This window comes from Homalodisca vitripennis, chromosome 2, assembly GCF_021130785.1.
Source record: "Homalodisca vitripennis isolate AUS2020 chromosome 2, UT_GWSS_2.1, whole genome shotgun sequence".
Lineage (NCBI taxonomy): Eukaryota > Metazoa > Arthropoda > Insecta > Hemiptera > Cicadellidae > Homalodisca > Homalodisca vitripennis.
Window position 1 is genome coordinate 7,940,117 of NC_060208.1, and position 58,622 is coordinate 7,998,738.

The 58,622-nt window shown below is 31.4% G+C and overlaps 4 protein-coding genes across 4 annotated transcripts; 2 read left to right on the plus strand and 2 right to left on the minus strand.

Annotated features, from left to right (window-relative positions):
- The first annotated feature begins 6,391 nt into the window (after positions 1–6,391).
- LOC124353503 (hatching enzyme 1.2) lies at positions 6,392–24,192 on the plus strand. Its single transcript, XM_046803365.1, has 7 exons — positions 6,392–6,690; positions 13,049–13,143; positions 14,161–14,257; positions 17,045–17,174; positions 19,392–19,588; positions 20,993–21,092; positions 22,969–24,192. Exons 1-7 carry the CDS (start codon positions 6,567–6,569, stop codon positions 23,141–23,143), a joined length of 918 nt encoding a protein of 305 aa, XP_046659321.1. The 5' UTR covers positions 6,392–6,566; the 3' UTR covers positions 23,144–24,192.
- A 197-nt stretch (positions 24,193–24,389) lies between these two features.
- Positions 24,390–41,843, minus strand: LOC124353501 (NADH-ubiquinone oxidoreductase 49 kDa subunit-like). The gene is given in 12 exon segments (XM_046803364.1): positions 24,390–24,447; positions 25,065–25,167; positions 25,169–25,206; positions 26,751–26,847; positions 28,189–28,318; positions 29,562–29,681; positions 29,889–30,052; positions 31,455–31,642; positions 34,500–34,701; positions 37,168–37,272; positions 40,008–40,134; positions 41,494–41,843. Coding segments are annotated over 12 exon segments (1,404 nt in total). The 5' UTR covers positions 41,586–41,843; the 3' UTR covers positions 24,390–24,409.
- Positions 41,844–44,509: 2,666 nt separating this feature from the next.
- LOC124353504 (N-alpha-acetyltransferase 10-like) lies at positions 44,510–50,682 on the minus strand. Its single transcript, XM_046803366.1, is given in 3 exon segments — positions 44,510–44,816; positions 44,818–45,318; positions 50,259–50,682. Coding segments are annotated over 2 exon segments (549 nt in total). The 5' UTR covers positions 45,124–45,318; positions 50,259–50,682; the 3' UTR covers positions 44,510–44,573.
- A 5,108-nt stretch (positions 50,683–55,790) lies between these two features.
- On the plus strand, positions 55,791–57,004 carry LOC124356192 (beta-1,3-galactosyltransferase 5-like). Its single transcript, XM_046807377.1, has one exon. The coding sequence runs from the start codon at positions 55,831–55,833 to the stop codon at positions 56,929–56,931; it is 1,101 nt and encodes a 366-aa protein (XP_046663333.1). The 5' UTR covers positions 55,791–55,830; the 3' UTR covers positions 56,932–57,004.
- The last annotated feature ends 1,618 nt before the right edge of the window (positions 57,005–58,622 follow it).

The window sequence follows — 58,622 nt, forward strand, 5'->3', positions numbered from 1 at the left end:
ATTCGGTTGTTTTTGTGTTACACCAGGTTGTACAGCCCAGCCATTTCTCACTCTAAAATACAATCTAACTGGCAACAATTTGCTGAAGAAAGTTGTAGTGAAAAATACATATTTAGACATCAGATAAAAATTTTGTATTAACATTGAGATCAGGATTAGGGTCAAAGTTTGTGTTATAAAACAATTTTTTGTGATAAAGCAACTAGATTAAATTGAAAAATTCAAGTCAGATACTCAGAAGAATTGTATGGAGTAGAAGGGAAGGTCAATGAGCTATTTTTGTTAAGAATTTAAATCTGACCAGCTGAGTCTCCATACTTTGCTACTAAGCCATATTTCTTGCTAGTCTGAAAATAAGTTTTTTGTTGTTTCATCAGTGGAAACATGTTTGGATAAGGTTTTATCAAGATTATGCCTGAAAACTTGACTTCGTTGTTGACTGCAATCTTTGGTGTACATGACACATTCAGATTTTCCAAAAGTTATTTGGGTGGTCTTTACCACTAAGTCGGATTTATGGCTACTAACAGGCCAAGTAGGATGTGATTGCCAGATTTTCAGTCTAGGTTCCACTACAGGTTTGTCTTTAAATATTCATCAAGGTTAAGAATCTCCAACTTTTGAGGCAAGTTATTAAAAAAAGAGGATGAAAAGTGCAGGTCCAAGCCCTCAGCTAACAGGTTGGAAACTGGATCCTGGATAATTAGAAATTCCATTTTCTATTGGAACCAATGTTTTGCTGTTCCCAATTCTGGAATAGTTTCCTGATAATGACTCATGGGCGAGAAAGAGTCTGAAATATTCCAGTTGTTATATTCCCTTCATTGCTATCTATTGGAGATTTTTATTATTGCAGTAGTGGTACTCCTGCCTTTAGTAAAGCCTTCTAGATTTAACAGAATTGATACAAAATTTACACTGAACTGTATTGAATAAAATAAACTAATCTTTATCTTCTCTACATAGTAAATTTAATATATTGGGATAATTTTTTCAAGTCATTAATTAAGTACAATTTATTATTTTGTTATCAGACAATACTGTTACTACAATGTTTGAAGGCACAAGCACAATTAAACTAATTTATACAATAGAAACAATCTGAGGTAGGTACCTAAAAATGTGTAAAAAAAAGCCATAAAAGTGTTCTGAATTCATAACAAGACTTTAGTATCAGAAGTATAAAATAAAGTTTTTACAAATCATTCCTAAAGATCCAATGATTTCATGGTTCTTTGTTATCAGCTGTTTTTAGGCTGGAAGAAAGAACATTTCCTGTGGTTGCCTGAGTTACTGAAATTGGGTTGAATTACATAATGTTTTGCCTAGTTGGCAATTCAATAACCATGTTGTAGAATTTTGGCCAGGTTATTTCTTTCCATTTCATTGTTGAAGTGACCTTGGCTTTGTTTTCAGCTTGTTCCATGTAGGCAACATTTTGTTTCCTGCTTTGCCTTTTTAGGTTTTGAATGTAGGAAGAATGCCTGTCAAAATAGCTGTCTAGAGGGATATTTGAGTAAAAATAATTTTATAAAATGTCTAGCTATCTGTTTTTGAATTTTCATAAAAAAATTCTATATTTGAACAAAGTACAATTCAAATCTATTAAAGATGGGTAATATGATATTAAAATTCCGCATTTACATCTTAATTCATAAATATCTCCCAAAAAGCAATTTCATTGTTTTTGGTTCAAATGCACATTACAAATTTTTTATTTATAAGTACATTTTCATCACTTATAACATGATAAATAGTTAAAATTGTTCAAAGATCATTTAACTTAAAGTAAGTCAAATTATGGGGGACAAAATTAAATTCTAGAACTCTGGAAATTGATATTCCTCCAATAATTTTTTTTGTATTATTAATTTTTAATCAAATTTATGCACAATTAAGAACAAATTAACGGTTTTCTGATTAAATATGTAATAATTTTGAATTAAGGTATGATCAGTATTGTGTCAATTTGTTAATATTTTTAGTGTAGTATAATAAGCAAAAATTAGTAAAAAAAAACTTGATTGACTAACAAGGGGGGTGATCAGAGTAATGATGGAATAACTAGTATAATTATTCAAATAAATAAGGAATAAAAGTATTATTTAATTAACCGTCCAGTACTACAGAACTAATTTATTCTCGGGTTATTTGGATCAATATATAATTAATAATTGTGTTAAATGAGAATCTAGTTAAATCATTATCTGAAAATTGAAAATCTATTAATTGAATATACATCAAATAGCGTCATAAAAATTACTTAACTAATATACTTATAAACTATGAGGTTATAATGAGATACAATACCTTAATCTACTATAGTCAATCTAATCAAAAATGCCCAAATAAATTGATTTTATTTTGAATTTGGAACAATATTAAACTAGAGTTAATAGATAATTTAAAACAATAAAGTACCAGTTATGTTTCTTTGGGATTTTAAACTCAGTTATTCTAGAATGGAACAATTAATTATAATAATAATTAAATTACTTGACAAAAAAATATTGTATTATCAGAAGTTAATTTATGAATTATTATTTATCTTTAAGGTTAACATCTAAAGTAAATAATTGTAAAAAAGCTTGTTTTGTTAATGATTACATGCAAGTTTCATAAGAAAAAGTCTGGAGAGAGCCACAACATTTCAGAATCAGAGTTTTTATTATTTTAGGGGTATTTATAATGAAAATGTATTATTTTTTGACGAGGGTGGAAAACTGTTACATTTGATAAAACTTACAAAGTGTGATTCAGTCAGTTAACAAACAAATTATTATGAGTTTGATACATAAAGAATAACATTGTTTAATAAGACTGGATAGGTGAATTAATTAATTATTACAGACCAAGTAAATTATTTAGTGTAATATCACAAATATGTAACAGGGTGATAAGAGTTGGTGAGATCACTGTTTATCAAGTGATTACCGAAAACTTGATAGTGAATCACTCCATTTGTATGATGACTCATAAAGAATAATTTGAATGAAGAACACGATGACGAATAGAGAGTAATGTAATGTGACCGTAACATCGCAAAATAACCAAGTATATCGATTATTTCAATTTTATTGTTCCCACCACTAATTCATAGCAACCATAGTATGGTTTTACTAATAACTAACTATCCATCCATCCATGCTCATGAATTTTCATTTATAAGCTTAAAATAAAAACACTTGTGCTAATCAAAGGATGAACTATGATTGGTCATTATCATATCGTAAAGGTATTTTATTTTATATTTATTTATACAAAGGGCAAGGAAAAGAGTTTTTGGAACTAGCAGAATCTACTTTGGTGGAAGTGAACTAACAGTGAAAGGAAACGATGATGTATAAGATGTGGCAAACTACTTTTTAGATCCAGCACTTTTTTATTTAGGAGTAATTTACTTAGTAGATAGTTATTTGCACGTTTCCCCTGTAAATGAAAGGTTTTATGCAAGGTACAATACATTTACCTGAAAGTACGATAATTGACTTTGTAAAATATGGCAACCTTGATTTTATTAAGTTCAACATATTAATGAAATTGCATATAAATAAAACTACAATTATGACGAAGTAAAAAATGAGGCTATTTAGCTTGCTTTTTAAAAAGTTACAAATAAATATAACCAGCTAAATATTGCATCAGATAGATAGAAGCAAGAAAAGTAAGTTCAAACAAGCACAATTTTTTGAATAATAAGTGTTAAGTCACAAGCATCAATATTGAGCATTCTGAATGAGTGGAGCAGCATTTACCATATGGCATAAGCAGATAAAATTGAATAGAGGTATAATAAACCGTGCAATTAAAAATATTTAAACCAAACTTAAAATCCTAAACTTTGTCTACTCTTGTGGCGCCTGTTTATATTTACACAAGTGATTGGATTTTTTATGATAAAGACAATCTTTATGATAAATATTTCATCCTACTGTTTTATCTGATTGAAGGTATTAAAACCAATTAAAGGCCTTACTATATTAATGTGTAATAGTATTTATGATGTTTCACTAAATAAAACCCCCTTATACAGGGTGTTTCACGAGGGGTTGATACATCTGCAGGATATGATTAGTGTATGTCTGACTGTCCGTATGTGTGTGTGTGTATGTGTGTGTTTTTTTTTAAATCATATCTAAAATTTTTATAAATACCACTTTCTATTTTAAAATAGCGGTATTTAAAAATTTCCAAATTAAATATCTCAAAATCTGTTAATCCTACTTAACAAATGCACAAATAAATAATTATTAATTGAAAATTGAATTACAAAACTAACAACACTAAATTTATTTAAATCGATTGAGAAATAAAATAATTACATTATTTTAGTCAAGAATATTTATGCTTTTTCATATGTGGAGTGTTTATTTTTAGATCCAAGTCCTATTTATTGGTATTTTCATCATTAATATATATTTTGTAAGCTATAGCAATTATTACTAAACACTGTTAATCATACATTATAAGTTTAAGTATATTTTGATTATCTAAATTAATAATAATAAAATAAACGTTACTACTAAGTTGAAAGATTCAAGAGTAAAAAATTATATTAAATAGAGACCACATGGAATGGGATAATCCCGTGGGACATAATACTCAGATCTGCAAACCGACTGACGTCACCTCGCCGCCTGACTCCGCCCACATGCGTGCGCAAGAGTACATCCTTGTCTCCTTACACCATAGGCCGCAGAACTGCGTCACCTGGATGAAATTTGTGCCGCGACCTACCCGGACCTGCAATCCTCTCTTGTTATCGTAAATTAAACTGAAAATCCATGATTATATTAAGATTTTTACGTTGCTATTTAGTCCGTTTACATTGAATTATGGTGTTTCGAAATAATTATGACATGTGGACATACAAATATAAACATGTCAGTCAATGCATATATTAACATTCTACACATAACGTATCTGTGGTGGGAAGGGGGCGATTCAATGCGGATGTTGTGTTTAGCTCCATTTCAACTTTCGCTTAGTGCAGCGTCCGAAATTTGACCTGAAATCGCAATGAAACCTGTAAATAAATATATGTATGCAATTTTAGCAGTATTTTTCAAATTTATGTAAAAATAATACGTTTTTGTAAAATAAATTGTTGGTCATTAAGATGTTTTTCCTTTCATGAACCATAGTATTTATTTCTTAATATTGTTCCCTACTCTATGCAATAATGAATTGTATCAAATCAATTGAATATCTGTTAAAGTTACAATTTTCATTATAAATCATTACAATTTTGGTAAAAACTGCCATGTCTTGGTAAAAAAGTCAGGAAATTAAAAATCCATGATCCTAAAAGTTTACAAACCAATCTAATAATAAGTGTAGTTATACGTTGTTGCTTGCTGCTCACAAATAGTTCATCTCAAACAATTTTAATCCTATACGTCTACAAACATTTGTCGAAATCTAGAATAGAAACACTAGACTTTATGTACTAACATTTATCAATTTTAGTATTTATTGTACTGATGGGTTTTGACTGAGTGCGGTTTTTATAAAGTTCAAAGTATTTGACTTCATGTGAAAACCACACAACTTTCTCAAAATTGAGAAGACAATATTCATAATGTTCAAAATATCGTAATTGTTCGCACTAAAACTAAAACCAGGTGACCTTGAAAGGTGAAGCTGTGGTTGGCAAGCTAACTGTGACTGTAACCTCGCCAGGTAGGTTGATCCTCGTATGGTAATGAGATAAACAGCTGATTAGGATTCCAACAGGTTTGAGGAGGCGGGTTCGTTGACCCTGGACGTTCGCCAAGACTTCAGTGTTACTTTGTTTTCGGACCAAGTACTAGAGAAGTCGATACTTAATACCTCGATCGATATATCGATACAGTATTCCAATCCTGCTATTATAATAAATTATATCAAAAGAACATAAAATATCATGGTTAGTGAATAAATACAGAATATTAGATACTTAATACAACGAAGATTCGATTAAATATCAAGAACCTAACTTCTTGCGTATTAACACATTTACTAGATGGACTTGTACTCTTTAGCCTGCAGACAAAACATTTATAGGTTATAATTTTTATGAATTCGGACAATTCTAAGAATTACGAAAATTACATTGAAACTATTGTTACATTTCAGGTAGAAATGTATAAGCTGCATACAGATAATATATCTTTGGCTCACTTGTATACTCGTTAATTTAAATCCCGTATGTGTATTGAATGCGTTTACTTTAAAATATTGAACTTTCCTAGCAAAGAGGGTGACACCTAACCTCAAAACATGTGCTAGTAAACAAAAACAAGCTTTTTAAACTGTCGACCTATCGAACATTTAGTTTAAAACGACTGTTCAAAGTCGATAGTTGGGACCGAAAACATCGATTTTAAGTCGCCGTCGTTGAATATCGAGATTTCAGTAGAATTCGATATCCGGGCTCATATTACCACTAGATTGAAGTGACATCGTCTGTCTGTCCGTCCGTCTATCCACCTGTCTGGAATCTGGAATTCTGGATCTCCGTTCTCCTAACCTACCCAACACTCCACTGATGACCGGTTCGTGCTCTGCGTGACCACCGGCCAACAATGATCTGGCTGCGGGCTCCTTTCCTTCTTTTGATAAGTACTGTTTATATTTCCTCTTCTAGAAATGTTGCTATCAACCTGCCGGCATTCTCCGATACAGTGAAACCTCCGATTCCTGAGTCAGGTAAGTTTAAATCGTGGACAGTTCCCATTTTATTTGACAGCTTCAAGATTTTACAATTTTACCGCCGTATCGATAAGCTGGAAAAACCATTGCATGATATTTTGTGGTATAACGATAAGAAAATATACTTTTCTCATTTATTACTTCTTTCGGCAAAATTAACAAATTCATTTTTCTAATATGTACAAATAAACAAAAATATTTTTATTTTGCTGCTAAACTGTGAATCCTGAACATTTATTTTGTTTATTGTAATGTTTTTAGCAATTAGGAACTTATTAAAAAAGACTGTTATGTGTGGTTTTTTAGAAACTGTACAATTAATTGCATACTGTCATAGTTCACAGTATAAACTATGAAGAAGGATAAATAAAATTACAGGGAATTGTTTAAATCAAGTATTAACCACATATTTTTATGATGTGATGGAAAAATGCAAAATTTTCTTAATTACGAATTATTAGAAATCTTATATCGTTAATTGCTGTATATTGGCTGTATATCTGCTAAGTCTTAATCTATATAATTTTTTTGCATATTTAATTTAAGAATCTAACAATATCTAACAAGAATCTATATATTTTGTACAGCGTCTACGGAATATCTTTTCACGCCTTTGGATTCGAAAAACTATATTAGAATAGAAAATGTTTGGATCAGGTTTGAAATTATTGAAATAAAATTTTAAACAGTGAATTTTATGTCTTTGGGTACAAAAACTTTAGTAAGTTAGTTGGCTTATTTTTACTCTTAGAACTTCACAACTAACTTAAATCGCTTCAGATTTAAAAGCAGTAATTGCCAATAATTGGTAACTGAGATAGGTGAAGTAATCAGGAAAAAGGTGTACAACAATGAGTGAAACTGGAGTAGGTAAAAAGTAACTAAAGTTAACCATCAAAATAATATGACATTTTCATCGTTATATAACTATGGTAAATTTAATGTTCTAAATCCTCTTATACTTTCAAATCACCCATCGTCGACATGAGATTTCAACATCTTGTTTCTTTAACTTACATCAAATCCAACACTTTCTTGAAGATGGAAACACAGTCGCGAGACTGACCGACAGAAGTGACTACTTCTTATAACGGGCTGTGAACACACATCTTGAAAAAGTACGTTTGCTACGGTATTAAGTCAGCGGTTATTTTTATATTTTAAAATAATATGAGAGACTCAATTCTTTAACATGAAAAAGTTGTATATTTTCTATTAATTTTTACATTTAGTATATACTTATTAAAATGATCACTGCCTCTAAATATTACAATAATAAATATTTATACATTTTCATTATTATAGTTTACTGCATATTCGTTTCTACAATTTGGCCTGTATCATTTTCACTACAATCTTGTATTTCGCAAATAATTACTTCATTTTCATTTCAATTATATTCTAAAAAATATGTTATGGGTTTATAATAACTGAAATAATAAAGTAATAATTCTGAAATAAAATCTTCTTAAATATCTTGTAAACACAATATCTATTGTTGTTCCATATCCCGATTTACTGGTGTTTTTATCGTTCAAAATTGTTAAATTAAATTTATCTCTTAAAAAGTCAATTAATGGTTTTTGACGATTCTTTAGCAAAATTTGTATTAAAATTTGTTATTACGTAGTTCGTTTTTGAAGTGAATGTAAGGTAAGGCCCAATGTAATTGAGTAGCGATTATAATTATAATCTACAGAAAGACTAATTTCTTTCATGATTAAATTACACTACGGCTTCGTTAGCTAGAAAAGATCTAATCAATTTATTTTTAATCATTTTTAAATCTCTTCAGGACGAAACTAGTAATGAACTGGAATAGGAATTAATATTAACCGCGCTGAAATACAATTTAGAATGAGCTTTAATACTGCTATTAAATGATGCAGTAAGTTAATCAATTTTACGTTGGATTCATTAATAAATAAATTAGTAGTTCGTAGATTTATTCAAAACAGTATTTTACCATGTATTTTAGTCTTTTTGCAACGATTGTTATCGTTGGGAAGGTTTGTAGTGTATTAAAGTAAACACAGCTACTAATAACAGAGTATGAATTGGTTTTGTACATTTTTACAGCTTTGGAGCTGTAACCTAACCTGACAAATTCCATAACCAAGGAAAGTCTGCAGAAGCAGGGATAGATCCAGACGATGCGATATTTCGGACATTTACGTCAATAATATTAGTAAACTGATGGAACAATTAGAAAACAAATCATTGTAAAAACACCAATAGATTAGAGGAGTGTTTCGTTATTTTCCTTATCATATATAATGTTGTATGTTATTGTGGTTTATATTTTCCTTTTAATTTCTCATAATAGATATTTCATTAACGTCAACTTTTGTTACCGGTAGTTCAAATCAGATGTTCATATAACGGTTTGTTTACATTTCGGTAAAGCTGCCATTCTACTTTTGAAAGCATTGTGGAAACATAAACATGGGTGACGCGAAATGAAATTTTTTCCGTCTAAAACATAGCCTGCCAAAAGAAGTACAGTAGTCACTTCAACAAGGGCGACAGTAACCTCTCACTAGCACGCATATCGATGACAATATGCGAACCACTGAACGGAGAAAACGCCCTCCTAACGTCAAAATGGCCGCGATAGTCCCGCCCTTAGCGGCTACTGAGCAAACAATTGCGTAACGTTATGTTCCGTGAAGCTGAAGTTTTTCTCCCATACAAAACATACATCCATAGCACGTCAAAAGAAGTAGTCAACAATAAATAATATAACGAAAGGGCTACCACAATTTATGATTATTAAATTTGTTTTCCCTAGTTAAGCTGCAATTTGCTTGGCGGATGTTTGTATATATATTTTTTTAACACACCAAATATTTTCCACCCTTTTAAACGGGGAAATTCCTTCTTTTACCGACGTGGATCTGAGTCTAACTTAAATGATTTGAGAAATCGGCCAGAGAAAGGTGGAAACATTGTAATTAGTATGGAAGTTCCGATATTATAGACATGTTAATAAGGCATTAAAACACAAACCAAAAGGTTCAGACACGTGTCTTTACTAACACGTTTAATAAACATTGTTTTCTATTAGTACAGTATGCACTTTATTTTCAACAGTAACATTATGAGCGTGGTGCTGATAAGGACTATGTGTGAAATGAGCATAAAACACGAAAATTCACTCCACTTTACAAAACTGAGACTAAACTAATAATCAATTATTTCGAGTCAAAATATTAGTAACACGACTCGAATAGATGCTAGAAGAATAGGTAAAATACATGAATATTTCATATACGCACCATTGTGTACGTATTAACACATCCTCTGATGTTTTAAAGATGAGGTTTCAATTCTGAACCCTGTGGCACTCCCAATAATTTAGTAATTAGTCCAAACCGTAGATTGAAAACTGTCGAGATTTACAGCATTGTTTTTTGAGTTTGTACTCAAAACTCGTGAGTCTTAAATAGAAAAATACACTGATACATTTAGGGGGGGGGAAATCATTATAAATGAGTAACATAATATCATATGTGTTATTCTATCATACTATAATAGTTAGTAGGAGGTGTGACATGACCTAGTATACAGTAAGCGTATATTTTTCCACGAGTAAGAGCAAAAAAATTATTCCCACTCTACTTTCACTCATAGGAGGAGCTTCAAGCATAAAAGCCTTAATTGACAGAAATACTCGTCAATCCGTAAGAGATTACCGGAAACCTAGTGCTCGGTTACAAGATAACTGTAGCTGTCTGTATTGTCACCGTAAGTTATACAACAGTACCTAATCTGTAGAACAGGTTAACCTGTTTATAACCACTATCAGCAATGTGTTCAGTTACAGGCAAACTGTGTGGGCCTACATAGCCGTAGCAAAGAATAGAAGCTGAGGAATCAATCTCCTTAATGCACCTAATCCTAAAAAGACGTTTTGTGCTAATTCCAGAGATACAAGATTATAATGGATAAGATTGGGCATAGGGGTCGTCATTGTCACATCCACCACGAGGAGGGATTCAGGGCATTACCTCAGCCATTCACTGGGAATAAGGGGAGGCTAGTTCCATTCTAGCCTCTCCCAGTCAAAGCGAGCAAAGTGGTCACACTTAGGCCTGCAAAAAACCTTACTACCTAAATGTTGTAAACCCATATAAAACCGGAAGCAACATAATTTGCTTACTTACTGGTTAACTATATGATCAACACTGTAGGTTACAGTAGGCAATTTTGGAGTTGTAAACTATATTACTACTTAACTAACACTACTACTACACTACTACTACTACTACTACTACTTAACATATTAAGCTGATAAATTTTATTTTTAATTATTAAATAGTATGTATATATTTTGGTTAATTTTTAAGCATTTATTTTAATTTAAAATTTGTTATTAGTTAAGATCATTCACTGTACATATATCTGTATATTATGTGAGGTTGAGTGGTAGAGAGGGCTAAATAGCCCTAACTCCGCCTCTTAAATAAAGGCATATTTCATTTCGTTTCATTTTAACTTTATGTGTATTTTGAAACACTAGTAATGTTTATTTCTATAAAAATATCACTCTAGGGTGATTACCATAATTATTTTACAGTAATTACTTATTAATAAAAAAATATTAATCTCTTGTAAAATTGGTAAGTCAGCCAAATCTTACTTTTTGGTGCTGGTGATAAGATTTTAAACATTATTTCTACTAAATTTGATGCTTCGGTCCTTGTAACTGGCTTTGGCGATCGTCATGCTCAACTTGCTCACTTTATTCTCCATTAAAAGACATTGTACTTTACAAAAATTTGATCTTTTTCCCAAGATAACACTCTTGATAACATTCTTCACACTAATGATGTTTAGCTAGATGTTTTTTTTTCTGAGCAATGTTTCTTACCATTACAACTTAGCTTAGAGGAAAGTAGAACAAAAATAAAGTACATGTCTAACTAAGATACAATTAGATCAACAACTTTTAAACCCAAGAGGGAAGAAATCACAATTATTGTACTCTAGCTCTAAGCATCGTTATTTAAAACATACAGAAAAGTAAAAAGAAAGAGAATTTAGGGACCGCATCAGGTCTGCAACGTCGCTAAAAACTGAGTTCGCTAAAAAAGTATGAAATTCTAATAACATTCAAATAGCTGCATGGCAATTATTAATGACTTAAGGCTGAGTAAACAGAGAAAAACCTTCAAACCCCTCATTTATTACATCAGAAGAGGTTGTACAGTTTTATTTGACGTTCATACTTAAAATAAAAGATATAATGTAAACATTCCAAAATAAGTAGAAACTTGTCTTGTAACATAAATTGAGCAAAACACGTTTTGAATAATTTAATAATGTTGGATGTTTGGTATTTTTACCATTCCCATGTAAAATAGATGTACTGAAAAGTTTTGAATTCAGGTAATGTTATATATTTATACAGGAGTTATGCTGGCACCAGAAGAAATAAACACTTCTTTAGCATTAGCATTAGTGTAATTTATAATACACTTGAGAAATCACCGATTAGATCGAAATAATTGATAGGAGTATTGTGCCTTTACATTGGTACAAGTACATAATGCAGTGGGCTGATAAAATTTTAAAACTCTCTGGATCATTATCCCATACTAGTTTTGGACAAGTAGTGTTATTTGTGCTCCCTACTTGACAGCTCTGACTGTATGGGTTGGCTCCGAGAAATAGGAAGTGACTCACTAATGGACATGTCTGGCCCGCATTTCACAGTATCAAGATCTGTCCGAAATCACTGTTATCACTAGGTCTGTAACACCAGTGCTATGGCAGAATTATAATATATATATTATATATTGAATAATGAATAAATGATATTTCATTTATAGTTGAATTATTTTGGATCACAAAGATTGCGACTCGTTTCAAAAATTTAAAAAACCTGAGATATGGATAAGACACACATAGAGATATGGATAAGCCCAAGACTTGTTTAAGATTTATCAAGTTCAGCTATGGATCCAGAGTAAATGATAACAGTGAAACATAATAATTCCCTGTCAGAAACATCAAATCCAAACAGCATCTTCCGCACCCACCGTGACAATGTGTTGGCTGCTTTAGCAGCAAACATGTTAATTGATGAGGATTTATAGTTGTTTTTGTATGGTAGACATTAGCTTATTCTTAAATGCTATGTATTTTGATGATTAATATGCATGTTTACGTCTTTAACAATAAAACATTTGAATTTTACAACAGGAAATCGTACCCGATCTGTCTGTACCTTATGTATTGCATTAGTTCTTTCTCTCATTTCAAAATTCCTTTTTATGGTTGTATACATTCTCTACTTATTCTATCATTTCATCAATAATTTTTCACTATTACTTCACCAACATTTGTCCAGCTCAACTTCCAGTAGGAGCTGGAGGGTTAGAGGAGGATGAGGATCCGGAGGTGACTCCAGCACTTTTCCAAGGGGATATGGCCATCACAGATGAGGTGAGTGCTTATAGAGTTTCAAGTCAACGTGATTGTAATTGAATTAATTCTAGTTCATTTAGTATGCTAATATTATTGTTCAATCCAATACTTGCTTCACTTAACGATAAGGGACGTTTAATGTTCTAATAACTTCATTTACTCATAGATTTTATTTACTTTTTGTGGCATAGTCACTTTACAAAGTGCTGAGTATGTAAACATTTTAATCAGTATATTAAATTAATGATATACAAATATCAAATAATGTAACATTGACATGTAAGGAGAGGGTCTTGAAGAATTGAAGTGATTTTTTATAAGCTTGTTCGTATATATTTTCCTTACTGAAAGATGCTTGAAAAGTCAAATAAGACATGATTCGGTGGTGCCCGTTATTGGAAATTGTCATAGTGTTCTAGTTACAAGAAAGGCTGAAATGTCAGCAGCAAAAACCTGAAAATTGATTTTCTGCAGCTAATTTTTGAAACATGAAATTTCACTACTAGCCAGATGAAACAAGTAAAGCAAATTCTGTTTGAAGCATCTGAATTGTAAGGGAGAAATATTAATAATATATAATAAGTATTAAAAAATGTTCCATCATGGGAAAAATCACTAAGGATAAAACCATACAGGCTAAATATAACAGATAATGCATTTCCGGTTTAGACCAAAAGCGAATGTAATTCAAAACAACTCACTGAATTATACTACTAATATAACACACAGTATGAGAGTAATATTTGATAATTAAAGAACACAGAACTTAGAAGATTGTTATTTTTTCCTAAAATTGAAAGGGTCATACAGAGAGTGTTTTTATTCTGTGGAAAATGTAAAAAAGGCAATACTAAAAGGATCGAGAAAGATTATCTCGAGTTGAATTTTAATGCTTAAGAAAAGAAATCTTTTGATAAGTCAATGTAGAATATTCTGAGGATGAAGTGTACAGATTGTAAAAATGCTTAGTACAACTATTTTAGACGTTCTTGATTCTTTTGGTTTTGAACTTCAATAAACACTATGTTGTTACAGGCTTACCAACACTGGAGGGTTGGCCTTCGGTGGGATGTGTTTCCAGAAAAACTCTGGGAAAACAGAACTGTACCTTACGTCATAAGTCCACTCTACGGTAAGTTTTTCTTATAGTTTTGTTTTTTGTTTCAACATCAATAGCTTTTTTTATATTCTGTAAAAGGAAACACTTCAAACCCTCTTTGGATGACATAAATTATGTGAAGCTTGAATGTGAATCTTCTATGTAATAAATGTACCAAGATTTACTAATCAATCCTTTTGGAGAATTAATAAATTGTAGTCAGTTATTTTCAATGTTATTTTTGTTGTGACACCAAAAATACTTGTTATTAAATAAACTTAAAATGAAATAAAACACTGTTTAACCCTTGAACTGACAGTCATATTTTCCTCAGGTGGCCATTTTTGAGTGTTTTGTACACGTACTTCAAACATTTTATAAAAAAAAATACATTTTTACTATAAACCTATATGTGTAACACATTATTTTTTTCTGGAAAATGTGAAGATAATTATGGTATAAAACATTATGTATAAACTCTAAACAATTACTAATAACCAACATAATAAACCAAACCCATGATATATCACAAATTTTCAAAATGGTTACAATCATCATGATGATCTTTCTGGCAAGTTTTATGACATCATTGTTGCAAAAACGGCAATACAAATTTCACCAATTGAAATCAGAAATTCTTTCTGTTTGAAATGGTACATAAATAGTGTTGATTTTTATACTATATGAACTGTCAAAACACTTGCATATCAGATCGACATTACGTTATAATTACTTGTTAGTTTTATGCATATATTAAAAGTATCATTTAATTTAATAAGTTTTTAAGGTTTAAAAAAGTATTTTGTTTATTAATTTTTTAATGTTATTTTAATGTAATAATTTGTTTGATTTTTATTCATAAGTTAATATGTAATTTAATTTAATTCTTTAATTTCTTGTATCGCAGGTTAAGTGTAAGAAAGGGCCATGTGGCTCTAACTTTGCCTGTTTGAATAAAGAATTATCGTTTCATTTGGTTTTCTAAATAGTGAGACTGGAATATTTCAAGAATTGAATTGTGTAAGCAATGTTTTTTTGTGGAGCAAACCGGAAGATTTTGATGTTGGTTTATAAGATAAGATAAATTCCTTCATAACAATAATGTTGAGTAATGCTGATAAGTAAATTTAGATAATGAAACAATAACTCAAAGGTCTAGAACAGAATCTTCTGGATTTCCACGCATCACCACTTCTGACGTACAAATGACAATAAGAATCATAATCTTCATTGCACAATTTTCATTAAACCTTTTGAAATTAGTGTTATCAGGATCCCAATGTATTTGAAACATTAGGTGATATTTCAAATGTGCATAAGATGTTTAGTACTTGACACCATTTTGATAAGATTTGGGTCTCAGTTATCATTTACATTTATAAAATACATTTCAAAAGTGCAAATACATATTTAACAAGTTGGTAAAAGGAATCAAGAAAACAGGAACTACGTAACTCGATTTTGGAATAAAAAAAAGTTAACTTTTCAAGTAGAAAATTGTTAACAAGTCAAATTTGTTAATAAATTAAATTAAGACTTAAGAACAGTTAAGTGATAACAATTCCTTTGCAACTTTTCAACTTTTACTTCGCAAAAGTTGACAGCACAAATCAACAAAGCCCCCCAAAAAATCTACATTCCAATGTTCACTGTTATCGCTGGAAATAAATATAAATTTATGTGTTACCAATGATGTTGTTCTTCTATTAAAGTACATAAGTAACATCTAACATGGCATTGAACGTTTATTTCATAAACATCTTATAAGTGCCAAATTTTAACTTAAATATAAGTCCTACCTTTACTGATAAACAGACAAGTATTTATAGCTGGTGATAAACCGAGTTACTCAACAAAGACGCTTTATCTTTCTACATAACAAAGTCACTGTACCATGATGCAAGAATCGATAAGATCATGGAACGAAGTTATGTGAAACGAGGATCATATTTGGCACTACCACTAACACAATCTTGCACACAGCTACATGTCACCCCAGGTGCCAAACTGACAACTGACAAAGTTAGACAACAGAGTTGAACATATTGAAAATTGTCTTAGACCAACAATTGTTGGGAGCTGTTAATTGGTTAAGTTGTAGCGAAGCCTATCACTCGTGGGGATGGAAAAAATGTCCACTTCTGTCTGTCTGTCTGCCTGCACGATATCTCAAAAACGAACTTACCTACAGACTTGAAATTGTGCATGAAGCTTAATTTCTAAATGAGGATCACTGAGTTCGATGATTGTGCATGTCACTTTGTGATATTTGGCTGAGAGTTAACGAATATTTTTACATTGGTCTTATGGGTAACCATGACGGCAATGAGAAAAATAGCAGAATAAATAAATTTGTAAACAAACTCAATACACCTATATGAGATTCAAACATATGAAATATTAACACATGTAGTCTTACTATCCCAACACATACAAAATAATTTTATAGTGATATGGTGTGTGGACTTTTATAATTTAAAACACTTATATGAACACTAATGTAATGAAGAAAAATGTATAATGTTGCAAAGTATGTCGAGAAAGATTTCATATATTTGTACATTTTAAATTTTGCATGAAACTTTATTTCTACAAGAATGAGCTCTATGATGCATCATTTATATGTTCAATTTCTTTTTTGTTGTATCTATCTGTCCGCAGGATATCTTGAGAATAAAATAAGCTACATATTTCAGATTCTGCAGGTAACCTCAGCAAAGCCTATTATGACACGCGGTGTGGCAAACTTCTACCTCGTATATATTAAAGACTATTACTAAAATATCTCAATTGCTGAAATTAATGTTTGTTTTCTATTAGAACCAGACAACTACATCACCATCTACAAGGCCATAACAACCATCAACTTTATGACTTGCATCAAGTTTGTGCCTTGGAACGGAAAGTCCAAGGACTTTCTTCTCATCTGGCCCATCAAGTATCCGAAAGGGTAAGCATTCAGGTTCTTGTTAAATATTTACACAGACTTTTTGTTTTCCTGTTCAACTTTTGAAACTTGCAAATGTTGATGAGAGATTCATCATGTATATCATTCTTCCATGTCCCTCACACTAGATTGCCTATGTGATGTGTGAATAACAGAAGTAAATTGTGTAAAAAAGTTCTAGATATTCAGAAACCGATCAATTAATCTGATCAAAATAAATAGTCCAGGAGTCAAGTGTTTTTTTTACGCACTTGTCTTTCAGACAACTTGATAAACAGACTGGAAGTCACCATTTTAAGGGTCTGTACATGTTTAGGTGACACTGATTTAACATTAATTTACGTTTCTGGTGGTTGGTTTTAAGACTTCCACCAAAACTAGCATAGCTAATGATCAATTTCATTCTTTGGGGACATTTTTTTATCGATTTCAAGAAAAACAAGGTTGTGTGCTTATATAATGCAAATTGGGTTTCAGCTTCTGAACTAAAAAAAAAACATTGATCCCTTCAAATAATCAAATTTAAAAAGGTTTAGTTTTAAATAATTTTAAATTAACAGATCAAAGTCACAACAAAATTCACAATTAGAAGTTACAATAAATGCTTGAATATCTTGGAAAACCCAAATTGATTCCACATCCAGTTTATGTTCGATCTCTTTATGGCATTTCATACCGGCTGGCTGTCCAAATTAGATAACCAGTAAAAAATTGTCAAAAGTATTATTTTTTAAATTAGTTACTTGATTCTTAGTTGTACAACTCTTCAGATATCAAAATGGACTAAAACAATGAAAATAACACAATAAAAAACGTAGGTTTCTTAAAATAATGAAAACACATATACATACACTAATCAAAATTAAAATGCTAAACCATTAAAAATGGAATATAGAGTTTGTACTGTCACTTGAGATAAATATATTTTGGAGACCATTACAGTCTTTATTGAGATGTGATATTTTATGTATTTATATACAAAACATTGGTTTACTAGATTCCATTTCATAACAAGCCATGCAGAAAATGTAATTTTTTAAATTTTGTGTTGTGAATTTTATCTACAAATCATTATCCACAATTTTTTTAAAGTACCTGACTGACATCTGTGGTTTTTATGGATTCCAAAATTTAATTCCTCCAATGTAAAAATAATTTTAATATAAATAAGTTTTCTTCTGATGTTTACTACCACAGTTTACACAAGTTTACAGTATTTTCTGGGGACTCCACATTAGATACTGCACTGTTTGATAGTAACAATGTTTCACTTTTCATGAAAAATAATAAACAGAATAAAAAATCAGGAGTGGGGTCACAAAATATAGTGATATTGAGTTAGCTTAGAGCATGATATATAAGGATAACAGGATTTCAAACATTTATCATTATATGTTATATGAAACAAAAATTGGAACACTAAATTTCACGAATTAGTATCTGTCCCCTTCCTCAGGTTTCAAATTACGACATAGGATTAAGTATGTATTAGATTAGATGTATTATGCTCTTTCATCTTTCACTCGTTGCCTTACTTGGGAAAATGTAATGGTTCTCACTAGATTACAAAACAGAGCTCTGAGATTTGTCTAGTCTAAAAAAATTTGATCACATCATTGAATTTAGGTTAAATCTGAGGTGTTATCGATTAAAGATTGCTGTGACTTGCAAACTGTTCAACTTAGTTACAAAGTTATTCAGACTGGCAAGCCTGAATATGTCAGGAAAAAGTTTATTTTCAGGCATGAAATAAATACTCGCAGTACTCAACAGGACGGCCTACTGCATTTGTCAAGGGTCCATCTAGAAATCGGCAAGAAAGCTTTCAGATACTTTGGACCGGAGATATACAATACTTTGCCCCCTGCTTTGAAGAGTCTTAGTTACCGTTCATTTAAAAACCATATCAAAAACATTTTTATGTAATTTTATTTAGTTTTAGATTTGAATGATGATTATTTATCTGTATGCTATGACAAGAGTTGTCTTGTAAATCAGTCTGTAACTTTGAAAAAACGCTTGCTGAATAAAGACGTTATTTATTTATTTATTTATTTTATTTTAATATTACCTTATATGTTAATGTATATTATGTTATGGTATGTTCATTGACTTCCTGATTAAGCTTACAAACCATTAGTTAAGGCTCAGTAGGTATCCACTCTAGAAATGTACGAATCTCCTTCTAATGGATATAACAATTGTGACGAGTGTCAGCAGTTGCTGGTCATACGTCGGGAGGTTCGGTGGAGCTCAGATCGTCTCACTGCAGGCTCCTGACGAGAAGGGTCCTAACTGTCTGGGCAGTGAGGGTCGTGCCATCCACGAGCTGCTCCACGCTCTCGGATTGTTCCACGAGCAGTCCAGAGCCGACAGAGACAAGTTCGTCAAAATCCATTTAGACAACGTTTTACCCGGTAAATCTTGTTGCTGTACTCTTCTTCTTCTTTTTTGTTTACTTCAGACAAGAGTCTGAAGAAACCTCTCAATACAACTAGTCCTAAAATAATGTTTTTGTGCTTATTCCAGGCAAAGATACTTAGTTTTTGCATTGTATTCTTGAATAAAAATGGTAAGGTTAGTGAAGACATTTTTACTACTTCCACAAAATTGTTATTTTATAAGTGCTTTAGCTGGTTATGGCATCACCAGTAATACAAACAGGAGACATTTAATAAAAATAAGCATATTTTAAATCATTTAAAACTAATGGTAAAGTAACAAATTATAAAAGTATTATGTGGAAAAATATAGTTTACTATTTATAATGTTTTACCAAATTTTTCCTTTTTGCAAGATAGGAATATGTTATCTAAATTTCCGAGAGTTGAAAAATACACCCATTTTTTGAAACTGTCATACACGCACTTTCAATTATTTTCAAATAAAAGTTTTGCTGAAGTATTCTTCACTATTAAAGACATTTAGTATGGATAAGGTAAGGGTTGGGGGTTGTCCCTTGCCAAGATCTCTTGTGGCATCCTCCATGAGGAGGGAGAGAGGGTAATACCTCAGTCATGTCATTAAAAAAACATTATTCTAAAACCTTTTTTAGAATTTTGACCAAAAAGTCGTAAGAACAAAAAGGCCACTGAGAGACTTTTGTGCATCATTGCTCTGTATAATTCAACAATAAGAATTAGAAGGTTTGAGATTAGAATTGGAATCTTTTTTCCTGTTTTAATTTTCCGTATACTTGCATTTAACTCTTGGATAAACCACCAGAAGCGTTGTAATATAACCAGGTTATCCTGGGCAGTGGAGAGGCATTCCACTTTGGAAATTTAATTCAGCATCATACCGACCAATATAGACTATATCAAAATGACTATGATGAGAATAATGAGACAATGATTCAAACAACAATTAACAAGGAAGAAAGTTGTTATTGTAACCTATAATGTAGTTTTTAGAGTGAAAACTTAGAGCTGACTAAAGAAACTGAGGTAGAAGTGTAGAGCAGCTGGTTTCATACATATAAATGTGTGACCAAGACAATAGTGTTCTTCCACCCTCAGCTATTACTGAAGTTTGTAACTAACAGCTGAGGTGGAGCTGTCTACAGACTACCACCTAATCTAAAAACATTTCTGTTTAGTTCCTCAAGCTTTACTAACATAAATGTCAGAATTCTACTTTTTTAATTACAACGTTTCTTTTCAATTTGATGTTTTTTAAAGAGCTAATAGTTCTAATAGGCAGAATGTCACGAGATGGAATACCTTTTTCCTCTTCTCTACACAAATTCCAAGTTTCTATTTTCAACTCTTGCTCTGTAAAAAATATTCTAAGATATTAATTCTATTTTATCTTTACAACAGGGTTTAAGTCCAATTTTGATAAGCAAAGTTTGGAAAATACAACGTACAAATTTGAATATGACTATGACAGCATAATGCATTACGGAAGATATTTCTTCAGGTATGTATAAAATATGTAATAAATTATGAACATTATAGTAGATATTCATTGTATTCTTATAACAAAATAGTTGAATTGTCTAAAAAGTATAATTTTTCTTTTTTAAGAATATTCTCTTACTGCTGGGACTGAAAATATGCATGAACAAGATTATTAAAGAATTAAACTATTTTAGACGCTATTTGATAATTGTGCTTTACTATATTAAATTGAATGTTTGATTAATGTTATTATATTTGTCACACTACACTCTAGTGTAATTAATTTTTTATATAAAAATATTAAGACTTAAAGCAAGAGGATACAAAGTACAATTCTGAAAATAGCATGTTTAAACATGTTTCTTAATGCCTACAAATAACATTGAACATACAATTAAACTATCTAAATAATTAAATCTAACTTTCACTGTATCACCGATTTCCAAATGGTACTAAAAGTATTGGCTTATAAAACCAAGTGCTATTGCATGCTGTGTGTAGAGTTAAACGTTGAAAGCAAAACCAACTGTCATGAATGTAATTTTGTAAAAATACTCAACTAACTAATTTACGATATTATAAAATACAGCAATGGATGAGAAATATATTTATACTTTTTTTTAAGTAACAAATAACTAAGACTTTGCTCAATGAAAGTTGTGTTTATTAAAACCTCTCCAAGGGTAACATTTTTTCATAATAACATAGTTTTCAATTCAATTCATTTCATATTTTAAAATTTGATGTGATGTTTTGAAGTTTATATAATTATTTTAATAGTCATATGTATTCTAGTATTGCTTACATTTTTATTCTTTTATATATGATTATGAACCTTTTTCACCTCCAAGAAAGGAGTTTAATTCTCTCAACTTGAGTTTTTCAAGTTACAAAGTAAGTCAAAATACATTTATTCAGTAAGTCATACATAACAATGAATTTGAATATAGTCAAGACAAAATAACTATGTTAAATTATAAAATAGAAAAGGACCAGAAATATTCGTGATAACAAAATAGAAACCTTTGAAATAATGTCTATAAGATTCTAACCATTTTATATTTCCATAATTTCTTAAGTTTATTCTCAGCATTGAGTACCTAGGGAAATTCTAAGAACGAATACCTATAGTGCTCTCTTAGTTAAATATTGTTTTAGTTTGTATAATCAATTACAATTTTATTCCCTCTTAATTTCACATGGAAACTGAGTAAAGACATTTTTACCCATACAGCTAGTTTTATTTTTGTTACACTCGAAATTATGTCTATCAAAAACCACTTGGTTCCGAGTATTTTACAAGCGGTTTGTTTCAAATAGAACTTCATTTTGATGTTCTTTGACATACTTTATTGTTTCTAAGATGTATAAACTATAAACCATGAGCATTTTAAGCTTTGCAAATAATTGTTTTACAGTGACTAATTTTTTAAACAAAACATAATTCTTATGGTTTTTTTAGTAAGAATTTTATCTAAGTTGCCCTAAATTGCCTAATTACATTATCAACATGAATTTTCCAAGACAAATTACCATATATATTGTTAGTCCTAAACATTTTGTCTGATTAGTAATTGCTAGCGAGTTCTTATCAATTTTGATATCCAGGTTTTAAGAACCACAACACATTAAAGTTATAATAATACATTCAGACAGTCTTTATTATTAAATATCTTTATTATCTATCTATTATTTTTGTTATCTTTATTATCTTATTATCTATCTTATTTTATAATCTTATTATCTTATTATCTATCTAAGTATTAAGTTATCTTTATTTATTAAGTCCTTAGTACTTAATTAAAGTAAAAATTGAAAAATATTATTTTTGAGAGTTAGAGCTTATCAATTAGAATGAGTTTTTACAATTTAAAATCAAAATTCTGTTTCTCCAGCAAAGGCAAAGGGAAGCCTACAATCACTGCCAAGTATCCTGTGACAAGGCTCGGCCAGCGAAAGATGATGAGCAAAACCGACTGTCTGAAAGTGAACGAACTCTACGGCTGTCTGGATCGCTCGAAACACTCCCAGAGGAAATACTACACACTCTGTAACTTCATGGGGCTGTGACTCCTTTTTTTGGATCAGCAAGCTAGGTCATTTGAGCTGCGTTGGAGTTAAAGAGATCTATCAATACCAGTTCACCCAAACCGATATTTTGAATAAATGTACATATGGAAGGAACCACACTATATGTATGTTAATAGTTGTTCAAACATTTGTAAAGGATATTTGAAGGTTGTTCATATGTAGGATTGTTTTTACCTCTATAGAAACTTTATGGCTGTAATACTTTTTAGCAATAGTTCTAAAATGAAAAGTATCTTGTAAACTTGTACTGTATCCCCACCATATTCTGTTATAATACAGACTGATCTTCGCAGACTTCTGGTCCATGGGGTTGGGCAGATTAAAGCTAAAAATGTGACCAATGTTTACTCTGAATAACCTTACTCATGTTTTTGACCGTTAATATTTCATACAAACCCATATTTTTTTATAATAACTAGTTTTCTCATATAATTTTGTAAAATTGATGTGTTGTTTAGTTTGCATAGTTAAATAACAATTTTTACTCCAGAGCTTATGATAAACATACAAAGCGAATCATGGGCGTATATAAGGGAGATGCGCAGGGGACTGAAGCCCCCTAATGAAATTTTGAAATACAAACATTAAAATTGCACCTAGTAGTTTGTTTTAAGCTAGCACACATTTCAAGGAGTCTTAAATCTCCACAATTTTCCGGATCCACAATATTCACCATGAATTAGGTTTAAAACCTATTGATAGAAATAAATATTGTATTTTTCCAGTGCAGTATAAACTACTAACATTTATTTATATGCTCAGGGTTTTGTAATAATGTATTTAAATCTTTAGTTATTCACAGTTTGTTTATACATATTTTTTACTAAAATATATTTATTCTGTACATAATATTTAGGTATAAATCTAATTTACCAATCCTACAATTACTTACCTGTTATCTATTTTATTGAATGCCTAGTTTAATAGGCTCTTACTAATTGTTACTAACTGTTACATGTTATAGTTGTTACAGATAATAACACAAGGAAACATATATTTAAAAAAATAAAATAAACTTTTCTCAGTCACATTGACCTTTTTATTACCTTAAGTAATAACGTAAAAAGTATAAAGTATAAAGATTTAAGCTGGTCTTTTTGTACAAGTAAAATATCATTGATTACTGTAAATATAATTATAATAAAAAAATACAATGGGATGGTAAAAAACCTTCCACATTTACACTTTGGTGAAAAATTAAATATTCTGCAGAAAATTACTAGAGTACAAGTGAAAATATATTTGTTACCGATCAATGTCTCCAAACACAATGTCAATTGAACCTGGAACAAACAAAAAGGAATACAATATACACAAAAAAACAAATCAGATTTGTTTATACAATCTTTCATTTCCTGCATGATGTATATTGAGTTTAGCTAAATAGTTAAGATTCTTATTTTACCAGGCAATTAACAAGTAAACACAGTTGTTAATAGAAGCCCTCTCTAAAACACTCTGGGGACCAATGGCATAAATATTTTTTTTATTGAAGCGTAATAGTAAACATTAACTTTTTTTCCAAAAAAATAATTAGCACACATGAAATTATTTGACTTTTTTATTATTTATAGTCATTTAGTTTTTTGAGATGTCTCACTTCAAAGATATGCTTTATACAAATATAACTCCATTTAATTCTTCTCACATTATTATTGGGTATTCAACAAAAAACTTTTGTATTTATATCAATTATGAAAAAAATTTCACTAACTACCAAAGATTTATTATTTTAGCTCATATAGTATGGATAACTGATGAAAGAATCATCATATATGCAAAACTCTAAATATAATACAACAATTGCATTCTAAATTTATTTTAAAGTCTTCGACTTGTTTGAATAGCCTCATGTTTTATGTGACAAAGGTAAAAAAAGTAGGATGGTAAAGATATCTACCAATTATAGCCACCATGTCGGCCAGGAACCCTCGGTTGACCAGATGATCAATGGCTGCCAAGTGGGCGTAACCGGCCGGTCGTATCTTGCAACGGTACGGTTTTCGTGGTACCGTCTGATACTAAGTACACTCCAAACTCACCTGTACAAAAACAGTATTGCTGGCTTGTGATAGTGTAGAATACAATGAGTATATTAACATTATTGATTCTAAATATTTGTGTACGTGACGGTTCAATGACTTTTCAAACCCCTTTTGTGACATTAATGAATCAATGAGATTTATCTTAGAATCATTGTGTTTAAGACTATTTTGGAGGTACAGGAGAAAATTTCACCAGCACCCTTTATCCAGTCCCATAGGACTAATAGTTTTTCATTGTAAATTAATATGATAAAATCAGATTGTGTTCAAGAAACGTAATGCACAGTATTGAATGTGTCTACACAAATATTTTTCCTTCCGTACATTCCTTGAATTTGCACTAACTTGTTAACTTTTATAAACTGAACTGCATTAAATGGAAAATCAAACTATTGATTTTCTCAGAGGAAAATGCAAATCAATTTTTTTTTGTACTCTTTAATATGACACGTGGATGGGTTATTGTTATTATTAGAAAGTTGTTATTCCATTAGCATCATGGCAACTTATAAAAATGATGTAATGCTAAATTTTAATATCCTGTTAAATGGGAATCACAATTAAATAAGTTGTATACACGTTGAGCAAATCTGTGTCTCAACAGCTTTGCATGATCATTTCAATCATAACATTTGGTCCAATAGTTGCTAAGATCTGTGTTACATTACTTCTTCTCATCTATTAAATATTTGGATGAGAGGAGAAATAAAAGAAAAACATAAGAGAAAGATGAAGAAACATCTAGACGAGTGGGGCGGAGAGAAGAAAAGTGTACTGACTGAAATTACTGGAAGAAATAATTTAAGGATGTTGTTATACAGATCTAGTGATGTTGTAAACCACAGAAGATGGTTAAGATTTCTTGCAAATCAATTATGGACCACATTACTTTTTGTACCTTGACCAACGGCAAGATTTTAGAACGTTAGGTAAAATATTAACAGTTCAAGAACATTGATGAAGAACATTATGACGCGAATGTAAAGAAACTGAAAATTATGGAAATTGTCGGCTGTGAATATCAATACAGTGCTAACTCTCTGCATGACCTGAGAATGTATGGAGTGGTGTGTGCTCACAACCCATGCTGATCACTGAGAAATTGTGACCTGAACATGAGTCATGAACACATCTACAGAATCAGATACTCACAACTGCACTTGATTTAAAATAAACAGTTAACAATCAACAGTTGGAGGGTCATGAACTGTCAATAGATGCTCTTTTTAATACATCAGCCTAAGGTTCTCTGAGGAAAGAAGCTGAGGAAACCCCTCATTGCATTCAGCCCTAAAAGGATCTTTTTGCTGCTTCTGCAGTAATAAGATACTCAGGGTTGGGTGTATGAGCACCTCCTATTGAGAACCCAAGTCACATCAACCATTAGAAGGGGTAGGAGGTACTCATGTTCATGTAACCTTGGAAGAAGGAGAGACTGGCTCTGTTCATGCCACTTCCAGTCAAACAGCCAGAAATTTAAGATAATTATAGGAAGCATGAATTGTAGGTTGTTAGCATCACCAAAACAGAGGGTATCTTACCTTTGGGGTGCTCTATGGCAGCATATGTAGCCCCTGGTGGTACAGCAAACCCCTGGGAGAACAGCTTGAAGTGGTGGATGGTGGCTTCCATTGAGGTCTGGAACACAGTTCATCTGTCAAGCACGTTTATGACACGTAACTTGAATTTTTAGCTTTTCAAGTAGAAATATAGAATAATGGTGGGCACTTCAATGGTATATGAAGTGCTTTTAAGGATTAAAATTATCACAGATCACAATTTTTTCACAGGTTATTTTTTAGCTTAACATTTGTAAATATATAAATTAGTTAAGTTAATTATTTAAATCAATTAATTATATAGAGTGTTTGAAAGTCATCACTTTCAGCAAAATAACGGTCTTTTTCGTGTTGGCTGATACTGAATAAACTTTTCTTTATGTGCCTCCCTATTGTTTTTAAATGTCAAATCGAAAAAAATTATTATCTATGACAAAACTTGTTGTTTATAATTTAATGTTTGTTATGACCTCCCAATTCAACCACCACCAAATTAGCCAAATTAAAGCTAATGATGGATTTATTATGAGAAATTCTTATACTGAAAGAAAGAAGGTTACAAATTTATTGCTTAGGCTCGGAATATCCTTACCCTGAAAAATTACAATTTCTTTTTTTGCTCTCTTACGACAAGAAGCTTATAAATTGCACTTAGTCCTGTAAGACTCTTTGCGCTGCTTTCAGAGTGACAGGATATTCAGGATGGGTAAGGTTAGGGGGTAAGGGCCACCTCCTATCGAGATCCATGAGGAAGAATTAGGGCACTAAATCTCAAAGTCATGTCTCTCCGGAAGAAGGGGAAAACTCCTATTTTCATCCTATTCCCTGTTTGTTCCCGGAAATGTAAACAAATTAATCTGTTCAACCTAGTAACTTTTTTAATGTTATCTCCCTCACATAATTGTTTTATTTACCACTTGTGTCGGTCATAAGCTAATATAAAATACATTCATTACAATTTTATTTTGCACTAGAATATTTTTGCTGTAACATTTATCATCAGGCATACCTTAAATTTCATTCAATCATTATCACTATTACAGTATTGTTGTCTGTAATAATTACAATAGCAATATTTTATTGGTCTCCTGGTTCTACGATAAAACTTCAAGATCTCAAAAAGGAATGAATAATTATATTTATAGACTGAAAGATTGCAATTATATAACACACATTACGAGTGTTAGGGTTATCAGAACTGAATTATTAAAGAATACTGAAAGACGTGAAAAATAAAACTGCACTATGGGTATGTTGTAACTAGTTCCCTGGAATCCTAGTTAATAGTTTTGTAGATTTGATACCAAGTAAGAAAATTAAAATTACCTCAGTCGTGCCTTCTGTCATTGAAGTAATGACATTTCCTTCCCCAATAACTGGCTAAAGATCGGGCATAAGTACTTTTAAACAGATACTTTACCTTCATTTCTGCTCGAGGGGGAGGGGAAATCTTCATGTCATCTACTTTGATCTCTCCAGAGGGCATCTGATTCAGACATTGGCTGACGATATTGGCAGACTGTCGCATTTCCTCTATCCGCACCAAGAACCTTCATAAAATTTATTTTGAGAACAGTAAATGCAAAGGCATGGATTTTATTATGACAGTAGTCTAGAGCCAAAGGAAAATCAGGAAGAATAGTTTGCAATCAGCTGTTATATTGATTATATACAATTAAATTATATTGATTATTATTATGTTAAATTGTTATATTGATAGAGAACAATGTCTGAGTTTCCAAACTAAAACTAAAATATTTTATATTTTCCAAAAGTCATACTTGACTTTTTAGAAACAAATTTTTCAAATTTGTATACAATATTCATAAAAGGACGAACTTCCAGGATTAATGTGGATGAGTATAAATTCGTTATATATTAAAAACTTAACAAATAGGGTTAAATATTACAGCCACACGTTGGATCTGTTATTTGCCAAGGCAGCAGATAAAATTATTTAGTTTTGAATAAACACTTAACGTTTAACTGTCCCACATTGGTATCCCATTGGTTGTGAATCATATAAGATAGAAATTTTGTAACTAACCTAATTTAAACATAACATTATATAAGTTTTGATCATCCCAGTTTGTAAGAAACGCTTGTTATAAACTGAATAATACATTTAAATTATCTTTGAAATTTGAATTGGTTTTAAAAAGTTCCATTATCAGTTAATTGCAGCATATTACTGTAATTAATTGTGTATAAAGTGAATTATATTTATTAGCACATCCCAAACATTTTTCTAGCACTGTAATGTAGTCTAGCTTGATAGATGTCTAATTTTAAAGTTTAAATTCACTATTATTCTTAATTATTATTTCTAAGGTTTCTCTTATTATTCTTCGATAATAGTATGAAATGTGTGCAAGTACTTTGGCACAAACCTAAGAATTAAGATTATCAAATAAATGTATTTACCATTTTACGTTCCCAATTTCATATTATCTTAATATAAGGTATTCTGATAGTTAATTACAATTTCTTGTTAACACATGGTTTTGGTTCAAATGAACATCACTAATCTATTTTCAACATTGATAAAATGTCCTCTGAAGAACCTCATCGGGGTCTCAAGTAAAAGAACAAACATTGTTAAATTCCCATACAAAAAAGCTTCTCAACACTAGTTTAGCACAATTGTTTTTACTGTGCCCTGAGTTTGTCATTGAGGTACATAAACGATCCAGAACCCTGTGCATTGGACCTTAGCATACTGTGTTTATTTCTTTTATTTTTAAACAAAGAGCTGGCTACCCAATATCTCACCTTGCATACAGATTCACTCACCTATCATAGCAGTCCCCATTTATTCCAACGGGCACATCGAATTCGAGTTTGTCGTAAATTTCATATGGCTGAGTTTTCCGTAAGTCCCATTTAATACCACAAGCTCTCAGCATTGGTCCACTGAAATGATATATTAAAGTTTGAATCTTTTGATAAATTATTGAAATCATCAATTCTTTTATAAGATTGAAAATTAAACCACAGCTCAGATAATTAAAATATCTCAGCTGATCTTCAAAAGTTTCAAAAAGCAGAACTTTCTTTAAGGCTTTATACCAACTAAATGGTTTTTCCCTAAATAGCATGTGTGGGTAACTAGTAACAAACCTGAAGCCCAGATTTATGGCCTCGTGCGCAGTGACACGGCCGATATCAATAGTCCGCTCCTTGAACACTCGGTTTTCCGCTATCAGATCACAAACCTCATCGATCCGCTCCACGTATCTCTCAATAAAGTGATGAATGTCATGTAGCAAGCCCAATGGTAGATCCTGAAACCAAAAAACTTCCAAGAGTCTTCCGAGTTCCACGTCATATACCGAATTCAGAGATTGTTATAGTTGGATCTTTTTAACAATTTCATCTCCACAAGAAAGACCTTAGAAATCCATAGTTACCAATTATGGATTTGAACTTTTCAGTGCCACACCTTGTAGTAGTAAGGTGCTTTAACAATATGTACAAATTCATAGGACCGAACACTGGCACTGTGAGGGTTACAGAGATTTTGATAAAATCCAGATACAGTACGTATTTTAAGAAGTCTGAAGGTTGATTTTGATGAGTACAACATGCTACCTACAACTAGTTATTTATTAACAGGAACCATTAATTTATTACCTATGGACGACCGTAACTATGAAACAACAGTCCTACAGCTATGTGGAGACTGAACCACATAAACATGAGGATTTCAGTCTTAGTATCGGTGTATGCCAAATTTCATCTTTTCATCACACTTCTAAAGCTTCATGCTGTACAAGAGCATTGGTATAATGTCTGGTAATGTATTAATGGTAACGATAAATCATTCACTTCCTGACTATCCAATTAAGCAAGTGGTATGGAAAGCTCCAACTGAGTATTTTAAATCAAAGATTTACTGACTAAATATAAACTATGGCTGGTCCACAAAACCTCTTTCCCATCACTTATTTATATAAAGTTGTAGCCACAAAATTGAAGGAGGTAATCATCTGCATCTTCCCTAGTCTCCAAATGTGGTTATGTCAGATTGCTACATGTCCCTCAATGATACAAATGGCTGGTGGGGAAGAAAGTTTTGTTACATCACAATAAAATTATGAATTCCTATTTTCAGACATAGACCAATACATTGGTTATTTGCAATACATAATGGAATTAAGCGCCATTGTATTAACTGCCTAACTCATGAGGCCCAATTTGATCAGTTTTTTTATCTAGTAAATCAATTCTACACCGAAGATTGTACATTAAGAAAACTGTTTTCATTATTTCTGACACAGAGTATTTCTGATACTTACCTAATCTATTATTTTGCCAACCACCTTACACAACATCAGTAGCATTATAGAATACTTGCTCTTTATTAGTTAATTGTCTACTTTGTATAGTATAATTTATAATTTGCAATGATCCAGAGAGTCCAGATGCCACTGATCAGTATTCTAACAAATATCCAACTTTTGGAAACAGGAAGCACACCAAGAGTTGCATGTTATACAGAACATAATAATGCAAAGGCTTTAGTTTTCCGTTCTGACAATCAGTTATTCTTAGTCTCATGATTCCACAGAGAGCGATACATTAATGCTCGCGCATTCCGTATAAAATATCCAGATTGTCCTTTAAAAATGGCTAAATAATCCACACAACGTTGACACCATTTTGAAGAAAGAAAAGTACATTAACCTGACTGACACCACCCGGCCTGAAGTAGCAGGCGTGCATCCTTCCGCCCGAGGCTCTCTCGTAGAACTCAAAGATTTTTTCCCGCTCCTCACACATCCAGAAGAACGGAGTCAACGCTCCAATGTCCAGCAGATGTCCGCCGATACCCAACATGTGGTTCAGCAACCGAGTCAGCTCACTGTACAGGACTATGAACAAACAAGGGGACTGAATCCTGTTACTCTGCAATCTTGGGAGACAACGTAGTAGAAGAAGTAGATACAATTAAGGTTCGGGGTTTATCAATTGATAAGCATTTAAATTGGAATGAACATATTAATAAAGTTCTTTTTTAAAACATCTTCTGAACCGTATGCACTTAGAATGACGTCACAACTAAGCAGTTTAAAAACATTAAAACAAATTCATTTTGCTTTTGTGGAATATCAAATATCATTTAGTCTATCCCTATATGGCACTACATTGAACAGTAACTTAAATCCAATTAATTCTAATTTTACAAAAAAAGGCCATTAGAATAATATTAAAATTAGATTTTTAAGATGATGTAAAAGAACATTCCCGAGCATTGGGATTTACTACTGTTTAGAGATTGTACATTTATCTATTGATAGTTCATATTAATAGCAATTTAGACCAACTACCCAAAATGGGGAGTTCCCACAGTTATTACTCAAGAAATAGCTTATGATAGTCACAGACTAGAACTGTATGCCAAGAAACCTAGCTATGCAGGAATTAAGTTTTTTTAATCATTTTCCATGTGAGTTTAAAAACATAGAAAACAAAAACATATTCAAAAAGAAAGTGAAAACATTTCTAATTGGAAAGCCTATTTGAAAATTAGGGGAATTTTTTGTCTGATGGGTTGTCATTAAAGTATTTAAGTTTCTGCTATTTTATGCACTTATAATTTATAAATTGAATACATTAAAGTAATTCATATACACTTGTGCTTGACAAATAAAGAAATTTTGAATTGAATTGGACAAAAATGGAAGATTATACAATAAAATCTGTCATATCTGGCAATTTGATATTCGGCCTGGTGACAAAAGGTCAAACGTTTTGTAACTGTAAGCTTTGCGAGAATGGTATACCACATGGACAAGCTTAATCACTTTCTTCTTTCTTCCAGATGGGGCAGGGACAGGAGAGTAGGAGAGGGATGGGGGCTTTGTTTATGTCGACCTCACTCATGTAATTTTTATAAACAATTACCTCGGCAGAACTGTGATATCAGTGCTGTTGTGTCAACTTTTGAATGTTTATTAGAATGCATTGTAATGGTGGGATAGTTGTGAAGATCTGAATTTTGAATATTGTACATTACTAAATATTTCATTTTTTTAATACATTTATATATTACATTTATTTCCTTTTCAACTGTATATTATTTATAACTTTACACAAAATTTAAACATAATTAATGTATTAGTTTTGTTTGAAATAGAATAAACTTTCTTATAACATAAATGTGCAAAATTTCATGGGAAACAGTTCCAGCACAGTGTTCAACATTATTAAATATTTTCATAATCACCTAATGCCTTCAAAAAGTAAACCATAGCATTTGTTACAAATAAATTACATTTTTCACATAACAACTCCATATCCGCATTATTAATGATATCTCGGCTGCTCAGTTACCACATTAGGCCACAGGTAGGTTTTGCTACATATTCAGATCTTTAAAAGTTGAAGGCTGGAATCCTTACTAGGATAGAATTATAATGCTGCTACGACTCTTGAAAACTATTGAATTAAATTCATTCTCCTCTAATTTACTCTAATGTTCAATAAAGAGAAATAACCAGCAGTTGAGTAGTTGACTCTGCATCTTTGTCTTTTCATCTTTGTCCAATCGTCAAATCTTGTCCTCATTCAATTTACAAGACCTAGGCTAATTCACCATGAGTTAGTATGGATTATTATATACTTATACAAACAAGTGCACTCAGATTGTTGCAGAAGTTCCATTGGGCATTGGAGTTAATGGGGAAAACAGTTTTTTTCTAGATATATTTTTCTATACATTTTCCAAGCCAAGTTTTTTTCAAACCAAAAATTATTTTACAAAATTAACTACACCTCTCAAAACGTAAAAGCTTTGTCTTTTAATTTCACACTACACCTGTGTATGTTACATGTTACATCGATATTATGCAACTCCTTCTAAGTGAGTCCCTAATTTTATTGTGTTTGGAAAGAAACAAAATGTTTGCCTGTGAAGAGTCTACTGTTTGCTTTCCGACCGTAAGATTGATATACTTATGACACTTGCGGTTATGTTAACCGCAAGAGTTTCATTATATAAATGCAAATTAATACCTAATCTCCTCAAAAAATCCATAAATTGAGAAACCTGAAAACTAATATGTAAATGTACATCTACATATGAGAGGGTACGAATGAAGAATAATTACATTTGAGTGTGAATAACATCCTCAATTCCTTGTGCTTTTGTAACCATTTTATCATTTAGAACTGTTCTAACTCAATTATTTTTATTCTGAGTTATGTTCTATATTATGATATAATGTGCACATTCGGTACATGAAATTCTTAATTTCAAATTATGAATATGTTTTTTCAAACTTAAAAATAATTGTATGTTCAAACTTTAATGAACTATTTGAGTTTGCCTTCTTTTTTTGAAAACATGCATAACCATAGTCAAATTAACATTTCCAAAATTATAGTGTTTACTGCACTTCTATAAGTCAATCTCGTATTTATGCTGTACTATTGCTATCATTAACAGAATTTTATTAAAAATTACTACTGAAAAGTATTTAGTAAAATGTAATTTTAATTATTGACATCAGCAATACGATTTTATCCAAATAGGGTTTATATTTTTCTATTCTGAAATATAAATGATTGTGAATATATCGTACTGTTCCAGTACATTAATGTAACAAAAACGTACTATTTTAAACTCAACTTTTGGCAGTGCTTTATTTTAAACTTTTATCCAACCAAACGCTTTTAGTAACAATTTTTATCAACAAAAACAGCAGCATTAATACGACTGCTACTCACCTCGAATGTACTGGGCTCTCTCAGGTACCTGAATGTTGAGCATTTTTTCTAATGCTAGACAATAGGCGTGCTCGTTACACATACAAGACACGTAGTCCAGCCGGTCAAAGTAAGGCAGTGCCTGAAGGTATGTTTTGTACTCAATCAACTTCTCTGTACCTCTATGCAGCAGTCCCACATGAGGGTCAGCCCGTATAACCAGCTGAGGCAGAAATATAAACATAATAAACTCACATACTTTTTACTTTTTTACCAGCATCATTTCAAAAACTGTTGAAACAACATTCTGATCACTTTCAATGATGAAAAGGTTTACATTGAGTGTTGATACTCTGTGTATTCAGGTGCGGTTATAGAAAGACTCTTTGGATTTTGACGGAAGTATTGTGAAGGGAACAGGATTTCTTCGGACATTTGCCATTGTTCAGTGATACACTAATCAGTAACACTACGTTTCAAGAGCTACAATCAATATGCATTTGGTTCGATCTTCAACATGATGGTTGCGATTCTTGACTTGTGCATGTCACAAAGCTCTGGTATGATTTGTCATTTTTAACCTAGATTGCTGTTATGGGTTAGGATATTTATCCACCTGAGGAAGAGATCAGATTGCAGTTTTCGTAACATAGTTACTCTACACTTTCAGAGGTTTACTAAATAATTTGTCATATAAACACAATCTTAAAGCAAATTAACGTTATTGAATACAGAGGTGTTTATTGATGTAATTAGAATCTTTTTACAGATCATTCTAAGATTTTTTTCTTCTAATTTTTAAAGACATTACTGTAATAAATAGTTAACTATAAAAATAGATAAACACACTAACTAATGAATGCTGAGTAGGCTCTCTACACTAATAAGATTAGAAGCAATTCTTGTCACATTAAAAAAAGAATTTTCCATTTCAAATATGGAAAATAGAATATGATTTAGCTCTTACAGTGCAACATCCATCATGGGTGTTGATTGAAGAATATTACATTAGTTCATACTACAATGTATGACAGTAAAACAGTCAAAATAATTACCTATTATTCTGTAGGAAACTTCAGTGTAACTTTACAGATAATGAGGTTCCTATGTTTTAGTAACAGGTAGTATTATTATTGATAAATAGGTTTACACTATTTGTGTTAAAATTAAAACTAAATATATGTGTTAACAAAAAAAATCCCCATTCCCTCTTTTTCATTTGTTTACAAATTGTATAATTGGATTGAAGATAATGGTGAATGTTGAATCTGAAGTTGGACAGTAAATCATTATTACTATCTGTTAGTTCATTTTTTTACTTCTTAGGCTTACATCTAAGTTTTCCATGTCAAAAATTACTCATATAATTAAATTCTGAGAGTATTTTGGTCTCGCTGTCTACAACCATCTTCGATCAACAGCTGTTAAGCCATTAGCTCCTTCGGTTTAACATCTAGTTTTATCAAAGTTGAGATTCTCCCGAACAGCTGAGATATGAGGCCCATCTTGTAAAAACTCTTAAAAAAGAACTGTGTGTTCGGGGAAAGTTAGATTTATAAATTCCTAAATCTGGAACAACTGGATCTAGGAACTCCATGCTCTGGGACATCCAGAACTAAGAGCTTTAGGACAGTTTGATATAGGAAGTCCTTACTCTGGAGCAATCAGATCTAGGAACTCCATGCTCTGGGACATCCAGAACTAAGAGCTTTAGGACAGTTTGATATAGGAGGTCCTTACTCTGGAGCAATCAGATCTAGGAACTCCATGCTCTGGGACATCCAGAACTAAGAGCTTTAGGACAGTTTGATATAGGAGTTCCTTACTCTGGAGCAATCAGATCTAGGAACTCCATGCTCTGGGACATCCAGAACTAAGAGCTTTAGGACAGTTTGATATAGGAAGTCCTTACTCTGGAGCAATCAGATCTAGGAACTCCATGTTCTGGGACATCCAGAACTAAGAGCTTTAGGACAGTTTGATATAGGAGGTCCTTACTCTGAAGCAATCAGATCTAGGAACTCCATGCTCTGGGACATCCAGAACTAAGAGCTCTGATACAATCGGATCTAAGAACTCCATGCTCTGGGACAATCAGATCTAGGAACTCCATGCTCTGGGACATCCAGAACTAAGAGCTTTAGGACAGTTTGATATAAGAGGTCCTTACTCTGGAGCAATCAGATCTAGGAACTCCATGCTCTGGGACATCCAGAACTAAGAGCTTTAGGACAGTTTGATATAGGAGGTCCTTACTCTGGAGCAATCAGATCTAGGAACTCCATGTTCTGGAGGATGTAAATGAAAAGACAATCAGTATGATACTAATTTGTAATCAATGGTTTTAAGCTTTAATTTATCCAGAAATAAGTACATGCCAATATCCCTAGGGAATAGCACACACTATAATTTTAATATTTAAATATAATGAGCAAGAATGAATTTTGACAAAAATTTCTTTGATTACTGCTGTAAAAGAGATGAGCATATTGGTTATTTCCAATTTTAAACCAAGCAACATCAGGTTCATTGCATCTTTCAACCAAGTTAGTATAGCTTGTGTGTTACAATCCGCCCAGAAATGGGAGACTCAGCTACAGTAAATCATACATCATCATAATGCAATCCACTACTGTGCTTAATTTGTTGTTTGAGCGAGATGATCGTAACATAAGTAACATCACCACACCTCTCCGTCCAGTTCCATCACCAGTCGAAGAACTCCATGGGCTGCTGGGTGATTCGGACCAAAGTTCATTGTTATATTTTTCACAGTTGTCTCTAGTGGTTTCTCCTAGTGATAAAAAAAAAATATAAGTGAAACAACTGTCATTACCTATCAGTAAAAGAATGGACAGTTTAATTGGAAATTAACGCTAAATTATACACACACATGCATATATATATATATATATATATATATATATATATATATATATATATATATTATATATATATATATATATATTTCTCAGTCAATACATTGTGTACATAAAGAATTCAATTATGTGATAGCTTTCAATATAAAGTCATACACTTTTCATCAGTTCAGCTCCACAATTGGTTAATATCACTAAACACTTGTTTAAATAACACAAAGTTAATCAGTTCTTAATATAAAAATCAAGTAAGAAGTTTGAAGCATTGTTGTGTTGACTATAAACAATCAGAATCTAAAACTACTATTAAAATTTAAAAACCCCAATTTTATATGAAAAGGTCATAAAAAATGCATTTACCGATTAGTATGCTTTCATTAACAAAGTATTTTTTATTTCCTTTTGATGGACACCAATTCTTTGTTACGTTTCAATATTTTATTTCTTATTTTAAAAATCATATAATTTACGGATTCTTCAAACTTGGAAGAGCTATATTGCATTATCTGTATAAAATTATATCTAGTGTTATGTTTATTGGCGTTTGTATCATGAGAAAAAGGATTTTTATGTTGTGTGTAATATTTGCATTACTCATAAAGGTATAAACTTGATAAAGTCATGAGTTCTGAATCATGAAAAAGCTTCCTGGAAGGATCAGTGGGGGGTTTTTAATTAATAATTCTTACAGCTCTTTCTTTTTGTATTAATAATATTCTGTTAAAACTTATTAAAGTTGTTCCTTCTCAGATACCTACACCATAGTTTAACAAATTTTGAAACAAAGCAAAATACACTTTTCTCAAATAAGCTTTATTGAAATTTGTTCAAAATGGCATGAAAATTTCAAATTAGTGTCAATATGAAAACCCTGAAATTTAGCATTAGTAGCCTCAACAAAGTTGTCATTGTGTTATTTATGGTTAATCTTCCAAATTTTATTATGTTTATTTTTATTTAGCCTCAATGCATTTGCAGACAACCAGGTTTTCAGGATTTTGATACAGTTGGTACTATTGGTATTCAGCAATTGAGAACCCCTCTCCCTGACAGTCACTTATGTGCCATCAGCATATTGAATGGTACTTATGTTATCAGCATTAATACTTTTAGGTAAGTCAGCTACAAACACAAGAAACATCAAAGGGCGTAGTATTGAGCCTTGAGGACATCATGTATGGCTTACTTCCCAGTCAGACTTAAACATTGAGCAATCTAAACAGAATTGAGTATGTTTTAAGAAATATTTTTAAATTTCCAAAATGATTCTCAAACAAAAAGATAATTTCCAAAGTAGTGATGAAGATTTCTCACAAGCATGATAAAAGTACCATTCATAATAAATTCCTTAAAAAGCGGGGTGGATTTTTCATAGAAAATTGTTAAATATTGAACAAAAGAGCTCACTTTACCTTTAATAAAACCATAATCAATTGTTAAAGTCATTTGCACCTAAAGTAAGGTACAGGGTTGGCCCTGAAAGACTATAAATCAATATCACTGATATTCGTATTTTCAAAAATTGTTCTAAGAATAGTACTGAAAAGATTAATGCACTCCTTCAAACAGAAAAACCTTGTCACCAAGTCATAACATATATTTCTCCAAGACAAATGAACAACTGCTGCTACTACTCGTATTAGTTTGGCAGAATAAATCGTATATAAAAACAGTTAATCTCAGACATGTTCTTAGATTTTAGCAAGGTTTTCAACCGCCTAGTACTTGAGCTTCTTGCTATAAAACTAAAACTACAAAAAGTTTTTACTTTTACTACTTTTGGCTTAGCTCACTGAATAGTTAACAAAACATCACAGCACGATTATAAACTATTCATTAAACAGCATTATCATTTTTGTGATATCTCCTTGGAGGAATTCATGAAATTTTAGGGCTATCATGGTTATTGGAGCTCAAACACTCAATCAACAGAGTTATAAGTTTCTGCCATTTCAATCCAATTCCAGTAACAGGGCCCAGCTCTATCACACTTTTCACTAAAAAAACTTCCCAGACTATGACCAACTTCTTGCTTTAAGAGGCAGCTGTAATGAAATGACCTTGAGTTTTCCTCTTAACAGGATACACTTTTAAGCGATACACTTACCTTATTCTTGATCGTAAAGTGATGGAATATGTCTTATTTCAAAGATATAATTAATACAAATTAAAATTATTTCTAGTAAAGTGTATACTTTTTGCATAGTAAAACAATAAATTACAGAAAGGTTCGAGATCTTTTTCTAAATGAGCAGTAAAAATATTGAAAAAAGCAGTTGGATGTATATTGTCATTACAATAAGACATCTTTCATAATTCCATGGCTAAAATATGGCTGTAAAAGTGCATGAAGTTTCAGAAGCTTTTGATAACTAATGGAAAAAGACAAATTTAGTGATTCATCTATTTTATTATTTTTATATTTGTCACTATACTCAATCTAAGTACATGAAGTAAAGAAAATAACTATTTGACTAAATATTAATGTATTTGATTTTTCAGGTTACGGTGGGTTAGTATGAAAAATTACATCCATTAGACTTTCCATAGCGATTAAGCATAAAAAAATGTGCACTAAAATATAATTTCTTTGGACTTTTGCCATAAAATAAATACTTTGCATAATGTAACAGACTGATATATTACTTACTTTAAGGTAATAATCTCTGATGTTCCACTTAGGATCTACCTTCTTTTCATCAACATGGAGAAAATGATTATTCCAGTTTTTCAAAAACTCAGCATCAGGGTACCATTTTGTAGAATTTCTCCCTTGTCTAGCCAATAGTTGGAAAGTAGATATGGAAGAAATTAAAGGATCAATTGGGCAAATGAGTAACTATTATAATTAATTGCACATAAAACTAATACCAGCATCTTAATTTCTCCGAGTTATCACTAACACATTTCCATATTTTACTAACATTTCAAATATTTTCTTTATCTGTCAAGTTACAAGATGTAATTTGTCAAAAGTGAGCGGAAATATATCAAACTGTGGAAAATAAGATATGCAAATTGTAGTTCCAACAAACCTGATATATCTCCACGTAAATGTTTGTATTTCACAGTCAAACTTCAAATAAAGTCATAAATGTCAATATGTTGTAAAGATTGAACGAAATAGGACAGTGCAACTTTTTGGAGTCCACAAATTTATTTCATAGAAGCTGTAGTAATATTGTACTAAATAAAGATTAATAAATCAGTAAAATTCATCCTTTTCTTACACTACCAAATGTCAGATTATTGCTATACTTTTTAATTTGTAAATCTAATACTGTACAAATATTTATTCAAGATACAATTTTAAAGTGTAATCAGGAGTGTTATTATTACTATAATTAAACAATCTTTACAGAAAATGAAATTTGAATATTTATTCAATATAAATTAAGTTACTAAATTTTAATTGTGATGACATCGACAACGATATTATTGTTGAAAACAATGAATTTTTTATCTAAGAGATGGTTGATCTTGCCAGTTACTTTCGATTGTTGAAATTTAGACGTTCATTGGTATGCAAATGGCTTTATTAATAAAATGTGCATTACCTCTTCTTAATATATTTGAAATGATGTTAGCTGGTAAAAATTTGTCTTAGTTTTGAAAATGAAAATGCTTTTGTTCAAGTTTCTGCTAAAATGGGAATATTCTCACAGTATATTCTTGAGTCAAAACAAGGTTAAAAGTCTCTTCAGTACAGATTTAATATGGACTTTCAAAAGGGATTGACAGATAAGCAATTGCAGCTCATCGTCATTTTACTTATTACTGTTCAAACCTCATTTAGATGAATTTGGAGCACAGTTCACAATTTTAGATATTAAGAACGTTGAATGAGAAGAAAGGATAAATACAGGAAGCAAGGATTAAGTCACACTTATTCATCAACTACACAAGCTTCTCTCTTATTCTATTCATGATAGACAATAAGATTGTGTAACAAACTTATACATCATAATGATTTTATTAGGTGAACGAAACGTTATTATATATTTATAATGAAAATGCAGAGATTCCTAGTTACAACACTAGCAAGTCCGTTACAACTCAAAATTTCTACTTTCTCCCTAAACATTTCCTCACCTAACAGAAATTTATTCACAAAAGCAATAACAGTAGGTACTCACGATGTGACAGAAAATGATTTTTGCAACATTCTCTTCAATGTCACTCTATAATTGTGTTTGAAACAACTCTGAGGACAAAACTTGTACATCATATTGGTTCTGTGCACAAGCTGAAATAAAATTAAGTATAATTTAAAGTTTAATTCGTTACTCTGTGAAGCTTTCAGGAGTATATATTTTGAATCGAGGTTAATTGAAAGAAAACATTACAGTGAAAATATTGACAAAAATGGACAGAAGTTTACTCACTGTACATATGGCAAATATTATTTGAATCATATGCTGAAATGTTTTGAAAAACATTTTTAAATAAAAATGATATATATAAATAATAATTTGTTATGGCATCGTACAGTAACAATGTACAATTCTTCTTTTGTTTTTTAATCCCGAAAAATTATTAAAATCAATTAATTATCTCTTATGTTGTTAAGGATTAGTTTTATTTTCAGTTGAGCTTTAGCAAAGTCTATCACCTCGAGGAGCTGGAAAATTGTTATTTCTGTCTGAATATCTAAGAGCAAAGTGACCTATGGACTTGAAAATTTGCATAATGCTTCATTTCTATACACACAACATCGAGTTCAATGATTGTGCATTTCACTCTAGAGATTTGGCAGAGTGTTAGTAAACATTTTTACATTGGTCATATGATCCATAAAAGTAACCATCATGGCTCATGAGAAATCACAGAAAAATAAATTTGTAAATATTCTGAGTACAATTGTGTGACATTTTAACACCAAACGTAGCAACAAAAGTAGCCCAACTACTGTACCTGAACACTTACAACATCACTTGGTGGAGTAGACTTGTAATGATTTAAATACAGCTATGAAACCCAAATAAATGAACAAACATGTAAGAGTATCGTGTGGCAAGTTATGTCATGACAGAGTTCATCTCTAGAATTGAATTGTGCATGCAACTTCAACAAAGTCTGTTACGTGGCACATTCCTACCCTGTATATTTTAATACTCTGGTCGATCTCATCCCCCTCTCCTCCCAAATATATAATTGGTACTGTCTCAGATCTGTTGTACAAGAGCCGTCAAAGTCAAAAATCACTATGTATTAAGTTTAATGTCTCTAGAACCTTTCTAGGAAGAGTTGTCACAGTGACTGACAGAAAACAAGAGAGTCAATGATACTATTTTTAGGCCTTCTTGGGTTCTTAAAACCAATACATGCAAAATGTCCAGTCTATAACACAATTTATTCTCCCTCTATAGTTACAGGATTCATTAACGCTTAGCCAAATCACATAGATGCATCATTTTTTTGTAGAAATTAAATTACTTGCTGTTTCAAGTCCGTAGCTCAGGTAGTTCTCAATTAATTCTGTGAAAAACAGATAAACAAGAAAATTTCAAGCCCGTAGCTCAATTCATTTTCAAGATATCCTGCGGAAAGTTCTCCACTAAAACATCCTAATCCCATGAGTAACATAATCGAACTTGATGTTGCCTATTTTGAGATGAAACATCATGTAAAAATTTAAGTCTATAGGTCGATTTGTTATCAAAATATTGTGCAGACAGACAGACACAGATTCAAGTTTTTCCAGCTTCCCAAGTGATAGGTTGTGCATTAAAACAAGACTAAATAATTTAAGATATCCGAATACTAAAAAAGCATGTAATGTAAAATGAATTTCCTTATATTAAACTGACTTTTTGACTTCTCATGCTAATTTTATTTGTGTTGTGGAAAGGTTTCCATTTTCGATCATGAAGAATTCTTCAACTGAGTACATAATATAATTCTGAGAAGTCTATAATAATATGTCACCTTTAGGAGTGAACGCTGTAAATTTTTTACTCGTTCCAAACAAACCTGGTACCTATGAAGATATTATTGAAATATTACTTGAAGGCAGTGGTGTAACTAAGGGCATGGAAGGAGGGAACTAGAATAACCATTCTCCCCTTAAGAGCCTTAATTACGCATAATTGCAAAAAAGCTAACATCTTTGGGTATAGAAGGCACAGGAAAAGATTGGTTCATTAGTTATTTAACAGGCCGCTCCCAAATAGTTGAGGTTCAAAGCACAAGTTGTGGTATTACAACCACATATAAATCTAACCCTTTGCCTATCAACCGTTGAGTACCTCAAGGATCTGTCCTCGGCCCTGTACTTTTTGTAAATGACTTCCCCGAACATGTTCAAGACCAACACACCACCTGTGTAATGTATGCTGACGACACCAAAATTTTGTGACAACCAATTATCCACTAAATAGGTATAAATTTAACACAATTTACACTGTTGAACACTAGAGCAGCCTGCACGAATCATGAATTGCAAAATCTGATTTGAATGTAACCAACTATAAATAAAAATAAAAATGTGCTTTGAGAAGAATGATCAATCACAGCTAGCACACAGTTCTTACCCAACACTAATGAGTTAGTTAAATAACATGTAAAAATTAATAAGAACACAACTGTCATTTTTTAAATGCAGTTACACCTTCTGACTCTTTTTGTGAAAAGTTCTGGGGCATTATTCTGGGGCAAAAGTTCTATAAATGCCAATTATGTACCTTATATGTAACAGTCCAAGACTGCAGTGATGGCTCGACCAGCATAACATTGGGTATGAGAATTTAGCTAACCTCGTAAGACGAGAATGAAATGTAGGAATATTTCCATATATTCATTTTTGAAGCTGCAAAAACTACAATAAAATATTTGACCATTTAATCAAGTACAAACATGTCCTTGTATCTATTATGTGGACAGTAGGCTTGCAAAATTCTCCTTGTCTGCAAAAGATTAACCATTTTTGAAACCTGTTCACATTCGTTTTATATATATATAAAATTTTTTTAATGAGTAATTACAAATTATTATCAACAAAGGATTTTAATAATAGTCCTTACTAAAATTGCAAATGTACTAACAGTAGAAGAATTTGCAGACTGCAAAGTGCACTGCACTCCAACCAGTTGGTAATAAAAAATCAAGCTTGAGCTTTACATTAGTGAAATGATTTTAAAACAATAAACAAAAATCCTTAAACAATATTTATTAACAGTAAAATAAGCAATCTATTGCGACATTCCGTAATAGTCCATTACAGCCTTTCAGACACAACTCCTCTATTATCATCATTGACTTCTGCAGCATCCCCCTTCCCAGAGTTCATTAGAGAAGTCCCATGATTCTTCTGCAGGTCACGCTTCATAGCGTAGGCGTCCTCACCATCGGCATAGTACTTTGGCTCTATTTCGGAAATCACAAACTTCAATGTGTTAGTGTACAAGTTCAAAGCAGCACGATTGCTCTTCCGCACATGTAGAGAAACGTACTTGGCGTTTAAAGCACTCCACCATCGCCAGAGCAGCCTGATCCATCAACTTCTGAGCGAGACCTAACCTACGATGAGATCTTTTGACTGCCAGAGACGTAATATGTCCATGAGGGTTGTCTTCACTGTCTTCTTCCATTTTAGCAAGCACGTAACCGACGATCTGTCCCTTTTCATCTTCAGCCACGTAGCTCAGTTGGGGCCAAGATAACCCATGATAGAAGTAGTACTTCATCTGGTAATTCTCTGGAAGACAGAGTAGATTGCAGTGTTGCATGTTCATCAAGTCCTCAGGTCTTGCACAACGAATATTCATCTTGATTCTTTTGCTTTAAATCTTCAAAAATGTAACTAAAACCACCTCCACGGGTAAACTATTCTCGACGGGTTCTTTTTGTTCGAACTTTACGCTTATCTACTTCAGCAGTAGGCTGCGCCTCTGTCATTCCACCCAGCAGCTCCTTCACAAATCCGAACTTGGACAGGAAGAATTTCCACACTAAGTACCAACCTGCAACAGACAGGACACTTCTGTTTTCATTCTGTAACTAGTTTGTTGTTAAATCTGTCACTACAGTGTAATTAAATATGTTATCAGGATGACTATAAAATAGTTAAAGATTAATTTATTAAATTAATTGATATTCCAAAAAAAAATTAGACTTGCACGCCCGTACCATTAAAACAGGAAAGACATTAGATTAAATTTTAAACCGTCAAAGATACTGTCATTGTTTAGTTGATTTCTGGCATGACCACTAAACTCCACTTATTTTTGTAAAGTGAGAGAAATCAAAAGTTTCATATTGAAGCAGTCAATAGACAGTGTTTACATCCAGAAGCGCTCATTATTCATTTTCATTATAACGCAAGGTCTAAAATCCGTCATAACCCAATGTTGAAGGAAATTTATTACATTGTCTAAAACATTGTTTTTACACAAAATTGCAATCGGTTTTGTACCACTGAAGCCATCTCTAGGAAACCAAAGATTCAAACCATTATGATGCTTTTGTTTAAAAACTTGCAGCCTCAAACAAAGATAAAACTTTTCTGTCCCAATTCAATTTAATTTATTTAATAATATTCATTGTTCTTGCCTTGCCGGTAAGGTTGAAAAGTATCAACATACTATATTGAGACATATCTTAAACATACAATTCATTGAATATAACTGGTAGGCTACATTATTAAAATTGTCCATAATTAAGGCAGTTTTAGCCGGCACCAAATATGTATAATTTAGTTTCATTCAATTTCAGTCATTTGCCTTTAACCAGTATCAACCCAGATAATAAAGTGTGAAATGTACACTATACATGAGGAATGAATATACTAGTGTGTCCATATGGCTACACTAGGCTGTTACATATTAAATGAATTGGTATACTAGCTAGTTTAAGAACACAATATTAAACAATATAATTACACTGAATTAATAATTCAGTGTTAAATGGGGAAGAAGGAAATTAGGTTTTGTTTGAGCCATTTTAGACACAATGGTAGCTCAACCTCCTCCCCCAAACTGTCCACAGCTGATTTGTTTAAGCAAAGTAAAAATAAGGTTATATATTACAATATTTTGGTCTATCCTAACCTATAAAACTTGTTTAGAATATTTGCTTGAATTAAATGCAAGCAGAACCTACTTGTTATCACGACAAAAAATATAATCATATAATGACTGTATAGTTTATTATACTTTCTTTTTACCTTACAAGCACAGACTACAAAATTGAGTCTTTTTAGTGGAAATGCCATGCAGTAATATTGTATCCATTTTGCAATGGGACAGAGTAGGATAAGCAGACCCAGTTTTTATATCGCTTATTACAATCATCAATACTTTATATATCGAATAACAGAACTATCAATCAACATCAACATATAAAAAAATACAAAATTAAAGTCACATGTTTCAAAATAATAAAGGAATCATAACCATTAATCAAACGATAAAATTAAGACAGGTGATAGGAAAAATGAAATTCAAATAATAAAGAAAACATAACAACAAAACCATCTTGAAACCGAGATAGAACGTAAATTATATTTTAGTGTTATTTAATAGTTTTCTAACAGTTAACCGTCTTTTTGAATTCAAAAGAAGTCACTTATAGAAAAAATTATGTTTAGAATATCAAAATGTGTGTACAGTTGGTGCAGATGATTTAGTTATTGTTCAAATTAATTATTAATGGTTCATTATGTCGATTAGTATGATAATTAAGTCTCGTTTGATAATTTCAATATAAAAACTGGGTCCGCATATCATAATCTAATCTTGCAATGTTAAAATTAAATGTTGAAATGCAATATAATACTTGGTGGCTTCATTTGATAACTATGCAAAATGTATCAGTGTTAATGGTGGCAAGTGTTCATTGTGGAAAGTATTGCTGCAATTGGTGTTTGTACAATATGTGTTGCATGTCTGTGTCCGGTGTTCACCCTCCTTAAAAAAATTAGCCTTAGTTCTTACCTGTTTGTAGCCTATCTGCTTCTTACCATACTCGTAACACAAACCGGTACTTTGATATCATCTGGAGACCACTATTTTTGGATTAGCTTTTCTTACTGAACACCTAAAAAACTACATTAATAGAAAGAATAGAATTTATTTGACTTTCTGTGAAAATTACATTTCATTATGACGATCAGTTCTTGTTTTCTACCTCCCAAAGGAAGCAAAGTCGGCAAGGAGGCCATTTTGTCCGTATCTACTATTTGTTAATACACTATATAAGTAGGTAAATACATACGTACGTATTATAAATAAAGAAAGTTAACGCATGCTCATGTGATCTTAGCTTTACGTTCTCGGAAAGAAACACTTTAAAAAATAGTGGCCTCCGGATTATAACAAAGTACCCTTTACCAGAAATAAACATTGAAATTCATGTTTTTGGAACAAATTTAGTCAAAATCAGAAACTTTTTAGGAGGGGTCATGGTTTACCCTAAGGAGGAGAAGTCTGGAGGTAAAATGTAGGCCTACATCATATGTAACAAATTTACTTTTTTTTGTACATTTTGTAATACAACAAATTATAATTGCATGTATATTCTTATTGCTATAAATGATTATGACATGTTTTTCTACACGTAGAATGGTTTTTCCATATAAATAAATAATCACATATTGACCTACTGGCCATAGGAATGAACCTGCAACATTTCAAAAAATTTTACTATGGTCAATGGGCCAACCCCCTAAACCTAGGTGTCACCAAGTTTTAAAAATAAATCGGTATTTATTTACAATACCGTGACCATGAAAAATGGACTTTTTTTTCATGGGTTGGGCATTTATAGCCAAGTATTATTATCACAGGTGCATATAAACTGGGGGGAAAGTATATCATTGTATTATATTGATGCCTTTCGGCCATTATTGCATTAAGAATGGAAAATAACCGACAAAATTTTGTCGAACAACACTTGGAGTGTTAAGGATCAGGGGCATCACGTGATCTGGGATTCGACTTTTGCAAGCTCGAGTTAATTTTTTTTTCTAAAAGAGCAAGCAGTGCGCAGCACTGCGCAGCGGGCAGGCATCGTTGACAGGATTAACGTCATCATTTCAGTAAAATTGCCAGAGGTACTGTCAAAAACAGAGTTTTCAGAGGATTTCAAAAAATCGTAACTCCTTTGATTTTCGTTGCCGACGAATTTTTTCTTCACTATTGTTTTCAGGAAAAATTGTAGTTTTCAGGGAAAAAAAATTAACATACCTTTCCATGGTCACGATTTTGTAAACTGATACCAATAAATCAACCATACATAGCATCATTTTAGCATTTTAGGCTGGTGAAAGCTCAACAGTATTTATTCGTTTTCTTTTATTTAGCCTAGCTCTGTTCATTCAAGCATTGACTGCGAGTGCAAAACCTTTTGGTTTCTACATAGTATAATCTCCTCTTTCTATTGGTAACAAAAACATTGTCATTCATGTATAAGTTATTTTTACAGCAACTGCATTTGCCTCATGTGTTATTTATGGCACACCACCCACACCAACCTTACGTACAGTTAAGCACTTCCCATTCAAAAAATCAACAAATATATAAAGTGGGTCTTGTAAACTAGTGTCCTGAAAACTAATAAAATGCTTCTAGAAGTTGAACATGGATTGACTGGCAACATAACATGGCCTATAACCTAGTGTTATGAAATAGGCTGGTTGATTGTGTTATTTCCTCATAGGCTATCTTAGGTCTTCTTAAGGGTACGATCCAATAAGCGGACCCGGTTTTTTATATCGAAGAATATAATCATCGATACCTAATATTCGCATATCGAATCATAGACTATCAATCGATATAAAAGTAATAACAATCATATGTTTAAATTAAAATGTGAATTTAATGATAACAAATAATAAATGAACATAACCAAAATCAGGGAAACTCATAACTTTAACTAAATGAAACAGAACGAAAACGTTTTTACTAAAGTTGTGTCCACCATTACCTTCTTTTTTTGCATCAGAAGACGACCATGTTAGTTCCTCTGACAGTTACATTTGTTACCTTTCCACAAATATCACATAATGGATTCTTAGGTACTAACCCAACATCCTGAAGCCATAAAAAACATATTTTATCGTCTTTTAAAGCAATTTCGTGAAGCTTCCTAAGATTGACGGCCATTTTAATACACAATGTTACGTGAAATTAAAAATATTACCTTAATTGTATTATTTGAAAGTGTTTACAGCTGTTCTATAGATTATTTAAGTTGTTAAAAATAATTCATCAGTATCGATTGATTATATCGATGGTTATGATTAAGTAATATCGTTTGCCAATTTCGATATAAAAAACCGGGTCCGCTTATTGGACCCTACCCCTTCTTAATTTTAGTTGTTTTGTAAGCCTACTTATATCTGGCAGGTAGGCCTAGCATACAAACAATTTCAGCAAAGTGTAAAATAAAAATCAGTTAAGCCTATGTACTTACCTAACCCAATAATGATAAAAACTGTGATCAATGAAAATAAAAATGAAAGTACAGTTAAAAATAACTCCATATTACAAATTGATCTAAACAAAGTTGTTCGTTATATAGAATTCAATTTTCAATATTTCCAATTAACATACATGGAATAATTAATATAATTACTATCTAAAATTTATCTAGATTTATTTAAAATGTTACAAATAAAACTATCTTCTTCATAAAATTTCAGCCTGTTACTTCAATGTAAATATTTGCTAAAAAGCCACCATTTTGAAATCTTGCAGACCAGGTCAAAAAGCATGACGCGAGTCTAACTCGTGAATATATGAATATAACCTTAAAAGTCAATTTTGTTGCAGGAAACGTTACCTAATGATAAAATTAAACATATGTTGCTAAACGGACATTCCGATTATATTTCTTTGTGAAACCTGAATAAATGTTATGTATTATTATTAAAATTGGATATATTAATCCAGAAAATACTCACCCTATCCGGCCTTTTGAACAGACGAAACTAACTAAATTTTTATCATGAATTTTTTTCACTACTGTATCTCAAAATAAACACCACATGTTTAGAGGGACGTTGCGTGTATGTATTAGTTCAATTCTTTAATAAAAACTAACAAATACAGTTTTTCTTTTCTGTTTCTCGTATATACATTATTAAAAAAGTATTTTTATAAATCAGAAAGTTAATTTTGATAATTTTTTACAAAGTTCTAATCTAGAACTTGAACTTAGTCATTGAGTTGAACAAATTGTTTTACATGAATAAAATTATCTGTCTATCATATGTGTGTATGTCCGTTAGTCAGTGATCACTACCAGATAATGTAGTAAATCCAAATCCAGTTAATTTACTAAACTTCAATAGGTAAATTTTTTAAAAGATATATGTATGGCCAATCCCCTTTACATTGCTGTTCCCGTCCTCTTGGGTTACTGGTCTGTGGCTCTGTGCGTGGATCTTATCAAACTGGATAAAGAGGGGAGGTAGGCCTAGTTCAGTATTCGCTCAACAGAATTAATAAAACGTGCTTCGTTAGCATACACGATTCAACCTGCGCTTAGACCCTCATCACAACGAATCTCTACACTAGAAAAATTACACAGTAAGATATTGTTTCTTTAAATTTGCTTAGTGGCTAAGCGGATTCAATTTATTTTTCATCGTAGTCTGAAAGTTTTGTGACAGAGAACAGGGTAAACAGTAAAATATGAAATAAATAAGGAAGATGATTTGTTATTGTCCCTTTATAAGTTGAAGCAATAAAACACCTGTATTACAGCTTGGTTTGAGAAGTTGGGTATGATGTGGCTTATATCGGAAATACCATTTAACTCTTTGAAGTAAAGGAAGCAATTTTTAACAGAAGACCACTGGTTGTCACCTAAAGAATATCCTAAGATATGTTCCCATCTCACTCCGTAAAAAATAGTTAATTAAATTTTCAATTTTTGAATTATTTTAATGCTTTACTCAAAATCCATATTTTAACCACGCATGATCATTATAAAATTATTACAATTCCCCCATATTGTACGGATTACTCCAAACATATCTTCTTACCAACCGATCATATTGATAAGCTTAATCGACCATCAAAGAAATTATATTTGTTTCTGGTAGTGTAGACCCACGTCTAGAAGGCTACAAGAGGATGCTGGATGATGGAGAACAATCAATTTATCGGGAATTCTTCTAAGAGTGTATGTCAAATGTGAAGGGGCTACGCCGCGACGGCACAAACTGTATAACGGCATGCTGTTCGGGAATGCAAAATTTGGACGATAATCACCTTAAGTCAGTATAATAGGAATATTTTAGTAATTAAACACTTGCACATTAATTCATAATATTGTACTATCTCTTGTTTAAAAATTATATGGTTTGCATCTTATGCCTTATATTCAATTTATATTTCCTTAGATCTAGATTAATATCTTTGATACTTAATTAATACTTATTACGATGTGAAATAGGAGATAACAGAGATTTACAGCTTTTATGATCTTGCTGTTTTATTCTTCTATCTAAATGTTGTATAAATAATTATTCAAATACCTTAATGCCTTCCTCTTGATCTAATAGCAGCAGAGCTGGAATGACTGCATCAATAAAGTTTCTAATTAAAACTCACAGCACAAAAACTATATACAAACTATTACTACAAAGTCTACTTCTTTATGGACATTATCAAATTAAACACTAAATTTTTAGGTATTCAAATTAAATAATGAATGTTGCATAGTCTATATGTTAGAACATATTTCTTGTCAATATTAATTCAGTATGAAAACAATTATAAATTTTCATGATTTTATACATCTTAGATTGTGGATTTTCTTATTATTGTCTTTATTGCACAAGGTCTATAAGTTGGTCGTATAATAGAAGGAGCAACAACAAATCGATGTATTACATCCGGTGACTAAATAAATGTCAATTTAATATTATTATTATTATTAAAACAAAAATATATTACGAGTATCTCGTATATTCAGTAGATAATACGTAAAATTAATTTCTATAAATTTCAATGGCAAATTCAATCATTTTAAAAACTACATCTGAGTAAATTAAACTGTAATTAGTATTTTAGTCAAGAAATTAATTTAAATATTTATTTTATGGTATACAAGTCTTTCATTTCACTTACCGGGTTTTCATGTAATAGTTGTTCAAAGAGTACCACTCCTACCTTTATGATGAGTAGTCCATTTTAGATCTTTAACTCTCCATTTTATTAATTTTTCCTTATATTACGTTAGTTTCAAATTAGTCTTAAACAAATTGCTTACATAAAACTATCCTACAGTTATAGATTCAGTTCACTGTCGATCACGACGAGCATGCACAGTCTGCCCGATATGTAACAACATCGTGTTACCGCGTATTCTCCAAAGCTCATTGCGTATACCGAGGTAATTGGCACGAAGGTTGTGGCAGACGCCTTAGGGCAGTGCTAACTAGTGAACTAATTCAAGACGAGTCAGTATAGAGCCGCAGTGAAGGTGTCCGAACGAACTCAAAAAAAGGTTCAATTCACCTCAACGAGCTGTGCAAAGACCCACCAAACGCCACTGTCCCGTTGTCCGAAATAAACACTATGGCGTGTGTAAAGTTTTGTGCAATTTTTTTATACTTTCAATTGGTCTAGTTTAAATAATTAACATAACTTACTCGTATATAATTTTAGCATTTTAAGTTGTCCACTGTAATTTTAACAACACACAAAAATACAAATATATTACAACACTTTTGTAAACCATTCATTTAATATTAAAATAAACTCTTATGAAATACATAAAACCCCTGATTCAATCCACTGAAGTTTAAAAGACCTAATTGGATAAGTAAGAAGGCTGAAAAGCTTGTTTCTTTTTACTACCCTCATAGATTGATTCTGATCTTATAGTGTATTCTTCAATTTCTTATTCTATAACTGAATTTATGAGGACTTTTGAAACCAGTTAGCTATAATACCTGAAGTTAAGAAGCAGGGGATCTAAATACCAAGAAAGCCCCAAATATTTTCTAATTACTGGTAAATTGTAAAGATACAGCCAATGAAAGACAGATACTATCAATGATAAGAAATGTGATTCCCCCTGCTATCAAAAACACTTTGCATCATTGATTAATATAGACTTTAGTGGGGAAATCCCTAAGGTATGGAAGAGCATTTGGGTAATTTAAATCTTGAAACCGGACAGTAATTCACTAAAAGAAAACGTATACAGGGCCATTGCCTTGATAGCCTGTCTTATAACTGTGATTACAAGCTATAAGTTACAATAATATGTTCATGACAATAAGAGTTGAATAGTCAAAATCAGAACGCCATTTTTTCTCCTTCAATTTATTATGTTATTTAGAATGTAAGTGTTCCGTCTCTAATCACCAACTGAAAACGTCTAAATCAGTAGTGTACTTTCAAATTAAGGTAGAATAACAATCTTCAAAATTTGAGAAGCACGAGATAAACTACTTGATACTACTTGGTATGTTTACTACCAAAGATTAACTGGTTTACTATTTTGTATTATTAATTTTGTATCTGCAACTTTCAATAGTCAACAATGTTTGGTTAAAACACATAAACAAACAAAACAAAAGTTAAAGAATAATTTGGAAAAATATCTACTGCGTCCAAAGAAACATTATTACAATACTGTGCAATTTTTCAACAATAAAAAGTTTTTTTTTCTCTTCGTTTAATTAAACAGGCTCGGGTGAATTCCCATGACGCCTCGTGGTTCTCTGGGGGTTAAACTTCTGTCATACATATGTTATTTTGTGTTACTATGGATTTTCATTGAATATTTATTTTTCCAGGGAGACATATATCCAGGAAGACATATATGTTGGTGTACTGTCTTTGAAGCTATATGTGTTTTTTTATTTGTTTTAAAAATTGGTTGAGTTCCTTGTATATTTCTATGTTATGAAGTTTTAATATATCAATCAAATTCATATTATGTGATCTAAGTAGATTATTTAATATCTTAAAGCGCAGGTCTCTCGCAAACTCGAAGGCTGGGCATCGTAGAATAACGTGGTCAAGGGATTCTCGTTCAGCGAGGGTACAACTTAAACAAAGTGGTGTGAAATATTGTTTGATGTCAAACAACTTTGTATTGACCCGAGCATGTCCAAATCTCATTCTAATTACATTGACTATCTCCCACCTTTTGAAGTTTGTCATGATGAACCAAGGGCTATGGCCTGTCGTACTTTCTATTTCTTTGTACCATGCCGCTTTTGGTGTACGTTGGTATTATTGGTATAACAATAAAAAGTTAATTTCAGCTGTTAGTTACAAAATCAGCTGATCATTAATCAGCAGCTAAACAGCATGATTCGATTAGTGAATTTTAAATGGGGGATAGAGCTCAGTAAAACCTATACTATTTCATTATTATTAATTTGTCATAGTGAAATAATCTTGGTTTCAAATATGAAATGAAATATGAATATATGAAAGTAACCAATTTTAAATGTAAGTATGTTGTATGTAGCATTTTCATTATATCTTGTAATTGTTTTATAAAATCCCCCGCTTTTTATTTATTAGAGTTTGCAATTTTTGTATGGCTGCCATTTTCGTACCTGATATAATATTTTTCTGAAACTATTTTTGAAAATAGGTTTTCATTAGACTAAATATTTTGCAACATTTGAACTTATACCTTTACTTAGTTAAAGTTACAGTTATGCTTAAAAATACAAACCGACAGACAGACGGTAAACTAAGGATAAGGTTATACTATAAGCCTTCCCTATTTTGATCTGACAAATCATTACCAACAGAATATTAAGCCTCTTCAACGTTAATCCAGTTTTTAGTTTTAATTAAAATATACTGATTGAAATTAAGTATGCAGTGTACCTGTAATATTATCTTCCTGTGTTCATAATAATTATTTTAGTCTTATTTTAGCTAAACAAAATCACTGAGACTTTGGAATACAACCTGTTATGAAACACTGTATTATCACCCAGCTAATTAATAATATTGTTCGAATAATTTAGAAATTCAATGTAGTCAAGATAAGGATAATATTGCAATATCGCTTTTGAAGTTTCAGACGACATCAATCATAATTTTAAACGTCTACGAGGAGGTACCTCTTCATTATGAAGTCAACAAGAAAATTAGCTGTATTTATACCTATTTACTTTTCGATCAAATTCAAACTAAAATATTACAATATTGTGCAGATAATCCACAAAAACTCTTAATGCTAATTATAGCCTAACAATGAAAGTGCTATATCTATAGTTGTAAAAACTTCTGTATATACACACTTACTGAGATTGGATGGTTGCTGTAAACTTTATCTACGTGATTTTAGTTGCTCTATGTCATACAGTCAGCTGAAAAAAAGTTTCATCTGCTATACTTTTTCGTGAAAGTAGTGTATGTTTTTAAAAACAGAAGAGAAAACCATTCACATAAATAAAATAGTGTTGGATAATTAATAAGTGTAAACCTTTAGTCAGTACTCGGAAGATTGTTTATTAAATTCGACTCAGATTACTGTAATTCTGTATGTTCCAAATGAGGGTTGTTCGAATACTGATATGTTATTTTGCTGTAGTAGGTATCATGGGGTGTACGTTTATCATGCACTTCCTAAATCCATTGAATGCAAGAAAGCCGAATTTCATTGAAAAAACAAATTCAATTAATTTAGAAACCCCAATAACTTCGATGGCACTCGCATTAGAGATCTCTTCAAGTAAAATTGTTCTTAATAAACTTAAAATGCTTGCAAGAAGTATCTACACTCCAGGGCATATTTTGAACGCCTCCCGTATTTGTCAAGATAAAGGTGCAAACTTGACGCTGCTGATAGTTGTTACATCCGACATTTCTCACACTAATGAGCGTGCAGACGTTCGCCGAACATGGGGCCAATTAGGAACTGAACAAGGAGTTGCTATAGTATTTAGTGTTGGAAAGACCGATTCTTCTTATATCTCAAGAAAAATTATAGAAGAAGAACATACGTACGGTGACATCATTCAAGGAAATTTTATAGACGTGTACGACAACTTATCTCTGAAAACATTATCGTTCTTGGAGTGGGTAAATAATTATTGCTCCAAAGTGAAGTTTGTTCTAAAAACTTACGATGATACATTTATAAATGTGCCCTTAATATTACAGTTAGGAACTCAACATTTAGATTCCCACAGATCTATATTTGGGAAACAAGCAAAGAACATAATGCCTGTCCGCGATATGTTTAGTAAATATTATCTCTCCCAAGAAGACTTTTCATCAGATACTCTTCCAGATTTTATGAGTGGTGGGGCTTACATGATGTCAGCTGATATAACTAGTGAACTATACAACCACGCTTTAGACACAGCATTTTTTAAACTGGAGGACGTGTTTTTCACGGGTATAGTTGCCAAGATGCTCAATATAAGTCAAGTTAACGTCGAGGAGTTCGTGAAAGAAAATGTAGTTTTTGACGAATGCGAAGTGAAATACGCTTATGTCATCAATAATCTAAAACACCGAGAAAAACTTTTTTATTGGAAATTATTTTTAGAGAAGACTCCTCTGTGGTGTAAATGGTCACATGAGACCGTTCCAACTGAATACTGGGGTGAAATAATAACATCCAAGTCGTATTTGTAAATAACCAATTAAACATTATTTAGGTTTACGGATTCTTATTTTTAAGCGTCATTGATTTGTCATTGTTAGCCAACTCTTTATCACACTTACTTAATTTATTCCCTAAATGTAATTTAGGATAATACTTTTCGCTGCGTATATTCTGTAATATTAATTTGTACTATAGCCGGTTCAGACAAAGATTATTAAATTAGTTCTGCTTTCCTGTTTGTTAGTCATGAATGTCTTATCTTAATCCATAATTTACAAGTAAAAGTTAATTGAAAAATATAACCTTTTCAGTTATTACTTTTTAAAATATTCCTGTGTCGTCTCTTTGTAAATATACGGCTAATATGGTTGTAATTTGGGATTTTATGTTTCATGAGCATACCCATATAACCTAAAAAACTCATATTACATTACAGTTACTGAGAGATGAAAATCGTGTAGTTATTCCGAAATTAATGGCATAGGAAAGGTGGAATATGGAGGTTACAACTTTCGAATAATTTTTTATGCGGAGGCTCCAAAATATACTTGAAGAGAAAAGTATGGAAGAAAACGAATCCACTGTATAGCGATAAAATTGTTGCAACCATGTTACAAATTATTATACTTGTTAAAACTTAATACATTACAGTATATAAATATAAGACCTACATCTAAAAAGTTATAATACTCACAGTAATTTAATATTTTTTATTAAGATGGTTTTAGAGTAAATATGAACAGGTTAAAAAATTCTAAAAATAAAAGACAAATAGATGCAACCTTTTATATTCAAACAATAAAAAAACTATCATATTAAAATTGCAAATTAAATTCATTAATTACAATAATATTGTTTGTATATATATAATTATCATGTTTAATTTTTTTCATTGCAGATATATAAATGAAAACAGAAAAATTAAACACGAATATTCTCTATTTTCAAGAAATATAAAGGTGTACAAAACATACTAACACAAAATAATACACAAAAGAAACATCATATGTTAATGAAACTTTTGGTGAATGACAAAGAGTAAATAATTTTGCATAATACAAGGAATATTAATTAAAAAAAAAAATTATGGTTGCCTGTAAAGTCGGTTTTACGGGCGAAGATTTTACGTGACGTCTTTTTCTCGGTAGAATATTTATTGATATGAATATTATTTAATTGCACAATAGGAACAAGGAATTGAATGAAAATAAGAATTGCACAAATTTTAACTATAGAAATATATTTTGTTTACTAAAACATTGTACATAATTTGAAATTAATTAAAATTTGTTATTGTAAATGGTAAAGTTGAATAAAACATTTACTAAAATTGGAATTTGAAATTCTTGCTAAACACAGTTAAATTCTAACTCCGCGCGTGGTGATTGGTCGGTTTAGTTCGTTTGTTTGGTCGCACTGTTATGACAGGTTAGAGGTTATAATTTGTTATTTTAAATGTTTGACTAGCAATACGCGCTGTTTCTTCTCAATCGACTGAATTACGATTGATTGCAGAGTGATTTAAACTAATAATTTACTTAACACTATCAACATTTGTCAATAGTATGACATAACCTATAAACTCAGTTTCTCAACTTTTGTGTCAATCTAACAATTAATCAATCAATCATAGTTTACGATAATGAAATATCAGTGTACAATTATTTACCTTTATTGTTGTAGTTGTTGTAAATGACGAATCTAAGCACTCCACATTTTC

What these genes read in the sequence shown, in the direction of transcription:
- LOC124353503 (XM_046803365.1), top strand. Translation starts at nt 6,567, where the DNA reads ATGATCTGGCTGCGGGCTCCTTTCCTTCTTTTGATAAGTACTGTTTAT. An exon ending in ATATGGCCATCACAGATGAG is followed by an intron (nt 13,144 to 14,160) that starts GTGAGTGCTTAT and finishes ATGTTGTTACAG; the next exon opens with GCTTACCAACACTGGAGGGT. An exon ending in CGTCATAAGTCCACTCTACG is followed by an intron (nt 14,258 to 17,044) that starts GTAAGTTTTTCT and finishes GTTTTCTATTAG; the next exon opens with AACCAGACAACTACATCACC.
- LOC124356192 (XM_046807377.1), top strand. Translation starts at nt 55,831, where the DNA reads ATGTTCCAAATGAGGGTTGTTCGAATACTGATATGTTATTTTGCTGTA.